Source organism: Lepus europaeus, chromosome 11, assembly GCF_033115175.1.
Source record: "Lepus europaeus isolate LE1 chromosome 11, mLepTim1.pri, whole genome shotgun sequence".
Lineage (NCBI taxonomy): Eukaryota > Metazoa > Chordata > Mammalia > Lagomorpha > Leporidae > Lepus > Lepus europaeus.
Window position 1 is genome coordinate 50,129,452 of NC_084837.1, and position 67,059 is coordinate 50,196,510.

Sequence of the window (67,059 nt, forward strand, 5' to 3'; positions counted from 1 at the left end):
CGTTTAGGAGATAAACTCACACCATATCCAAACCAGAGCATCATTAAACAGTAACTCCCATTCTCTCCTCCCTCTGGCCCCTGGAAACCACCACTGTACTTTCTGTTTCTATGAATCTGAATATTCTGGGGCTGGAGACTGTGACATACTAGGTTAAGCCCCTGCCTGCAGTGCTGGCATCCCATGTGGGCCCCCATTCAAGTCCCCACTTCCTATCTACCTCCCTGCTGACGGCCTGGGAAAGCTTGGGCCCCTGCACCCACATGGGAGACTCCAAAGAAGCTCCTGACTTTAGACTGGCCCAGCTGCAACCATTGCGGCTATTTGAGGAGTGAACCAGAGGATGGAAGATCTCTCTCTCCCTCTCTCTCACTCTCTCTCCCTCTCCCCCCCCCTCCCTTTCCCCCTCTCCCTCTTTCTCTCTCTTCTCTGTAACTCTGCCTTTCAAATAAAAAAATATTTAGGGGCCAGCACTCTGGCGTAGCAGGATAAAGCCGCTGCCTCCAGCGCTAGCATCCCATATGGGCACCGGTTTGAGTTCCGACTGCTCTACTTCCTATCCAGCTCTCTGCTATGGCCCAAGGCCTTGGGCCCCTGCATCCACGTGGGAGACTGGGAAAAGTCTCCTGGCTCCTGGCTTTGGATTAGCACAGCTTTGGCCATTGCGGCCAACTGGGGAGTGAACCAGTGGATGGAAAACCTCTCTCTCTCTCTCTCTGCCTCTCCTTCTCTCTCTGTGTAACTCTATCAAATAAATAAATAAATCTTTAAAAAAAAAAAAACCCATTTGGGATGCCAGCACTTCAGGCCGAGGCTTTAACCTGCTACACCACAGCGCCAGCACCTGGAGAGGCTTCTTAACCCAGCTGGGAAAGCCACGTGAGCTAGGAAGCAAGTTTGATCATGAGGGAGACAAAGAATTCATTGATCAGTCAGGAGAGATGCAGGCTCTGGACTTAGGGCCGCATACAAGGCCAGGGGGCTGGAGTTGTCTGTGACCAGACTCAGGAGTATGATGAAGATAAACAGCTTCTTGGCTGGCACCGTGGCTTAACAGGCTAATCCTCCGCCTTGCGGCGCCAGCACACCGGGTTCTAGTCCCGGTTGGGGCGCCAGATTCTGTCCCGGTTGCCCCTCTTCCAGGCCAGCTCTCTGCTGTGGCCGGGAAGGCAGTGGAGGATGGCCCAAGTGCTTGGGCCCTGCACCCGCATGGGAGACCAGGAGAAGCACCTGGCTCCTGGCTTCGGATCAGCGAGATGCGCCGGCCGCAGCGGCCATTGGAGGGCGAACCAACGGCAAAAAGGAAGACATTTCTCTCTGTCTCTCTCTCACTATCCATTCTGCCTGTCAAAAAATAAATAAATAAATAAATAAATAAATAAATAAATAAAAGAAGATAAACAGCTTCTCCAACAGGCCCCAAAATAGAACTTTTTCTCTGTTCTGGGAGAAAATATTTGCTGTTTTACTCATATAAACCCCTACACAAGAAAGCAGTGGCACTCTCTTTCCCCTCCTGGCTATGTTTACCAGAGCTCCTTATCTTTCCTTTCTAATAAACTTTTGTTAGAATCACATTTTTGTGTTTTCATCTGCTTCTTACTTCATCGCACATACAAGTTCCCAGAGTTCATTTCAGCTGATACAACAGCATTTTTAAAAGATTTGTATTATTTATTTGAAAGGCAGAATGACAGAGAGAGGAGAGAGGGATCTTCCATCTGCTGGTTCAGGCCCCCATATGGCTGAAATGGCCGGCACTGGGCCAGGCCAAAGCCAGGAGCCTGGAACTCCATCTAGGTCTCCTACACGAGTGGCAGGGACCCACATAACTGGGCCATCTTCTGCTTTCCCAGGTGCATTAGTGGGGAGCTGGATCGGAAGCAGAGTAGCTGGGGCTTGAACCAGTGTTCCCATATGGGTTGCTGATGTTGTAGGTGGTGGCTTAACCCACAGCTCCAGAATACCCACCCCCATGTGATAGAATTTTATCAAGGCTGAATAACATTTTAAAATTCTTTCAACTTAAGAGAAAGTTTTAATAAATATGAAACACAAATAAGAGGAAGTTGTAAAATTTTGTTTTTACTTATTTGAGAGACAGAAGACAGAGAGAGACATGAGAGAGAGAAAGAGAGAGGGAGAGATAGAGCGAGCTCCTACCTGCTTATTCACTCTTCAAATGCTCATAATGGCCTGAGCTGAAGCCTGTAGCTGGGAACTCAGTTTAGGTCTCCCACATGCACTGCAAGGCCCCATCTACTTAAGCCCTCACGACTGCCCCCAGGGTGTACACTATCAGAGCGCTGGAATGGGGAGCAAGTTGGGATCCAACACACACAGACATCTCAATTGCCAGGCCAAATCCCTGCCCCTATGTTTTAAGGATAAGCAAGTCCACTGTATGCATAGATCACATTTTGTATATCCATTCATCCACTAATGGACATTTGGGTTGTTTAAATTTCTTGGCTATTGAGCATCATGCCATCATGAACACTGGTGTACAAATATCTGTTTGAATCCATGCTTCCCACCCTTTTAGGTACATACCCAGAAGTGGAATTGCTGGTAGCAGATATTTTTTTCTTTTTTTTTTTTAAGATTTTATTTATTTATTTGAGAGGTAGACTTACAAACAGTGAGAGGGAGAGACAGAGATTAAGGTCTTCCCTCCGTTGGTTCCACTCCCCAAATGGCCACAACTGCTGGAGTTGTGCCGATCCGAAGCCAGAAGCCAGGTGCCTCTTACCAGTCTCCCATGCGAGTGCAGGGGCCCAGGCACTTGGGCCATCTTGTACTGCTTTCCCAGGCCATTGGATTGGAAGTGGAGCAGCCAGGACTTGAACCGGCACTCATATGGGATGCCGGCACCGCAGGAAGAGAATTAACCTACTGTGCCACGGCACCAGCCCCAGGAGATACTTTTTCAAGTCAATGAGTCACCCTCATTTCTATGTGTCCTCCTGCTATGATGTTAACTAGTTTTATGGTTAAACTTACTGGCAGGCGATGCTGTGGCACAGCAGGTTAAAGCCCCAGCCTTCAGCGTTGGCATCCTGTATGGGTACCAGTTCAAGTCCCAGCTGCTCCACTTCCAATCCAGCTCCCTGCTAACATGCCTAGGAAAGCAGCAGAGGATGGACCAAGGGCTTGGGTCCCTTGCACTTACGTGGGAGAGCTGGAAGAAGCTCCTGGCTTAAGATTGGCCCAGCTCTGGCCATTGTGGCCATTTGGGGGAGTGAACCAGCAGATGGAAGACTTCTCCCGGTGTGTCCATCCCTCGCTCTTTAACTCTGTTATTTCAAATAAATAAAATAAATCTTTAAAAAAAAAACGTATTGGGAAACTGCTGTTTCTTTCTTGTATCTCACATATTCCCTCTGGGATACTTTTTCTTTAATTTCTTGATGCACATGCATTAGAACTGTCTTTAGGGAAGAGCTGTGGGTGATAAACTCAAAAGTTTACTGATCCAGGTCCTGCATGACGGTGGCAGGAACACAATTACTTGAGCCATCCCACTGCCTCTCAGAGTCTGCCATAACAGAAAGCTGGAATGAGGAGCCAGAGCTGGCCATCAACCCCAGGCACATCAACACAGGCTGCAGAAACCTCAACTGGCATCTTAACTGCTAGGTTAAATGGCCACTCTTTATTTAGATTCATTATCTGATTATCGCAAACCATGAAGTCCTTAAAAGTTCAAACCTGTTGACTATTGTTCTTGCTGATTCTCTCTCGTGGTGCTTTGAAGCTTTCCATATTTAGTATTTTTGTGCATGAGTTTATATTTGATTGAATTTAATCCAGCAGCCTGGACTGAAGATGCTTTTACCCAAGGAGAATTAGATTTGTTTCTGCTGGACTCCAGGGGATATGAATCTAAATTTTTAATTTTAACCTTGAATTAAGTAATTATTTTTTAATCAATGTTAAATTTTTTCAGTTTATGGCTTACTTGATCAAAGAGAAAGTAAAAATTCCAACCACAGATCCACATGAGGCCAGATGACACATGAAGACATTATTTTTATGAATTTTAACATCTAGTGCTACAGACAAGGCTGGTTTTCTTATAAGTTCCCTTTGCAAGCACGTGGCCTTTTGCCTTTCCACTAAGAATGTGGCCACTCTGAGGGGCTCAGCTCTATGGGGAAGCTACGGTTTGTCTCCAGCACACTGCTGTTGAGGCTTGGTCCCCATTTAACAAAGCTGAGAAGCAGCTGGGCTTTTAGAACTGATGAGGCCCTCCAGGGGGAATGGCTGCAGCTCTCCAGCGACTGGAGAGTGGACGGTCATAGAGAGGCAGCCCCCAGTTCTGCCTCTTGTGTGTGTGCCTGCGTGCCCTTCGCTTTCCAGCACGAGCTGAAGCAGCACCAGGCCTTCACCGGAAGCTGAGAAGAAGCCTTTGCCCAATCCTGGACGTCCGTCCCGGCCTCCACAGCCAACCTCTTTTCTTTCTTAATAACCCAATCCCCAATAATTCTGTTACAGCAACAGACACTAGACTCAGACAGGGAACAGGGTCAGATTCGGCTTTCCTGTCTTCCCAGGAGCTGGACTTACTCTCTGCTTCTCTAACCCCTGTGCTTCCTACCCGGTCCTCACAGCTCTAGGTTGCTGGCCTGCTTCCAGGGAGGCAGGTATTTGGGGAGTGAACCAACAGATGGAAAATCTCTCTCCCTCCCTTTCAAATGAATATAAATAAACAAACTTTTAAAAGGATAGGAAGCACATAGCAAGGTGAGTGCCTTTGGTGTGGACTGGCACACGACCCACACGGTTGGTTCAGCCCATAAAGAGCTATGTGCCTTGGGCAGGCTCTAAGTTCCCACACAGCTAGGTAGGCAAAGTCTAGACACCTTTGGTCTGCCTGAAATCCTTGAGGCTCTCCGTGCTCCCGAGGTCTGAGAGGCCCACAGCCAGAGCACCTGCCTGTCAGGAACATGAAGGACTCGGGCTATTTGGGTGGAGGAGTTTTCATCAAAGGAGAAGGTAGGGAGCTCTGAGACGCTTCCACAGCACAGTACTCCACCATGTCAGATCCTCGGCTGGGCCAGCACATCTAGCCTGACCTGGAGCCCTGGAAGTGGGTCCTGGGCCTGCCAGTGCCACGAGCTCCTCTTGATGAGGCAGACAGGTCCCATCCATGTCCGGGACTTGTCTCTGCAGGAGCAGGTCTCAGGGACTGGGCAGCAATACAAAGGGTCTTCAGAAACTTCAGGGGGCCAGCGCTGTGGCGGGTTAACGCCCTGGCCTGAAGCGCCAGCATCCCATATGGGTGCTGGTTCTAGTCCCAGCTGCTCCTCTTCCGATCCAGCTTTCTGCTATGGCCTGGGAAAGCAGTGGAAGATGGCCCAAGACTTTGGGCCCCTGCACACACGTGGGAGACCTGGAAGAAGCTCCTGGCTCCTGGCTTTGGATCAGTGCAGCTCCAGCCATTGCGGCCATCTGGGGAGTGAACCAGCGGATGGAAGACCTCTCTCTGTGTCTCTACCTCTCTCTGTAACTCTATCTTTCAAATAAATAAAATAAATCTTTTAAAAAAACCTTCAGGTAAAATGCATATTGTGGGAAAACTATGAATAAATTTCAAACATTGCTTGTATCAAAACTTATCTTTTAACTCCATTTTCCGTGAACTTTGTGAAGTACCCTCATACAGATAGGGACCCCTCATTTTACTGCTGGGGGGCTTCACACCTTCCCCCAGTCACTTGCAGCACAGCTCAGTGCTATAGGCAGAAGCATTATGTAAAAATAAGATATCCTGATGGTTCAGCACCTGGATGTAAATTATTTCCACGTGGGCTTGGGTGAGGCAGGTAAACTGTCACTGTCTCCATTTTCTCATCGATAAAAAGCTAATGGGGTCAGCATTGTGGCGGAACACGTAAATCCCCCACCTGTAATGCCAGCGTCATTTATGGGCACCAGTTCATGTCCCAGCTGCTGCACTTCCAATCCAGCTCCCTGCTAATGGTCTGGGAAAAGCAACAGAAGATGGCTCGCAGGAGACAGGAAGCACTCGCCAGAGGAGAAAAGCGCTGCTTTTCGTTGAGGGTGGGAATGTAGCCGGGGCGCGGATCAGAGAAGTACTTACTCCCCGCGTCAACCAAAACCCGGGCCACAGAAGTCGCTCCAGCCTGAGGCTCCTGCTCACCACTGGCACCTGCTTGCCTGATGTCCTGCGGCAAGCGTGGTGAGTAGGAAGTGGGCTGCGGGCGCTGGGTGCACAGGACAGGGGAAAAGCCTCGCGCGCGTGGCCAGCGGCTGGGCACAGCGAGAGACGTCGGACGGCGCGCTGACAGCATCGAGCTGCAGGGACTCTGGAGCTCCGGGTGCGGCCAGGACTTCAGGGACTCTCAGACTCAGGGTATGGCCGGCTGGAGGCCGAATCCCCAGTGGTGCCTGCACCTCCCTGGTGTCTCTCCAGGCGCTGGAGAAACCCACGTTCCTTGTCGGCAAAGGCGAATTCGGCGCGGTGTTCCCGGCGCAGCATAGGCAGCGGGGCTGTGATCTGGCTACTGGCTGGTGGGTGTCTGGCCCAGGAGGTGGAGCCGCTGGGCTCTTGAGACTCAATGAGATTCTCCCAGGACCCAGCGCGACTCCAGCTCTCTCTGGGAGCCCAGGGAGGCAATATCCAGGGGAAGTGAAAGCCACGGCCAGTCTGGGTAACCAGGACTTGCTGCTCCTGCTGGCGATCACCAAGAACCTGGAGTGGAACTCAACCTCCGGCCAGCTCTGGTGACCCCATTCATGGAGAAGTGCTCCCTGGCCAGGCTGTTGCAGCCCCAGTGCCCTTGGCCCTGGCATCTCCTCTGCCCGGGGCTACAGGAAGTGGTGCTGGGATGTGTTACCTGCACAGCCTGAACCCCATGCTGCTGTACAAGGACCTCAAACCCTCCAACATCTTGCTGGACCCAGATCTCCATGCCAAGGTCAGCCCACCCACACCCCTGCCCAGCAGCCAGAGCTGCTCCAGTCCACCCCCAGCCCCCCTCCATGGGGCCTGGACCAGTGGCCACCCTGTCTGCCCTCAGCCTCTCCCTGTGGGCACAAGGGGTCAAGGTGCAGCCAGGAGTTTTGGCCCCTGACACGCTATGTAGTAGAAGCCCTGTGACAATTCCACAGGCCACCCCACCAGGTTCTCCAGAGAATCATGGCTGACCTAGCCCCACCCTCCAGGGGACCTGGATCTCCCACCCAAGGACCCCCTGACTACCCTTCCTGCCACCTCCATACCCCTCCCCCATCTTCACAAAACCGGACCAACTCTTTCAGGAGAGTGGGGGGAGATTCTGGCTCCTCCATCCCCTACCCCCTCCTCGTCCCATCCTTTGCAGTTGGCAGAGGCAGTGTCTAGGGAGCCAGGGGGCACCCTGGACTACTTGGCCCCAGAATTGTTTGCCAATGGAAACCTGAAGACCTCTATGGCCAGTGATGTCTACAGGTAAGATAGCCAACCCACGTACATATCCCAGGTGTTTACAGCTCTCTGGGCCCTTCCGGGGGTGGTAGGTAAGCGAGAGGTTAAGCCAGTGGTTTGGCCAGGCCTCAGCTTTGTGTTTCCTGCACCTTTGGGATCCTGATGCAGGCAGTGCTGGCTGGAAGAGAAGCTAAGCGTAAGCCTCTGGGTAGACACGAGGGTCCTTAACCCCAGGTGTCTGCCTCGTGGAGGCCCCCAAGCCCTCTCTGCCTGCCCACCTGCTCAGCCTGTCCCCCCTCACCTCCCCTTTGGCCAGCACTCCTGGCCCTTCCTGTGACGGAGCAGATGTCCCCTCACAAGCTGCAATGCCTCTTCTTCCACCCCAGGGGTGGTCCCCACATCACTGTGCATGGAGCTGTGGGTGAGAGGCAGAACCAGCTCCCATTGGCCGAGGTGCCTCCGCCCAGCCCTGAGACTCAAGGAGTCAATGCAGCGCTGCTGGAGCTATGAGCCCAGAGACACACCCTCCTTCCAGGGTGAGCTGGCTATTGAGCTGGAGGCTGGGGGGGGGGGGGGCTGACCTGGCAGCAGCAGGGGCCTTTTCCCGAGGGAAGGAACTTCCACTCACCTTTGGCCTGCTCTGCTGTCCCTCAGAATGTCGACCAGAAACCCACAAGGCTGAGAAGCGTGGCATGAACTTGTTCTCCAGAGACCCAGGGACGAATCCAGTAATAGGCACCCATTACTTGCCCCTTCCTTTTCGGGGCTCAATTCTTCCACCAGGACCTACCTATAGGTCCAGGATACCTTATGGGGGAGATGGGACAGAGAAATGGCTAGAGAGCATCTAACCCGACCTGATTGTTTACAAATCAAGAAACTGACACCACTGGGAGAGGATCCCACTGAAGTCACACATCATGGCCTGAATTTGCCCCTAGGTCTCCCAGCTCTCCCCAGTGCCAGCTCTGTGAGCCCCTAAGTTCCATGGTCTCTATAATCCAGAGGGGTTCCAGAAAAAGAAAAAAAAAAGACCTATCAGGATCTCAAGTGTCAGTTGCTGCTTCTCTTGAGCTTTTGCAAAAGCCAATTCTGAAGGAAAAGGCACAGGGAACCGGCCTTGGCACAGCCACTGCCAGGCCCTGACTCTATACTTGCACTTCCTCCAGTGAACACAAGGGGCCGCTGTCCACCTGCCCCATTGTTTTTGCTGACCTCTTTCCGACTGCTAAACCCCCCTTGGCTATTTCTCTTAAAGGGTCACTATTTGTTATCTTAGACAACTCTTCCGCGGTGCATACTTGGAAACAACAACTCACTGACTAGATAACAAACAACTGCCTTGTCCAGCAGGGCCGGGTACCCTCCCGCATGGATGCTGGCAGCACCCCCATAGCTAGGTTGGAAAGAAAGCCAGCAAGAAGCTGAAGACTAGGGGACAGTGTTATGGTGCAGCGGGTTAAGCCGCCACCTGCACCGGTTGGAGTCTTGGCTCCTCCACTTCCCAGGCTGCTAATGCGCTTGGGAAAGCAGCAGAGGATGGCCCTGAGTGCCTGGGCCCCTGCCACCCCAGGCTCCTGGCTTCCACCTGGCCCTGGCTGTAGTAGCTATTTTTGGAGTGAACCAGTGGATGAAAGATCTCTCTCTAACTCTACTTTTCAAATAAATAAATCAATCTTTAAAAAGAAGGAGCCTGGAGAGGGCTATGAGGCCAGATGTCTCCAGGAGTTAACCCCTTGTGGCCCCTGGCTTTCCAAGTAAATCCAGCCGGGCCCAAAGTGATTTTGTAATCCGCCCCACCCCCCCCATCCATCCCCCACCACTGGGAGTTGACAAAGGCCATGGAAGTTTGGCATCAGCCAGGGGGCTGGGGAGGAGCAGCCAGGGAGAGGGCAGCACCGCAGGAAGTAGGAGGCTGGGGGCTGGGGGCAGGCAGCAGCGTGGCACACAAGGTCAGGGCCCAGCTGGCGGCAGGAAGGAATCCCAGATGCCTGCTCTAATCTCAGGGTGGAGCGCTTCCCCCAGAGCCCCGCCCGCAGCCTACACTCTGGGGATAGAGGCTGTGGGCCCGCACCGCCTTCCCCCTCTCCTTCTAGACCTCGGGGGCTCGGCCACAGCCACGCGCGGGTGTGTTGGACGGAGGGGGCGTCTCCGTGGGAACCGTCAGACCCCAGCTCTCCTCGTGCATTGCACTGTGCCCGCCTCACCATCACCTCCCTCCGCCATCCCACGCAAGTTGCTTCGTAGGCACTGGAGCCGTCTGACTCGCCGCGAGGAGAGGCTACGCGCAGAGGCGCCCCCTCCCACGGGGCTGTAGCGCGCGAGGCCGGGAGGCTGGGGGAGCAGTGCCCGTGTCCTGACTCAGATCCAGCGCCCGTGGGGCGCCGCGGCTCTCACCAAGCTTCGCTCCAGCCCTGCTCAGCCTCCGCACGTGCAAACGACCCGCCCCCGCTGAGAGTTTGCCATTCGGCCCGCGCCAGCCCCTCGCGTCTCTCCCACGGCCCACACTCCCCTTTCGAGACGGGGGCCGAGTGGCGAAGGCCGTGAGATTACGGGAGACGATCCGAGCGAGGGAGGAGGCCCGGCGAGTCCGGCTGCCGCACGGGAAGGGGCCGGGCCGCCTCGTTGGGGAAGTGGGAGGGGGCCGTGGCGCCGGGAGGGAAGCGCCTGGCGCCCGGGGCACTGGAGCCACTAGTGCAGGGCAAGCGTGACTCCGCATCCCAGACCCCCGGGCTCCCTCGCGAGTCCTAGCCCACTCGGCGGCTGCAGCGGGGCGGGCAGCGAGTTCGGGAGAGAGGGGGAACACGCGGCTGCTTGGCGTCAACGGCAAGTCGTGTCCCGCCCGGTGGTGAGGCTTTTGCTGGGGCACGTCCACAGTCTGGGGCTGAGGGAGGAGAGGAGGGCTGGGGCTGGGGTCCCCTCACCTCCCGCCAGGAGCGGGCTGGGAACCGGACGCGATGGCGGCGCGCGCGGGGAGACGTGGCTAGGAGCAGGTGGGAGAGGCGCGCGCCGTGGGGCCTGCGGGGCTGCGGGACCTCACTCGGCGCGGGCCCTCCCCAGGCCGCGGCCACCATGGCGCGCCTCTTCAGCCCCCGGCCGCCCCCCAGCGACGACCTCTTTTACGAGACCTACTACAGCCTGAGCCAACAGTACCCGCTACTGCTGCTGCTGCTGGGGATCGTGCTGTGCGCGCTCGTGGCGCTGCTCGCCGTCGCCTGGGCCAGCGGCAGGGTGAGCCGGGCTGCCGCTGCGGGGTGCCGGGAGGGTCACCGCCTAGGGGGTGTTGGGGGGGGGGCTGAGATGTAGGGGAGCGGTGGCCTTCTTTTCGATGTCTGCTCTTTGCTGGGGACCAGAAACGAAGCGTTGAGCCTTGCTCCTCACTGCGGTGACCCTGGCCACGTCCCTGTGTCCTCGGCAGGGAGGGAGCTGGGTCCAGGATGCTGAGCGCTTCTCTGTGGGGTCGGACAGACCTGGTGAGCCTCCGCGGTCTGCTGGATCTACAATAAATCCAACACCGGATTTTCCAGATTTCCAGAGGGGAAATTCTACTCAGGGCCCCGGGGGAATTCATTTCCTGGCTTTCTCTCCCTATTAGGGGATGTGGGGCAGTTGTACCCAGACTCCCAGAAGGCGCCCTCCATCCCGCTCCCATTGAGTCCCAAAATAAACCCCCTTTCAGTTTATCTTTGGGGAGGAAGGGGCTCATCCCTTCCATATCTGGAGACATCTTGCTCCTGGCTCTCTCCTTCCCTCCATCCCCCGTGTAGACAAGGTGGGGAAATCCCTGGGCGTAGTCCTCACCTTGCTGGTCCACCCCAAAGTCCGGGAAGAGGTAGGGACGAAGGGCGGGCACAGCAGTGGGACTTATAAGCCGAGGAGCTGAGGCAGGTGGCAAGGTTGCAGCCTTGGCGGCCCGGAAAGTGCGGGGCGCCCCCTGCTGCCCGAGCGCTACTTTGCACCATGCGCGAAGCCCTGAGCTGCCTGGATGCAGAACCGCGCGAGTGAACGGGCCGGATTTGGAGACATTCGTTCCTCAGTAGATTCTTGTGAGCTAGGGTCCTCCACTTGCTTGGGGACCCCAGACTGGTACTGTGGTTCCCATCTGACAGATAAGAAGTCAGGCCCAGAAAAGTCATGGATGCACAAATAGTCACTGTGGGATCCAAGCCACTCTGGATAGAAGTCCCAGGTTCGGGGGCGGGTATAGGTTGAACCACAGGAGCCTGGCGACTCTGCAGATAAAACAGCAAGGGGTCGGCCATCCCATATGGTTCGACCTCATATGAACCACAAGCGGAAGTGCCCTGCTTCCTTTTCGTACTGGATTTGAGACACTTTTCAAAACTGGCCTGAGCGGCTACCTGCTCTTCTTCCAGCCAGCTCCCGCTGCAGGAGCTTCCCCCCACCCCCACCCCCCACGGCCCCGCGCCCTCATCTGGCCTCCCTCACTCCCTCCCCGCAGGAGCTGATCGCAGACCCGAGCTTCCTAAGCACCGTGCTGTGCGCGCTGGGCGGCTTCTCGCTGCTGCTGGGCCTGGCTTCCCGTGAGCAGCGACTGCAGCGCTGGACGCGCGCCCTGTCCGGCCTCGTGTGGGCCGCGATGCTAGCGCTCGGCCACGGCTTCCTGTTCACAGGGGGCGTGGTGAGCGCCTGGGACCAGGTGAGAGGGCAGGCAGACCAGGGGGTGGGATCGGAACGCAGCAGCCTCAAACCCCCGCCCAGGTCAGGAGCAGCGCAACGCAGGCCTTAGGCTTCCTGCGCCCGGTCCCCAGGTGTCCTTTTTCCTCTTCGTCATCTTCACGGTGTATGCCATGCTGCCCTTGGGGATGAGGGACGCCGTCGCCGCAGGCCTGGCCTCTTCGCTCTCGCACCTGCTGGTCCTAGGGCTGTACCTTGGGCCGCAGCCGGATTCGCGGCCGGCGCTGCTGCCGCAGGTGAGCACGCGCTGGGCCCTCCTCAGAGCGGCTCCTGCGGGAGTTTGCCGAGCTGTGCTTCAAGGCAGGGCGCAAAGCTGGGAGCAGGATACCAGCACAGACAGCCCGGCTCGTGCCCTCGTGAAGCAGGGCTACCTAGCCCAGAAAGTTCTAGGCCAATGGGGTAGGGACTTATGGCTTGCTCAGGGATGCGGGGAGGAGCGGGGCGACAATGTGGATGATTGGATGATGGAGCCTACAAAGAGCATTGCAGGTTTAATCAGAACTTGAATGGTTTTGTGCAGCAGGAGCGGGGAGGGGATTGAGAAGGGGGGAAGGCGTTGGGGTGGGGGGGGGGCAGGGGGAGAGGACGGCCCCAGGCAGAAGAAAAGTCCGTGCAAAAGTCTCTAGACTTAAGAGGCCATGTTAGCACAGCAGCCAAGGGTATGGAGGACGGGCACCCTTGTCCCGTAATACTTAGGATCCTCGCTGGGGAGCCGCCTCCCCCCCAACTCCAGCTACCTCCATAGACACCCCCATCCCCTCCGGTCCGGCGCCCTCTGTGACTGGCGCTCACCCGCAGCTTGCAGCCAACGCAGTGCTCTTCGTGTGTGGGAACGCGGTGGGGGTGTACCACAAAGCGCTGATGGAGCGTGCCCTGCGCGCCACCTTCCGCGAGGCGCTCAGCTCCCTGCAGTCGCGCCGGCGGCTGGACACCGAGAAGAAGCACCAGGTCAGCCGATGTGGGAGGCGCGGGTGCGAGCGGTGCTGCAGGGGGATGCTCGGATCCCACAGCCGAGTGCCTGAGCAGCTCGCTTGCCTTCTACCGTCCGTTCTCCTTTGTCGCCCACCGTGGGACGTGGTGGAGGGGTTCAAACAGACTGAAATTTACAAAAGAAGTTCTAAAGAATGTTACCGAGTGAAGAACTCGAATTCAGGCTTCCTACCGGGAGATCGGTCCCCAACAGGGATACAGACAGGACTGGGGGCTGGAGAAGCACCCACAGAGTGCACCTGGGGGGGGGGGGCTCCTGGCTTCAGAATACAGGAGGGGTGGGCTCATAGTCACCTCCTCCAGGAACACCTGCTGTTGTCCATCCTTCCTGCCTACCTGGCCAGGGAGATGAAGGCAGAGATCATGGCTCGGCTGCAGGCTGGACAGGGGTCCCGGCCAGAGAGCACCAACAACTTCCACAGCCTCTATGTCAAGAGGCACCAGGGAGTCAGGTATGAGGAAGGACAGCTTGGGGGGTGGGGGAGGCGGTGGGCAGAGACCCAGCCCCACTGACTGTGTGCCTTGTGCAGCGTGCTGTATGCTGACATCGTGGGCTTCACCAGGCTGGCCAGTGAGTGTTCCCCCAAGGAGCTGGTGCTCATGCTCAACGAGCTCTTTGGAAAATTCGACCAGATCGCCAAGGTCAGGCCTCCCCGGCCACCCACAGACCCTCAGACACCCCAGCCGGGGAGCCCCTTCTGAGGGAAACTCCCTCCTTGAAAGACCCCAGTCCCACCTCAGAGTCAGGGTGGGCTCCCAGTCACTCCAACAGAAGCAGCAACCCTCTCAAACATGCCAGTCCTGCTGCTGTCCCTAACTCAGACCTCCACAGACGTCCCAACCACAGGGCCCTGGTGGTGGTGGGGGGTGCCTCTGGACCCTGCAGCTATATCTAGGGAGGCTTTCAGAGGCTCTAACCTAGGAAGGCCACTCTGAGAGAGACTGCTGCCCCAGGCGGCCCCAGCCCTGCACTTGTCAGCCCCCGGGCTGCCTCCAAGCAACTTTTTTTTTTTTTTTTTTTTTTTTGACAGGCAGAGTGGATAGTGAGAGAGAGAGACAGAGAGAAAGGTCTTCCTTTTTGCCATTGGTTCACCCTCCAATGGCTGCTGCGGCCGGCGCATCTCGCTGATCCGAAGCCAGGAGCCAGGTGCTTCTCCTGGTCTCCCATGGGGTGCAGGGCCCAAGCACTTGGGCCATCCTCCACTGCCTTCCCGGGCCATAGCAGAGAGCTGGCCTGGAAGAGGGGCAACCGGGGTAGAATCCGGTGCCCAACCGGGACTAGAACCCGGTGTGCCAGCGCCGCAAGGCGGAGGATTAGCTTGTTAAGCCACGGCACCGGCCCCAAGCAACCTATTTTAGCCCTCCCCCCAGCAACCCTTTCATCTTGAGACCACGTGCATGACCCAAATCTAGGTACCCCCTACACGCGCCCAGACTGGGGAGAGCCGCAGACGTGCCTCCTGAGAAAGACATCTGCACGGGAGACCTCAGTCAAGTTCAGGGAGACCCTGGGCGTGCTCAGTCCCAGAAGTCTTCCAGACCACCGCCCTCCCCGCTTCCTCTAACCAGTGTCCTCTCCACACACGCACCCCTACTCCCAGGAGCACGAATGCATGCGGATCAAGATCCTAGGGGACTGCTACTACTGTGTCTCCGGGCTGCCAGTCTCCCTGCCGGACCACGCTGTCAACTGCGTACGCATGGGGCTGGACATGTGCCGGGCCATCAGGTCAGCTGAGGCGGGACAAGGGATGGATGTGGGAGGGGCAGGAAGCAGGTGGAAGTCCTTGAGGGAAAGGGGTGTGGCCTTGGTGGGTAGGGCTGGAGGCCTGACTCACCGTGGTCCCCGCCTTCCCTGCCCCACCCCACACTGTGCTCAGGAAACTGCGGGCAGCCACTGGTGTGGACATCAACATGCGTGTGGGCGTGCACTCGGGCAGCGTGCTTTGCGGAGTCATCGGCCTGCAGAAGTGGCAGTACGATGTCTGGTCCCATGATGTCACACTGGCCAACCACATGGAGGCAGGCGGCGTGCCAGGGTGAGGCCGGGGGCCCCAGGCAGCTGCAGCAGGAAGCAAACCAGGCACTGCCAAGCACTGCCAACCTTTCCTACGTCCTTCACAGGAGCACAATCCGTACAGGGCTCAGGGAGATGCGGGGGCACAGGGAGGGGTGCTGGGAGGCACTCCGAGGCACAGGACCCTTCTTTAAGCCCTCGGTCCAGAAGCGATCTTTGGGAGAAGTGAGACGTTTGGAGGCCCTTCCTGCTCACTTCCACCACCCCCTCCTTCCAGACGAGTGCACATCACGGGGGCCACGCTGGCTCTGCTGGCCGGGGCTTATGCCGTGGAAGACGCAGCCATGGAACACCGGGACCCGTACCTTCGAGAGCTAGGGGAGCCCACCTACCTGGTCATTGATCCCCGGGTAAAGTCCAGCCTGGATCCCTTGTGCTGGCCCACAGGAGCCACCATAGTCAGCAGGCCTGGTCTCTCTTCCCATGCTGGAGAGGGGTTCCTGGGTCCCAGTGCGGGGAGGGGCTGAGGGAGGGGACAAGCCTCCGTGTAAGCGGTGTGGGAAGAATCGATGAATGCCTGACCTCACCAAAAGCCCTCATGTGCTGCAGGCCGAGGAGGAGGACGAGAAGGGCACAGCAGGAGGGTTGCTGTCCTCTCTCGAGGGCCACGAGCTGCTGCGTCCGTCTCTGCTGATGACCCGCTACCTGGAGTCGTGGGGTGCAGCCAAGCCTTTTGCCCACCTGAGCCACATAGACAGCCCTGTGTGCACCTCCACCCCTCTCCCGGTATGTGCTGCCCCACTAGGAGCCCTGCTTAGGGAAACTTCACTTCACTGTCTTCTTTAGGCTCTGCCCCCACCACCAATGAGTCACAGGATCGTGTGTGACATCTCAAGGTCATGAACTGTGTAGTTGCCTCAGTCATGAGTTCAGGCCCTTCCTTCCAGAGAAAGAGCAAAGATAACTGCCCTGCAGGCTCAGCTCAGAGAAGATGCTAGATCGTGGACACCATGTCTGGTGTTCCCCAGCCTCCCCTCGGGAGAGCCCCCCGCCCTGGCTGGATGAGAGCAGCAGACCCCACTCAACTCTGCTCTCCGTGCTGCACACACATCCCACCAGGAGATGTCTCTGTTTCACTCAGGCTCTACAACCGCACACTCCCGTCTTCAGTTCCCAATGGGGACCAATGAGTCACTGTACACGGATAAAATGAGGAGACAGTAAAAATTCACACGCGGCCTTGAAGAAGGCAGCCATGCTGAGCAGGCAGGGGCTGTGACCTTGTCTAGGTAAAGCCAGGGCAGGGCCCGGGGGTACCTACTGCCTTCCAGATGGAGGAGGAACCTGGGTCTCCCCTGCCTGCTGGCTCCAGGGATTGATGTTCACTGAGGGCTGCCAGACCCCGTCATGCAGGGACTCAGGTCCTGTCCCCAAAAACAGGCACCAGGATCAAGTCCTGTCCCCTTGGCCTGCTCTCCCCTATCTGATTCAGTCTTGCTGGCTACCTTCCTGCAGATGGCCCCAGAATCTCCTCTACTGGGCAGACCTGGTTGGCCTTCCTCTGTTCCATCCTCCTCCTCTTCCACCCAGCAGGCAATGCAACCAAAGATCAGTGGACAGCAGGGAGTAGGGAGCAGGGGCAGTGGTGGGTTAGGGAAGCACTTAATTCTAAGCCTGAAAATGGGGCTGGCAAGAGAGCAGAAGGGGTTGGCTGGCAGGTGGGAGAGGAAGGAAGAGGGCAAGGCCCAGCTAACTATTGCAGGAGGGGGTCTCCGGGGTGGGGGTGGAGTCATGTGTGAGATTTACAAGAAAGCCAGGTGACCCTGGGTGCCGTTCCCATGGGAGGAATGGCGGCCAGAGGCCACGCTAGAGCTCCTACCACCCTCCACTGCTGCACAGGCTAGCAAGTACTGGGGGTGAGGAGCAGGAATCCCTTGTTCAAGGGCATCTCTTGGGGCAGGGCCTCACCAGCCCAGATTTCACCTCACAGCCCCTGGAGTCCCCTGGGCTTGGCCAAAGGCTCGAACTCCCGAGGCTCACCATCAGTTCACTCTCCAACAGCGGAATTTGGAGCACTGGGCAATGCTGGTGCACTCATTTAGTGCTCAGCCATTGATCCTTTCCAGGTCTTTGAGCACCCACGCTATGGAAGGTGCTGGGCTAGTTCTTGAGAGAATAGAAAAGCACAGGATGTTGTTTTCCCTGCCTTCAGATACCTTACAGCATTGGGGTGGAGGGCAGGTTGTGGTTTGGAAGATGTTAGATCCAGGCATGGATGCATAGGCTCATACCCAGAACATACCATTCCCCGCCCCCAGCACTCCCTCCCCTTCTTCCTTTCCCATATACCAGGTCTTAGTTTGGTGGATGATGTGACCCTGTGACCCCACCTCCTTCACATGAACCAAAGAGAACAGGGATGAATGGGCGCCATATTTCTTATCCTGGATATGAAACTTCTTTCCCTCTGGGTTGCTTGGTTTGCCTGCTCATTTCATGCCTCTGCAGCCACTGTGCCTCCCTCTTGGTGAAGAAGAGAGTGGCTGTCATCAGGCTTATTTCCCCTCCTCATCCCCCTTCCTTCTTACCTACCCTTACCACGTCCCAGCTCAACTCTGCATTGTCACTTGGGTTTATTATTTTTTTTAAAGAATTATTTTATTTATTTGACAGAGTTACAGAGAGACATAGAACCAGAGAGAGAGAAAGGTCTTTCATTCTACTGGTTCACTCCCCCTAATGACCACAACATCCAGAGCTGAGCTGATCAGGAGCCAGGGGCTTCTTCCGGGTCCCCTATGTGGGTGCAAGGGCCCAAGGATTTGGGCCATCCTCCACTGCTTTCCCAGGCCATAGCAGAGAACTGTATCAGAAATGGAACAGCCGGGACTCAAACTGGTACCCATATGGGATGCCAGCACTGCAGATGGGGGCCTTAACCTGCTGTGCCACAGCGCCGGCCCCGTCATTTTGGGTTTAACCCAGTGGTGTTTGGGGCATCCAAGGGTGATGAGAGTCCTACCCTTGGAATCTGTGCAGTCTGTAGGGAAAGTACGACACAGAGAAAGCCACTCCCATCTATAGAAGATGAAGGGCAAGACCAGAGTGAACCAACGGATGGAAGACCTCTCTCCATAGTTCTACCTTAAAAAATTAGATAACTAAAAAGTGGAGGAAAAAGAAAAGAAAACATAAGAGAAAGGGCTGCCCAGTTAATTGATGGAAACTATGAGGAACGAAGTGTTACAGACCTGGGGGTCTAAAGAGTCAGAGGAACCTTTAAGGAGGAAATGTGGGGGGAGCGATTGGTGGGGAGAGAGAGAAGTCACGGGAACAGGGGAACCAGCCAGGTCAGATGTCCAGGGTCAAGGACATGTGTCAGGCATGGGGTGCCCTACAGAGGTAGCACCATCTCCCCCTCCCCCACCTGTGTTCTCCCAACAGGAGAAGGCCTTGGCTTCCTTCAGCCCCCAGTGGAGCCTGGACCGGTAGGAGGTCTGAGTGTCATGGACAGTGGGGCTGTCTGGGCAACCTTCCTCTGTCCTCCCTGACGCGGCGGCTGCTTTGCCAGATGCTTTGGAGGATCTCCATGCTGACAGGCTTGGCTGTCACTGTGCAGGAGCCGTACCCCCCGGGGCCTAGACGATGAGCTGGACACCGGGGATGCCAAGTTTTTCCAGGTCATCGAACAGCTCAACTCTCAGAAGTACGGAAAGCAGAGGGGCTGGGAGGGATGGAAGCTCTGAGCTCGTCCGGTAGAGCAGGGGTGGAGCTCCTCCCTAGAGGGGTGTAAGGGGCTGCCATGGACAGAAGCCTCAGCTGACCGCCCCCTCCTGCCCTCGCCCCACCCTGCCATGCCCTGCCCATCCCTCTGGGGTGCTTACTGTCTCTGACCTCTCACCAGACAGTGGAGGCAGTCGAAGGACTTCAACCCACTGACGCTCTACTTCAGAGAGAAGGAGATGGAGAAGGAGGTGGGCTGGGGTGGAGGACACCAAAGAATTTCCCAACATGGCCCTGGGAAAAGATTAGACCCTGGGTCCCCAGCTCTGCTCCCTTGTGATTCTGGGGTTGAAGGGTTTGTGCCTCTCTCGGAAAGGAACGTCACCCCATAGATTGAGTTATTGGATGGTGGGAGGGGACAGAAGGGCAGCTGCTTGGAGAACTTGAGCTGGGGAGGGGGGGGGAGTGAGGCTGGGAAGCCACCTCTTGCCTGGGTTTGGTGCCTTCAAGGTGACAGACGCACTGTGCCTGTCTCCACCCCATCCCCTGCCTCCCTTCCAGTACCGTCTCTCCGCACTCCCTGCCTTCAAGTACTATGCAGCCTGCACCTTCCTGGTTTTTCTCTCCAACTTCATCATCCAGATGCTGGTGACAGACAGGTGAGGGCCCCTGACCCCTGCCTAGGGGACATTTGCACAGGAGAGGTGAGGACTTGTTCAAAACTCAGCCAGGTTAACGAGCTGTGGCCGAAAGGCCCAGAGAGCGAGCTGATGCGAGCTGAGCCACTCCTGTGAGCTCCTGTCCCCTTCCAGGATTGTCCCTTCTTGGTTGGTTTCTGTTCCTCTACGTCACTCCCTAGACCCTCCACCCTTTCCAAGTCTTCAGGACTTTGGGTCTTTGGTCAGACTGGATCCTGGGGCCACCCCCCTCCTGCCCCCTCCCGCACCCCGCCTCCCACCCAGCTCCCACAGCACTCACCCAGCACACAGTGTGCTACAAGGCCTCCCTCTTGTCTCCTTTGAGGCCCCCAGCTCTGGCCATCACCTACAGCATCACCTTCCTCCTCTTCTTCCTCCTGCTCTTCATCTGCTTCTCAGAGCACCTGACGGTGAGGTGGGCTGAGGGGCGGGAATGGGGACCTGGCCCGAAGAAGGCCCCCAGCCTCCTGACTCCTGACTCCTGCTCCTCCCACAGAAGTGTGTCCTGAAGGGCCCCAAGATGCTGCACTGGCTGCCCGCACTGTCCGGCCTGGTGGCCACACGCCCTGGACTGCGAGTGGCCCTGGGCACCGCCACCATTCTCCTCGTCTTCATCATGGCCATTACCAGCCTGGTGAGGGCAGAAGGGCGCTCCCTGCACCCCCATCAGGGCATGTGGGACCTGCCAGGGTCTGCCAGGGGACAGCTTGGGTTTGGAGGGCAGCTGCACTAAGGCCTGGAGATGCTGGAAATGTTGTGCAAGTGTGAGGAGAAACGTTACAGTGCCTCCCCAAGTCCACTCTCTGGGAGTTGATAACACTGCTGGGCCTCTCTCCTGTCATTTTCCATGTAGGCAGCTCTTTATTACTTAGCTCACTTGGCTGATTTTTCTCAGACCTTAGAACCATTCCTAGAATTCTATCCCTGGAAGGCACCTAGCACTCATCCCCTAGCCAAGTTCTAGAAAAGGAAGCTAAGGCCCAGAGAGGTTAAGTGGCTGGCGAGAGCTCACACAGCAGGTCCTTGGCAGATGAGTATTTAGGACACCCCGTCACACACACACAGATTCTGCCCGCGGTGAGGATGCTGGTGCTGAGGCCCCTTGCCACTTGGAGCTAGCACAACCCACCCTGGATGGAGGATGTCTGGATTGGGTGGAGGAGTCTGGCCCTGGCTTACCCCCGGGTCAGTCGAGACCCAGCACAGGTCTTGTCTCCTCTGCAGTTCTTCCTACCAGCCTCGCTGGACTGTCCACCCTGGGCTCCCAATGTGTCCTCCGCGGCTTTCAACCTCTCCTGGCAGCTCCCTGGGTCCCTGCCTCTCATCAGCGTCCCAGTAAGTGTTCCTCAATCACCTCCTGCAGGCCCACACTCAGAAACCCCCTCCATGCCGTGTGTGTGTGTGTGTGTGTGTGATAGAGAGAGAGGCCGCCTGGCCCCCGGGCAGGCCCTGGGAGGGACCGGACAGGAGCCCGCGGGCGTCCCTGGCCACTGCCCAGGGCAGGTGCACGCCTGAGCTCCTTGCCTGGTGCCGTAGTACTCCATGCACTGCTGCGTGCTGGGCTTCCTGTCCTGCTCCCTCTTTCTGCACATGAGCTTCGAACTCAAGCTGCTGCTGCTGCTGCTCTGGCTCGTGGCCTCCTGCTCCCTCTTCCTGCACTCCCACGCCTGGCTGTCCGACTGCCTCATCGCCCGCCTCTACGTGGGACCCTTGGACTCCAGGTGCGCATGGCTGCCGGACAGGCCCTCAGGGACAGGGCTGAGACAAGACACAGCGGAGCTGGGCTTGCCTCACTCACCTGCGGCACCTACAGGGCAGAAGCGGAGGGAGGCTGAGAGCGTTGTGGGTGCTGGGGGCAGGGAGGGGGCCAGCGAGAAGGGACAGAGAGAGGGGCAACCCCGTTCTGTGGCCTCCACAGGCCGGGGGTGCTGAAGGAGCCCAAGCTGATGGGAGCCATCTCCTTCTTCATCTTCTTCTTCACCCTCCTTGTCCTGGCTCGGCAGGTGAGTCACCCAGCTCAGTGCCCTGCTCCCCAGGGCCTCCTTATGAGTGGTGAGGCTGGGGTCCCCATATTTGGGACTTGGTCGCTCTCATCTTCAGGATTGAGCCCAAGTGGCCATTGGAAGCTTCTAGGCGAGCATTCCTGCTACCTTTCTCCTTCACTGCCCAAAGGGGGCGCCCTCGAGTTCTCGCCTCCCTCTTTCTGCCATCTCCGGTCTGGGAAAGCCCATGCTTCCAGTTCTGCACACCCTAGTCTGCATCCGGTGTCAAGGCGGTCTCTCTGCAAAGACAGTTGCACCCTTTGCCTTTTCTCTAAACTCGAGGCGGCGGGGTCGGGGTGGGGATGAGTGCTCAGGAGCTGGGGCTTCCCCCGGCCCCTGGTGACCTTCCCCAGAATGAGTATTACTGCCGCCTGGACTTCCTGTGGAAGAAGAAGCTGAGGCAAGAGCGCGAGGAGACAGAGATGATGGAGAATCTGACCCGGCTGCTCCTGGAGAACGTGCTCCCTGCACACGTGGCCCCCGAGTTCATTGGCCAGAAACGGCGCAACGAGGTGAGTCCGAGCCCAGACGCCACAGGGACCAACTATGCGTCGGGGTCCTCAGCTCATCCTCTCTGCACCCGGTGGGACAGGAGGTTGCCCCAGCCTTTGCCCTCGACAAAGACTTATTTATTTGAAAGGCAGAGTTCCAGAGAGAAGGAAAGACAGAAAAGAGAGAGATCTTCCATCTACTGATTCACCACCCCCCAGAGGCTGCAGATGGCCAGGGCTGAGCCAGGCTGGAGCCAGGAGCCAGGAGCCAGGAACTAGGAACTTCTTCCAGGCCCGAGCACCTGGGCCATCTTCCACTGCTTTCCCAGGCACGTTAGCAGGGAGCTGGATCGGAAGTGGAGCAGCCTGGACACAAACCAGGGCCCATATGGGATGCTGGTCTCGCAGGTGGGGGCTTTCCACAATGCCAGCCCCAAGGAGTGTCTTTTCTAACTCACAGCTACTCCATAGCTTTCAGATGCTTAGTCGTGTGTTGATGGGAGTTGTCTGGAGGATACAGGCCACCTGTCTGTCTAGACCTGCACTATACAATATGGTAGCTACTAGCCATGTAGCCACTGAAGTTACTTACAACAAATTCAGTTCCTCAGTGGCGCTAGCCACATTTCCGGTGCTCAGCAGCCACATTCGGCTGGTGGCCACCAAATTAGGAGGTGCATTTATGAAGTATTTCCACCATCACAGAGCTTCCTATTGATACTGCTGTAGATCCTCAGCAATCTTGCTCCAGTCAAGCCATCAGCAAGTTACCCATGTGTTTGGACCACCTCATTTGTACCACCCCTACCTGGCCTTTTTTATTATAGAAATGTCCTCCACTACGCTGAGGGATGTCAGAAGAAACAACTCAGGGGCTGTGCACAGCCTTCTAACCCAACTGCCTACTCGGGTCTCAAGACCAGTAGTTCTGGAGCCACAGCTGTGGTATAGTAGGTTAAACCAATGCCTGCGGCACTGCAGTTCAAGTCCCGGCTGCTCCACTTCAGGTCCAGCTCTCTGCTATGGCCAGGGAAAGCAGTGCTCATACCCTGTGGGAGACCCAGAAGAAGCTCCTGGGTCCTGGCTTCAGATTGGCCCAGATTCTGCCATTGAGGCCAGTTAGGGAGTGAACCAGCAGGTGGAAGATCTCTCTCTCTCTCTGCTTCTCAAATTAATAAATAAATCTTTTTTTAAAAAAACCTATAGTTCTTTCTGTTTCTCCTGGTTTCTTCTCTTACAGACACAGGGAATCTTTTCACTATCCTGTTTCTGTCTTCACATTGGCTGCCAGGAAGCTCAGAGCCAAGATCTAGGACTAAGAAGGCTTTATTGGCATCCATCATGTGAACCAACCTCACCACATCTCATCCCATCCTCATCATCTTACTCTTGTTCTCCTTCTGCCCCGTATTCACTGTTGTTGCCTGGTTTTATCTCTGTGAGCTGACTCTGTGAGCTGCTCTGTGAGCAATCAGAAAGGATATAAAAATAATTCCCAATTGTAGCTGTGACTCCTTTCACGGGGCTGTGAGGCGTTCCTGGCCCTGACCTCTGTCTCCCCTAGAATTACAATGAGACCCAATGCTTGACTGCTGAGCCACATCCCTGGGGTAACCTGGCCCTGCTCTCCTCTCCCCTTCCCAGTGGCTCCTGAGTGGGGGACCGGGAGTGTGGAGACCAGAAGAGGGGCCCCATGCAGCCCCAGAAAGGGGGAGATGGGCGCACACCCCTCACCCCGGCCTCCTGCCCCCAGGACCTCTACCACCAGTCCTACGAGTGTGTTTGTGTCCTCTTCGCCTCCATCCCAGACTTTAAGGAGTTCTACTCGGAATCCAACATCAACCACGAAGGGCTCGAGTGTCTGCGGCTCCTAAATGAGATCATTGCTGATTTCGATGAGGTGACAAATCTGAGGGTCCCCCAGATCCATGGCCTGCAGTCTAGAGCTCCCCTGTAGTCCCTCCCTTCACCCTCCACTTTGCTGTTCTGGCCTATCCTCCCTTCCCTAGCACTCCCTCTCCTCCTCTGATGCCCCGGCTATACCCATCGCCAACACTCTCCTTCCTGCAACCATTCCCAAACCCACAGCCTGGCCCTTTAGCCCCCAGAAACCTGGTGCTGGGCTTCAGGGAGAGGGGAGGGCAGGAGCAAGAGACTGAGGTACAGCCTCTTCTCTGGACAGCTGCTCTCCAAGCCCAAGTTCAGCGGGGTGGAGAAGATCAAAACCATCGGCAGCACCTACATGGCAGCCACAGGCTTAAATGCCACCTCTGGCCAGGATGCACAACAGGTCCAGCCACAGGTACGGCGATGCTTCCTTGCCTGCCCGCCCTCCTCTGGGCTCTCATTGGTGGGCCCATAGTGGGACTTAAATGCCTGTCCATCATGGGCTCATCCTCGTGGGCAGGCCCACTGCCAGGATGCTGAGCGAAGCTGCAGCCACCTTGGCACCATGGTGGAATTTGCAGTGGCCCTGGGGTCTAAGCTGGACGTCATCAACAAGCACTCGTTCAACAACTTCCGCCTGCGTGTGGGTAAGGGCCTCCCTTGCTGGAGCAGTCTGGTGCCTCCTCACCGTTCTAAGCTCTTCCCGCTCCAAGTCCTCAACTGCTCTCTAGCTCACCCCCTGTCCAGACTCACTCCCGGGGACGGGCATGAGGCTGATGGGCCAGGAGCTATGGGGCTCATATTCCCTCTCCTAAGCCACACTCCTCCCTCACCAGAGACCACACCAGGCCTCTCCTTCCTCCCACTTCCTTCCCTCCTCCCTCCTTGAAGCTGCCCCCACCAAGACCCCTGTTCACCACATCCTTTGTCAGGGCTGAACCACGGACCAGTAGTGGCTGGAGTCATTGGGGCCCAGAAGCCACAATACGACATCTGGGGCAACACGGTGAACGTGGCCAGCCGCATGGAGAGCACCGGAGTCCTGGGCAAAATCCAGGTGAGGGCGCCCCTGCTGGCGGCCTAGTTGCAGGGGGGATGAGGAGAGGCCCACTCCCATGCTTACTCATCATCCCCCAATTGCAGGTGACTGAGGAGACAGCCCAGGCCCTGCAGTCGCTGGGCTACACCTGCTGCATTCGGGGCATCATCAAGGTCAAAGGCAAAGGGCAGCTGCGCACCTACTTCCTGAACACGGACTTGACTCGAACTGGGCCTCCCTCAGCCACCCTGGGCTGAGACGCCTCCTCCAGGATCTTCCACGAAAAGGCTCTGAGACATCTGAAGCCAGCTGCTGATAGAGCTGGAGGCAGCCTCCTCCTTACCTGCCAGCAGGGCGGTTTTTTCCCCAGGCCAAACTGAGCATGCTGGAGAGCAATTCTTTTTCACGAGCTCAAGAGAGATCGGCCTCAGTCTCGCTACCAGCCTGCTTCCACTCTTCTGTACACCTTGGAAGCATAAAGAATTTTAGCCACATAACTTAAAAGTCTGTCCTCTGCTGCGCCCCACCCACAAACATCGGAAGGAATCTCCAAGGAAATATCAGTTCACCTTTATTCATGCAGCAAACGCCAAAGAAGCACCTATCATATGCTTGCGATGAAGAAGAGACAAGGGGCGGAGGAATAGCTCGGGTGCCCCGTCCCCCCAAGTTGTACCTGCTGTCCTCAGATTGGCCAGCCACGCTTTGCAGTAAGGAGCTGTGGGCAATGTGGGTGTGCTGTCCTCGGGTCACCGGATGGCCTCCTTCCTTGCTTTGCAGCCTTCTGCATAGATGCTGACACTTCTATGTGTCTTGAAGCACGGGGATGTTTCGTTTTCACCTGCTCCTATTTTGGAGGTCCATGGGAGGCAGTTTAATAACCAAGTTGTGTTGCAGATGTTGTACGTGGATTTTTTATGTTGGTCTCCTAGTTGCTTTTTCTTTTCTTCTTCTTCTTCTTCTTTTTTTTTTTTTTTTTTTTGGTTCCCCTCTAACAGGAAAGCTCCCAAAAGTACACTGCTGTCACCGCTACCGCCTCTTCCTAAAATGCCAGCATGGGCTGGGCCGAAGCTCTCCTAGACAAGAACAGGAAGCAAGGGCTCATCCCTGTCACTTTCAGAAATCTCTGTCTCCTAGCGGTGACAATGGCCACAGCGGGTGCCAGGGTTTGTCCTGGGGCTGGGCAGATGCTCTTGTGCCGAGTTCTAGGCGCTGAGATCTGATGAGCGCTTCTCCAGAACGCAGAGGGTCAGGCAGGAAGCTGGATGGAGACCCGTGCGGCTGCAGGCTGAGGGACGCTGCACACAGCGCTCTTTTCTCACAAGGCCTCGGGTCACGGGGGTCTTGGACATGAGTCCACTTGAGTGGTCCTGGACAGTCTGCTTTAGGCTCTCTAGACTTTTTCCAAGTGTGATCCACAGACCTCTGCCCTCAGATTCATGTAGGGGCGGGCGCCGGGGGGAGGGAACTGGATTGTTTTGTCTGTGGGTCCTTTCCAAACCTGAATCATGGGGAGGTTGGGACTCTTGAGAGCGATTAGTTCAGGCACCAGGAACAGCCCAGTGCCCCCTCACGCACACACATATGCCCCACCCCAAGGGTTGAGTTCGTTTTCAGGGGGCCGCTGCCAGGCCAGAGCGTGCCCTCCCCCCAGCCCCCTGTGCAGGCACAACATTAGCCGGGCTTGCGGGGGTGGTGGGCAACCCGCCAGTTCCCCAGCTCCGTTCACTCCAGAGGATTAGTGGACACGGTGAGGCTCTCGGCGGGGCCAGGCTCCGGGGAGGCTGGGGTGCCCCTCACAGTGTGGCCCAGGGAGCCCCCGCGGCGGGAACTGGACACCTCAGAGCCTGTGGCCTCCAGCAACTTGGCGACAAAGCCCACGCCAGCCCTGCGCAGCAGGCTGCCGCCGGCGCACGCGTACAGCACGGGGTTCACGCTGCTGCTCAAGAAGGCGAGCGTGATGAGCACGTTACGTGCAAGCAACAGCCGCTGGCCCGTGGGTCCCGCCCAGGCGGGCTGACCCATCAGCGCCCGGGCCGCCTCAACCACGTTCACCACGTGGTAGGGCAGCCAGAAGGCGGCGAAGGCCAAGATGATGAGCACCACCAGGCGGCCGGTGCGGCGGCTGCGGCGGAAGCGCCGGGCCTGCAGACGGCGCCCGATGTCCGAGTAGCTGGCCACCACGGCCAGGAAGGGCAGCAGGAAGCCCGTGAGGGCCTCGAAGAGCAGGTGGAAGACCCTGTGGTTTTTGCTGGTGTACAGCGGGAAGCAGACAAGGCTCCTGTTGTCCCGTCCCGGGACCACCTTGCGGTACACGAAGACCGGCGTGGCCAGCAGAAAGGACAACACCCAGATGCCTGCCAGCACCCGCAGGACGATCGCCTTGGTGCGCAGCTTCTGGGACAGAAAGGGGCGGGCCACGGCCAGAGAGCGGTCCAGACTCATGGCCGTGATGAGCAGGACACTGGCATACATGCTGACTCCGCAGATGTAGTAGAACAGGCCGCAGCCGGCCTGGCCAAAGCGCCAGGTGCCCCGGGCCACGTAGTGCAGGAAGAAGGGAGCCGTGAGCAGGACGGCCAGGTCGGCCAGGGCCAGGTTCAACACCAGCAGGGCAGTGACGGAGCGCTTCTGCATCCTTCTCAGGATGCTCCACACCACAAAGCTGTTGCCAGGCAGCCCCACAACCAGTGCTGCGGACAGCAGGATGATCGACAGCAGAGAGATGAAGGCAGAAGCCCCCGAGGAGGAGGCCAGCGGGGAGGTAGTGTTCATGGCCATGGCGGGGACCTGGAGGGTGAGGGTGGACACGCGCATGAGGGCAGGAGCATTTCCTGTCACCCTGGACACCGTCGCCTGAGAACTTTGATCTGCCTCCAAGGGGAGCAGCAGCAGAGGCACCTCGGCCACCTTCTGCCCCCACCCCCGGGTTGCTGCTGACTTATCCTGCCTGGAAAGGACCTGATTCCGCAGAAAACTAACTGCTGAACTGGGCCACGGGGCCCCTTCCTGCCTACAGACCCATTGCAAAACATACAGTGACAGCGGCAGCAGCCCTTCAGCTTCCTTCTCTTAGGGAGACCCTGAAACACAGACCCAGATACTTTCCTCGCCAGGGCTGCGCCCCTGGCAGGCTAGCTCCTGTGTCCACTGCCAGTACCCTAGCCCCTCAACCCCGGTAACTTCCCCCAGTCACCTGCTCACACTTCCCAAAGAGGCCCCGGGTCCCCCAGGAACCACAGTGCCCAGGGAACGAAGGCAAATGCTCCCAATTGCTTTGCCACTGCCGGGCTTTTCTTGGGAGACTGCTTTGTACTCGTGGCTGTGTGCATCCCCTCCCTCCCCCTCCCCTCCCCACACCTACCCCAAGATACTTACAAGCTTCACCAGGCACTGGCCGGAAGCTGGTGCTGATCCCACGGTCGGGGCAGAGTGCTATAGCCTATCTTTGGATCTACCCAGCGCCAGGGGCTCCTGGCCCTGGTTCTGGGTACTGTAGCTAACTCACCCAGAGAGGAAGTACCACAGGACAGGGGAGGCGGGAGCAGCAGAGAGGGAAGACCCATCTTCCTGAGGGTGGGTCCACCCCCTCCCTTCCCTAGGAGGGGGGATGGCACTGCGCTCCAGGGCCACGGAGCAGGGGAAGAGGACTCCACAGGGGTGGGGCCAAAAGAGAGGGACCCAGGAAGGGGCAGTGGGTGAGGAAAGTAGGGTATGGGGAGCGACTAGGCTGGGTGTGGCCTCAACATGCAGGTAGACTGGAGAATTCAAGGTCATAAGTGTGTCTGTAGAAGAAGGGAAGAAGCCAGAGAGGGAAAGGGGCTCAGACTGAGACACCAGAATGCTGGTACCCACCCACACTTCCCAGTGTACCAATGCAAACATCTGCGCGCTTCGTGCCAACAGCACTTTTTAAAATGTTTTTCACAGAAAAAAAGTAAAGGCTGGGATAGGCTGGCCTGAGCATGAGGAGAGGAGGGAGGGCCCGGGGGCCTCGGGCCCACCTGCAACAGAGCAGGCCAGCATGCAGAAGAGCCCCCTCCCCGGATGGAGGGACGTCCCCTTTCCTGACACCTCCTGCAGGAGGCGGGAGCTGAAAATGAAAACTCCTTTCAGCCTGCCAGGAGCCTTGTGGCCTCCCTTTTGACCCCGGCACTGCTCGGGTCCGTGGCCCTCGCCAGGACCCTAACTTGCTTGACTTAATAATAATAAATAAATTTAAAAAGCCAGAGTGGCATTTACCCAGCAGGCATCAAGCAGAGGATATGATGAAAAGAAATTGGGCTGAAACCACAACAGAACTGAACACAGAGCAGAGGAAGGGCTTTCTGACCGCACAGGGTGTCTGAAATGGGGAATATGTAATAGGAAGTTAGGAAACCTTGCCCCACAGCCCCATCGCACACAAGGACAGGAGGAAGCCCCAGCAGTCGGGGCTTCAGGATAGAAGCTTCTGGCTCAGGGCTCTCGGGCCAACCAGAGGGCCCTTCAGAATTGTCTAGCCCCTCTCTCAGGCTGCTCCCCACCCGCAGCTGCCTCCACATCCCTTCTTCCTCCACCCAGGGCTAGGTGGTTTAAACCCACTTCCTGCTGCCCTTGTTCTGAGCTCCACTCCAGGCTCAGTGTTGGTGGCCTCAATAGGACCCTGGGGACTGGACTACCCTCGTTCTCATGACCTGTGCCAGGGCACAGGCGGTTGTGTGAACTAGAGGACAGGCTGGGGTGATGGCCTGGGGAGCCACTTGGGTGGCCACCTCAGTTTCCTGGGGACACTGACGGGGCTGGGACAAGGGATTCCCAGTGCTAAAACCAAAGAAGTGCTGGGCCAACTGAAACAGGTTGATCATTGCAAAGACCACATGGATGTGCACAAGAATCCCATTCTGCCCCTCCCACGTCCGGAGTGTCAGGACCCAGACCAGGTTCTAGACCCAGAGGTAGAAAAGGCAGGGGATGAGCAGTGCTGTGGCAGGGGTCAGGGAGGACCCGGCCGTCTTGGCAGAGAGGAAGGAGAGAAAGGAGAGGTAGCATCGCCTCTCCCGCACACAGCCTGCTATTCCCGGCACCCCCTCCTCACCAGCCCTCAAACGTCCGCCGACTCAGTGAGTCACTGACGATGCCCCTGGAGTCACTGTGATGCCCCTGTGGCCTTTGGGGGAAGTCAGTGTCTGATGCCAAGGGCCCCAACACCCTGTCTCTCCTTGTGACCCCTCTTCCAACCGCGTCAACAACAAGCAGGAAAACCCGCCACCCCCCCAGTGTCACTCTCCCCTTCCAAGCCAGTTTCTGCCCTTGGGTGGCTGTCATAGACAGCCCCCCCCCCCCGGAAATGGATTCCATCCTCACCTCCCCCCCAGGCTCACAACTGTGGCTTCCTCTTTCTTCCTTTACATCCAGAGAGGGAGGTGCTAAGGGTGGGCAGGGCAGGGCCCAGCGGGGAACCAGGTGGCTTAGGGATAGCTCAGGCATGATGAGCCACCGACAGGAACACACTTGGGTCATCCGCTAGTGGCTTCCCGGAGAGTTTCACAGTCATAGCTACTGGCAGAGGGCTAGCACCGCCGGTGGGCGGGTACACACCAACTGCAGGCGCAATGTCTGCTCGCATGAGCCATCTTCATCCTCACAAGCCCTCAAGCGACCATCCTCCGTAGAAGTGTCCCCAGATGCTCCCAAGAGGCGACTTCCAGGAGGGGACATGGAGAGGGGCGGCGCCGAGCAGGCGTGGGTTGCAGGGTTTGGTGTCAAAGGTCCCAATCCAGACTGTCCCTTTGCCGCCCGCCCCCAGGGTCCCCGTTGTCCTGGCCCTGGCCCACCACCTGTAGGCGAGGAGTCGTTCGGAGCTCCATGGTCCCTTCCCTAGAGCGGCTGCCCCCTCGGGTCTCCCCGGAGCCCTCGAAGAGCTTCATGAGGAAGCGCGGACCCGCGCGGGGCAGCAGGTCCCCGGCGGTGAAGACGTAAAGCAGCGGGTTGACGCTGGAGCTGAAGAAGGCCAAGGCCGTGGTGCCCGCCCGCGCCGCCTGGCCCGCGCCGCCGAGCCTGGCCAAGGTCCCCTCGGGCGGAGCCAGCGCGGCGGCCGCCTGCACCAGGTTGACCGCGTGGTAGGGGGCCCAGAGCAAGCCGAAGGCCAGCACGATGGCGCTCACGAGCCGGCCCACGCGGGTGCCACGGCGCCCGGAGCGCCAGCGCGCGGCCCGCAGCCGCGCCAGCGTCACGCCGTAGCAGCCGAGCACCAGCCCGAAAGGCAGCACGAAGGCCGTCAGAGTCTCCAGGCTCAGGTGCGCGGCGGCGTGCGCCGGCGATGGGTGGCACAGCTGGCATATGCGGTCCCCCCAGAGGTGGCGGTAGACGGCGGCCGGCAGGGCGAGGAGCAGGGCGGCCAGCCAAACGGCCAGCAGCAGGCGGCGGGCCAGGGCCGGGCTGCGCAGCCGCGGCGCCAGGAAGGGGTGAGTGACGGCCAGGCAGCGCTGCAGGCTGAGCAGCCCGGTGAGCAGCACGCTGGCGTACATGCTGAGCGCGCACACGTAGTACACCGCCTTGCAGCCCACCTGGCCCAGCGGCCACGCCTGGCCCGCCAGGAAGGCCACGAAGAGCGGCGTGAGCAGCAGCACCGCGCCGTCGGCCAGCGCCAGGTGCAGCACCAGCGTGGCCGCCAGCGGCCGCCCCCGCGCCGGCCGCCAGCCCACCAAGCTCCACACTACGAAGCCGTTGCCCGGCAGCCCCAGCAGCGCCGCCGCGAGCAGGAAGGCCATGCCCGTGGCCCGCGAGGCCTTCCAGCTCAGCAGCGTCTCGTTCCCCGGTGGACGGTAGCACGGCATCATCCTTCTGCGCCTACAGGGGGCTGTAAGGGGCACAGAGGGCGCTCAGTAGTCGGGGTGGGGGGAGCCCAGCCACCGCTGGTGCCTTGTGAGAGGGGACTGTGCCTCCCTTACTTGTCCACCAGCAGCCTAGTGCTTCTAGCCCGGAGCCCTGTCTTCCATGAGGACCCGGGGCCCCAGCACTGCTCCTTGAAACCCAGATCCCCGCCCCCCACTCCTGGCTTCTTCCCTGAGCCCCCAGTCCTCACTCTCGCTGTCGCTGTCTCTGTCTACCGCTCTAGCCTGGGTCCTCCTTCTTTGTCCAGCCCCATTCCTTAAACCTCAGGGCAAAATTGACCCACTTACCCAGGTGTGGGGGGCGGGGATGGGGTCCCGTGAAGGGCCCCGGGATTCCACGAGGTGAAGCCGCTGTGGGTGAGTGCCTACTTCTGTCCGCTGCCTGTCAGGTTTGCAAGAGGGTGAGGCCAGCATAGGGAGGGACAAGATGAGGCTCATCCCTCATCCTGCACCCTCCCATGGCTTACACATGCAGGCTTGTAGGAGCCTGCCTCCCCAGGAAACAGGCTAAGCCGGAGAGGCACACACAAGCTTCCCTGGCTGGGGAGGGAGAAAGAGTACTCTGCTACTGCCTGAGCTTGGGTCCTGCTTCTGCCCTCCTGCCTCTGCCCAGCCCTGCCCTGTCATCCAGCCCTCCTTTCCCCGCACTTTTGTTCTCTGGCCTCTATGGCCTGCACTCAGCCGAGCAGGTGATGCAGGCAACTCATTGTCCCAGCGGCTCTCGCTGCCAGTCTTCAGTCTTCTGGCTCTGCAGAGCTCCCGTTTGTCCCCAGCCCCCAACCCACCCCCTCATCTCTTGCGTTGGGCCCTGCCCCAATCATTCCAAGCTCAGGGCTCTCCCTGGGCTGTTAATGACAGCTTTTCAGCGGAAGGCATGGTGCTGGGTTCTGGGGACAACTCGGGGTACATGGAGGCCTAACGGACTTTAACAGACATGAAGAGACCGCACTACCAGACTCCTCCAGGACACAAGACCGGAAGAAAGGCAGGGTGCAGAGGTGGAGACACTGCAAAGCCCTGTCCTCTGCAGAGGTCAGGCAAAGCTTGGCCATGAAGATGCTTGCGGGGGACCTGGCGGGTGGGTGGAGTTGAAGGAAGGGAAAACCAAGGCCTCTGCTCAGTCACCAGCCAGAATCGGGAGTTCCCTGGGATCAAGGACACCGAGAGCATTGCCTTACTTCAGGTTTGTCCAAAGAAGAGTCTGAGTTAAGGGCCTGGGGACAGGTGATCCTGGATTTGGAGGGTCAGCTCAGGAAGCAGGAGCGAGGGAGCAGGGAAAGACGGGAGAGAGGAAAGCCAGTGCGCACACGGAGTTGAGTCCCTGGCGTAGGCCTTGGCGACCTCTGGGACGCGTACAGAATGCCCAGGACAGAGAACGGGGACATTGCTCGTTGTCCGAGGACTATCCTGGAGGCATTAGCACCCCTGTACATGCAGTCTGTACTTGTCAGGGACTGACTGGGCTCCCATGACTTCCAATAAAGCTTGTTCCATCTGGGCCAAGCCCCAAGAGTAACAGCAGGAGAACTCCCAGAAGGGTGTGCCCAAACCATTCTAAGATGGAGCTTGCTGGGATCCCAAAGAAAGAAGCACTGGATGCAGAGTGACTGGTCCAGAGCTTTGTGTAGCCTCGCAACAGACAGCGAGAGAAATGGATATTCACCTGGGTACGTCCACAGGGGATCAGGGCAAGGCGTTTATATAAAAGTGTAAGGGTTTGGGCTAAGGGCTGAGGCTAGTTTCTTTGTGTTTTGGACAATGACCTAAACACTTTTATCAGTGCCTGGGAATGTCCAGAGACCTGGCTTGGGCTCAAGCCTGCAGGAGAAATGAGGTTGGCCAATGACAAGAAGGCAAAGGACTGCTTCTTTTTCTTTCCTTTCGTTTTCTTTAAGATTTATCTATTTGAAAGGCAGAGTTACAAAGATATAGAGATCTTCCATCTGCTGGCTCACTCCCCAAATGGTCACAATGTCCAGAGCTGAGCCGATCGAAAGTCAGGAGCCAGGAGCTTCTTTTGGATCTCCCTAGTGGGTACAGGGGCCCAAGCACTTGGGCCATCCTCTGCTGCTTTCCTAGGCACATTAGAAGGGAGCTGGACCAGAAGTGGTGCAGTCAGGACTTGAACTGGCGCCCATATGGGATGCTTGTGCTGCAGGTAGCAGCTTTACCCATTAGGCCTCAGTGCCAGCCCTAGGCCCATGTTTCTCAGTCAAGGCAGAGAAAGAAAGCACAGGGACCTGGGGGACCCTACAGGCTCCTTGGGCAAGAAAACAGAGCTGGCTCTCATTTGAGATGTTCCCTGCCAATGCATCTGAGCTTCCATGCTGCTGTTATCACAACTACAACTGAGATCAGAGATGGATACAAGGCACCAGAAGCTTGAGTCCTGGGACCAGAGTTGTGGCACAGTGGGTTAAGTCACCACCTGCAAAGCTTACATCCCATATTCAGAGTGCTGGTTCAAGTCCCAGCTGCTCCACTTCCAATCCAGCTCGCTGCAAATGCTCCTGAGAAAGCAGAGGAAGATGGCCCAAGTGCTTAGGCCCTTGCCATCCATGGGGGAAACCCAGATGGAGTTCCAGGCTCCTGGCTTCAGCCTGGCTCAGCCCCAGCCATTGCAGTCTTTTGGGAAGTGAACCAGTGGCGTGGAAGGTCTCTGTCTCTCTCTGTTACTCTGCCTTTCAAAAAATAAAAGAAATCTTTAAAAAAAAAAAGTTAAAGTCCTGATGACATCGAAGGATGCCCTGGCCCCATTCACTTTTCCTATATGTCATTAACTGGTAAAAAGAGAGAGGCCAAAGAGAAAGTGACTACTCCAGTTGGCTGGGGCAGGCAGCTCTGGAGAACGAAGCCAGGAAATGTGGAGCCAGTCCTTCCCCTCCACCAAGGAGAAAGGGGCAGACAAGCAGGAGGCCAGGGTCCCAGAGAGGCTCCTGGTGATCCATCCTCTCTCTCACCACTCCAGGCACTGCCTCCTCACGTTCTCTAAGCCCTGCCCATCCTGTTGTCCCCACCCTAAGGCCATTTCCTCACCAGCAGCCCCGCCTCTTTTCCAAAAGCTGCAGCTTGTGGCTTTTCCAGGAGGCAGCAGCACAAAAACAGCGCAGATCAGAGCACACATACCGAGAGCCAGCAACTGGCCCTAGGAATCCCCTCCATAGAACTGAACACACCAGAGGCCGCATTCCACTATTTCACATCGTTTCTGTTTGCCCTCACCTGACACACACACGCGCTCTCAGGGCTTTGGCCGGGCACCTCTTCCTCCCCTCCTCCCTCCCTCCCCTTGGACTTTGTCCTTCTTACTGGCTAGGCAGGGGGGCCAGAGTCCGGGCTTGACTCATCCCCACCTCACCAGTGCTGAGACTCCAGCTTTGTCACAGACGACACCACTCCAGCCCGGCAGAGCAGACGGCCACCGAGCCCAGCCCTTCTACTGCTTGGTCCACCATGGAGTACCTCTCAGCCCTGAAGCCCTCAGCAGAGGGCCTACTGAGGTGACTTCTAACCCTCCTGGCCACCCTACCGTGGGCACACAGCGGGACAACTGCTCCACTCAGCTGCCAGGACTCCCTGCCCCTCCTCTGCAGTGGGTTTGGCACTGCCCTTGAACTACTAGCCAGGCCCCCCACCCCGTGGTCTCCCCTTCTTTCCTTTGGCTAATCTGCAAACCTAGCTCCCTCCCTCACTAGCCCTCTAGTCATCCCACTTCCTTCATCCCCCTTGCTCTCACCAAGCCCTCCGGGCTCCTTCTCGAACCTTCCTTCCCAACCATCAGGTCAGTATCTAATATGAGCTCCGAGTTCGGCCGCTGGGTCTGGACCTCAGCACCCCCACCACGGCCTTTCCGTGTCTGTGATCACAAGCGCACCATCCGGAAGGGGCTGACAGCTACCACCCGCCAAGAACTGCTTGATAAGGTGAGAGCCAAGTGCCCGGATTCTATGGGAAGGACAGCTTAAGAAGAGTGACAATATGGGATGATGAAGCACGACGGGCCAAGGTCACACAGCTGCCCCTCTTTCTGAGAGCTAAGAGCAGTGGGGGTAAACCCAATCATTTCCTCTGTCTTGGGGCCAATTCATTTATTGTCCAGGTAATGGGTTGTTCTTTGAGAGTAGGGAAAACAATGGATAGAGGGTTGGAGAGATGGAATTCAGAAGTCAGTATGGTATAGTAACTTCCATATGACAACCCAAGTTCAAATCCTGAGGCTGCCACTTCCAAGCTGTCAACCCTTGTGGAGTTATTCACCCTATTAAAACCTCGGTTTCCTCATCTACAAGATGGGAATGATAATGCAGCACCTCTTAGGGTTGTGAAAAAGAGTAAAAGAGGCTAATGTAGGTAAAGCGCTCATAATAGGCACCAAGGGAGGATTCCAACAGGTTAAACATCACTGGCACTGAAAACAGCTCTGGTGGGAGAGGAAAGGAGGGGCACTGTAGGTAAGAGATTCCAGCTAGTTTTTCCATTGCAATCCAGTAGGAGTGGCTTGGAGGGAAGCATGGGGAAATGAGACTGGCATGGTAGGAGCAACCAGGAGAAAGGGCCAGCCCCTAGTGAGGGTCCCCCAACAACGAAAGAACCCTGAGAGCCGCAGCCTTTAGAAAGATGGCAAAGCATTAGGAAGTAGCTGCGCTATCCATCAATGTCTAGAGCTGACCTGTGGACGCTGGGCTGCAGGTGGGTGGAAGTGGGCACGGGGCAAGATCTGCCATCTCCCTCTTGCTTCTTGCCACTGGGCAGGCCCTGGAGACCCTGCTGCTGCGAGGAGAGCCAACACTGGTGCTAGAGGAGGATGGGACGGCTGTGGAGAGTGAGGACTTCTTCCAGCTCTTGGAGGATGACACCTGCCTGATGGTGCTGGATTCCGGGCAGAGCTGGAGCCCCGTCAGGGTGAGGCCCTGGCTGGGGCTGCTGAAGTCATCACCCCTAACTGCTTCTCATGCTGACCTTGACCCTGGGAGAGCTGTGGCACTGTCAAGGACAGCACAGAGTGGACGGACAGTCCAGGCGCGGTGGGCCTGACCCTGTGCTGACGGGGATCAATGGTGAGTGTCAGGGTGTGATGGTGCACTGCACTGCCTGGTGTCTTGCAGAGCGGGGTGCTGTCCTACGGCCTGGGCCGGGAGAAGCCGAAGCACAGCAAGGACATCGCTCGCATCACCTTTGACGTGTACAAGCAAAACCCTCGAGACCTCTTTGGCAGCCTGAACATCAAAGCCACTTTCTACGGGCTCTACACCATGAGTTGTGACTTCCAAGGACTTGGCCCCAAAAAAGTACTCAGGTCAGAGACCAGTATGTCAAACTTCCCATCCCCTGCAACTGCAGTCCCCTCATCCCTTCGCCTGCACCCACTCAGCTCTCAGTGGGCCCTGCCCTGCTGTACGGCCTCCCGCCGGGTTCCCCTAGTCAGCTCATTTGCCCTCTGCTCTGCAGGGAGTTCCTGCGTTGGACCTCCACGCTGCTGCAAGGCCTGGGCCAACTGCTGCTGGGAATTTCCTCAACCCTTCGCCACTTAGTGGAGGGGGCGGAGCAGTGGCAGCGGCAGGGTCGCCTCCGCTCCTGAGAAGGGGCCCGAGCTTCTGCCTCCGGACTCATTCCAAGGGACTACACTGTGAGCACTGTCAGAGCGTCAGGTTTCACAACCTGCAGGCAAGAAAACACCTAATTTCCCACTGAACTCCGACCCCAGCGTGAGCAGAATGCCTCATACCCTTCACCCATACCCTCTGCCAAAGAACGTGGTCCCATCCTAGCTAAGCTGCCAGCCCCCCACTTGCCTGAAGGCCACAAAGCCGTCCCCCCACATCTGATCCCATCCTCACGGCTGCCACATCTGGCTCTCTCCAGCTCCTCCTGTCTCTGAGCTCCCGCTCAGCACACTGATAAGAGATAAGAGCCCGTGGACTTTACCTTCAAATTTCTACTTTGTTGTATCCTTCCCACAAAAAAATAACAAAAGCATCTTCAATAAAAATATAAAAATGTTTACTAGTAAGAACTTTTGACTCCAATTCAAACCCAAAAAGAACAAGATAGATACCTCCTTCCACCCTCCCCCCACCTGCCCAAGCCCAAAGGCCTCAGTCTTCAAGTATCGAGTTCAGTGCCCGCCTGCGCTTGGCCACCGCACTCTGCTGCTGTTCCCAAGCCTCTCGTCGCTTCAGGAAGGTAGTCAGGGCCACATTTCGAGCCACATGGTGGCCAAAAGGGTCTCTTATTAGCTCCTGGTTCTGTTCCCCTGCAAAGGAACGGCTCATGTTTAGTGTCATCCCTGCTGGAAGAGACCCTGGGGCATGAAGTCCCTCCATTTTCCCCAGACCCTGGGCCTGCCCCTGGGAAACAGTGGACACCTGTCTGCAAAGCCCAGAAGCCAGAAGCGGGGGTGGGAGCAGAGGACGGCACAATCAGCCAACAGAAGGGAAGGGGAGAACAGCGGCTCTGCACTCAGGCCCAGGGAGACCACTTTTTGGAACTGAAGTGAAGCCCACGCCCCAGCCACCCAGCTACATGGGGTAAGAGAAGGGAAAGTCTGGAAACACCAGAGGCATGCGTACTCACCTAGTTCGGCAGCAATTTCCTTCCGGGCCCCCAAGGCTGCTCCACTCCAGATGGCGTCTAGCACACGGCTGCCATGGCGACTGCAGGCCAGAGCCACATACTGTCCCTGCATTGAAACACCAAGATAAGGTTCCTCCAGGGACGCCCACATCAGTGGTGTTTTGAGGGGGAGGGAGGGAGAAGTTTCAGAGAATCTAGAGGCTGGGTCAGAACAGTCTAGGAACCACGAATCTCCTTTGGCTCTGAAAGTACCACCCTGGGGGCAGGCCCTGGTCTCAGAAGACGGCAGGGACCAAGCAGGAGTCGGAAGTCTAACCTTCAGGGTCCGCAGCACACGGCGGCGCTGCTTGCGCGTCACAGAGGGGCTGGTCAGGATGGCATCGAGCACGTGCGAACCAGCAGGGCTTTGGGCCAGCGCCAGGAGCTGTGGTCCCGTCAAGGCACTCAGACTTCGAAGTATAAGACCAGGGTTGGAAAAATGCAGCAGATGCTGAAGCAGTAGAGAGCCAAGGACTGTCACTTCCCCCAGCGCCCTGGCTGCAGCCACTTCCTCCTGGGAGTACAAAGATAGGAAACCGTGAGGCAGTCACCAAACCAGGAGTAAGAGCCCATCCCAGGATGCTTCTGGCTGCAGAAGTCAAGGACCTCACCACTCTCACCTCAGCGGTGAGAAGACTCCTAAGTCCTAGAGGCCTGGCTCCCAGGCAAGCCACTGCTGGGCCTGTCCTCTGCCTCACCTGGTGCTCCGCAGGCTCTGACCCCTCCTCCTCCATCAGTCCATAGTACACCTCATAAGCCATCAAAGTGGCAAAGAGAGGCACACAGGCCACTTGCCGGGATGAGGGCTCTGCACAGTGGAACGCCTAGAGGGGAAGACAGAACATGACGAATGTAAGAACTACCCTACCCCTGCCCTCCACTTTCTAAACAGGAAAGACAATCAGGGAAGAGGAGAAGGGCCGACTCCGTGGAGCGTAAGCTCCATAAGGGGAGGATCTTGCCTGCCTTGCTGTGTCCCAGCCTCGAAACACACACAGGGAGTGAATGAACATTTACCCCTACGTGAATGCCCTCTCAGTCTCATTCCAGAGCTGTGCGGCAGCTTCCAGCCTCATTTCCCAGCGTCTGGAAGCCCCTCAGCACGAGCCCTCTTGGGTTCGGAGGAACAGTGCTGAAGAAGCAGCTGAGTCCTAACGACAGGGTTTGGAGCAAAGGCGCAGACGGACTGCAGGTGACAGCCACTCACCTCCAACAGCAGCTGCAAGACCTTGGCTTGGTGGGCCCCAACTCTACGGCAGGCTCCCACCAGGGCAACGACCACCCCTGGATGGCCCTGGGCTAGTATGGCTTCCAGGGCAGGGCTCAGCTCCTCGAACACAGGGGACAGCTGAGGGGAAAAAGGGATGAGGAATGTCTGGCATTCTGGTAAAATCTTCCTGCTGAAAATAGTTAGTGAAAACACGAAAAGCACTGCCAACATTAGGATTGCGTTTGGGCTGAGTCAGGCTCAGGACAAGGGGGCAGTCTCAGAGGCATCACCTCACACAGGGAGGGGACTTTAAATGTACAAGGGAGAACTAGGGGTAAGGAAAGATTAAACGTAAATCTGCCCTTCCACCCTAACACCCAACCCACAAGACCACAGAGAGGTCTGCTTTGGTGCTAAGTAGCAAAGGAAAAGTGAAGCTATGGCAATAGCCCAACAGTCCTGAGGATTTACAGTCAACAAGCACTAGTGGGCCATGCAACCGCAAACTTAAAACTTGGATTAAGCCAGTCTCCTACTGGTGCTCACTCCTCAGAGCAGCCAAAACAAATCCTCTCTGAGAACATAGTTCCTTCATCCTAAGCTCTGGACCCTAACACACTGTCACAGACATATAAGGAGAGGTAGGCACACAATAAAATAAGGCCCAATGAACAAGAACTAGCAGAAACAGACCCAGTACAGGTTTCCAACTCACCAGCTCCGGGGTAGTGATTGCATCCAGTAAGCGCTGCAAAGGGAAGTTGGCAATGGGATGTGCAGCCAGGGTCTGCAGCTGCCCCTGGAGGTGATCCTTACAGAGGCTCTGGAGCCTTGGGGGGTCTGACACCAGCAGGACCTGCTCCAGGAGTCTGGAGCTCGTCTGATCCCGCAGAAACAGCAGCAAGGGGCTGGGGACAAGGAGAAGGGGGTCAGGCAATCTTATCTCCGTTTCATCCAAAATACAGTTGTACCACTTCATTCCTTTTTTATTTTTTATTTTTTTTAATATTTTTATTTATCTGAAAGACAGTTACAGAGAGAAGGGAAAGGGACAGAGAGAGATACAGAAACAGAGAGAAAGAGAGCTCTTCCGCTGGTTTATTCCCCGAAATGGCTGCAACAATTGGGGCAGTGCAAGGCCAAAGTCAGGAGCCTGGAGTTTCTTCTGGGTCTCCTACGTGGGTGCAGAGCCCCCAGCACTTGAGCCTCCTGCCGCTACTTTCCCAGGAGCATTAGCAGGGAGCTGGATCAGAAGTGGAGCAGCCGCATTTCCAACTGGTGCCCATCTGGGATGCCAGCATCATGGGCAGTGGCTTAACCTGCTATACCACAACACCAGTCCCAACCCCATTCATTTCACACATCCCTTCAACCTTGGTCAATCCCGACACCCTGACCATACCTGCCGTCTGCTGAGGAATTGCGAGTACTCAGATAGCCAATCACAGCATTGCAGAGATGGGCACAACACTGGGGGAGTTTGCGGTGTAAGATCTGTAAGGCTACTTGAAGGCAGAAGCTGGATATCTTGTCAGTGATAAACACTGTGGGCAGAGGCAAAAACAATAAAAGCTATTTTCCCAAAACCCAGATGACCTGTACTACTCAGACCTTAAGCAACCAGGCACAGGGGCTGTGGACAAAGAGGGCTTTGGTGCATCAAACCAGATGGAGGTTTGAAGAGGAGTAACCTGCGCTAAGAGACCTGCTTGGTGGTAACCACAGATCCTAGACACTCCCTGTAGTTCCCTCCTTACCAGCAATGTCCTTCAGAAAGCAGGAGCTCAGGTCCTTAAGGCAATTCAAGAAGGCTTCAGGAACCTCAAACTCAGTTGGCTTGCACTCTCGAGCTGGGGCCCTTTGTGCTTCTGGAAGAAGATCAAGAACACGTACAGTGATGAGATCACAAACTGCCACCCAGGGGAAAGAACACTTCCACAGACGATCAAGGACCCAGCTAGGAGATGCAGAACCGATGTGATACAAATGGACCCTCTCTTCTGGAGGGCTGAACTGACACAACATTCCTAATGCATCTGAGAAACTTCACCCGGCCCCCCATGACCCATGGAAGATAGTGTAAGCTCCTCAGCCAATATCAAGGCATTCCAAAATCAGGCCTCACTTCACTCTCAAACCTTACTTCCTAGAGTTTTTCAAAATACAAGTCATAGCTTATGACTGTATCATAAAATCAAGTTAGTGATCTTCACTTGCATTTTTCTTAATAGAGCAGAATAAAATGAGACAGGAAAGACGACATCAGAGCAGGCTGCATGTCGTAAGCAGAGAATTTTCTCTTGAACTCTTGCCTTATCCCAATATGTGCACATACCCATACACACTCACATGCATGTTGAATCATGTTAAATTTAAAAAAAATTAACCAATTTCTGGAGTGGAGTCAAGTCTAGCAGTTAAGCCCACATCCCATAGCAGAGTGCTTGGGTTCAGTACTCGGCTATAGCTCCTGACTCCAGTTTCTTGCTTAACGCAAGGAGGAGGCAGCAGTGATGGCTTGGGTAGTTGGGTTCCCACCAACCAGTGAGAGACCCGGATTGAGTTGCTGGCTACCAGCATCCTCCTTTGCCCAGTCCAGCCACTGTGGTCACTGGGGAGTGAACCTCAAACACTATCACCTTGGCTCTCAAATTTAAAACAACAATAACAAAATTTTGTTTCTTACTATAAGTAGGGGTTTAAAAAAAAAAAGATTGAAATCCACTGGGGCCGGCGCTATGGCATAGCAGGTAAAGCACCGGCTGTAGCACCAGCATCCCATATGGGTGCTGCTTTGAGTAGCCCCAGCTACTCCACTTCCAATCCAGCTCTCTGCTATGGCCTGGGAAAGCAGTGGAAGATGGCCCAAGTCCTCAGACCCCTGCACCCATGTGGGAGACCCAGAAGAAGCTCCTGGCTCCTGGCTCCTGATCAGCCCAGCTCTGGCCATTGTGGCCAATTGGAGAGTGAATCAGTGGACGGAAAACCTCTCTCTCTCTCTCTCTCTCTCTCTCTCTCTGCCTCTCCTTTTCTCCCTGTGTAACTCTTTCAAATAAATAAATCTTTAAAAAAATAAAAATTAAAAATAAAAAAAAAGAAATCCATTGCTCTGTGTGAATTGCCTCCTCCTGCCTTCATCCTAATAGCTGTCCCCTAAATATACCTACACCCTTACCTCTGGGCCTCTGCACACACTAACCTTTGACCCACTAAACCACATCCTAATTTCTCTGCTAATTCTTCCAGTTCAAGCTCCCTCATGAAGACATATTTTTCTACTTACTCTCTCCATCTAAATTTCTTAAACTCTCCTTCCCTCCAGGTCACTGCCCTCTCTTATAAAACTTACCTGAAGATTGGGAACCACGGGGCCTGGCTCTGTCAGACTCCAGAAGAGCCCCTCCTAACACTTGCAGTAGAGTTCTGACCACGAAGCTGCCATGTGTGTCTCCACAGTAGAAAAGAAAATCATCACACACCTCAGCGGCGAGTCCCAGGACCAGCTCCTCCAAAGTCTCCAAGGTACCAGCCTTCCCAGCCGCCGCCGCCTCCTCCTCCTCTTCCTCCTCCTCCCCGTCCTCCACCTCCTCCTTCTCTGCAGGACTTCCTAGCAAGCGCGGCAGCTGCAGCAAAGCACTCTGCATCACATGGACCCCACACCGATGACAGGCCACAAAGCGTAAGTTGGGGCGCAGAGCAGCCCATACTCGACAGAGAGGTTTCAAGGGACTGAACCCCAACAGTTCCTGCAGCATCTCACTGCCAGTCCTGTTTGTGGCCAATGCTAGGGCCTGAGCCTCCACTTCCTTCAAAATATTGTTCACCATCAGCTCTGGAAAGGCAAGAAAACAAATGAGAGCATTTAAAAGATACTGAAGGGTGGACTTTGTGGCCCAGTGGCTAAAGTGGCCATCTCCGATGCCAGCACCAGCACTCCATAGGGACTCTGGTTCAAGTCCCAGCTGCTCCACTTCTGATTCAGCTCCCTGGCACTGCACCTGGGAAAGAAGTAGAAGATGGCCCAAGTCCTTGGGCCCCTGCATCCACGTGGGAGACCTGGAAGAAGCTCCTGGCTCCTGGTTTCAGTCTGGCCCAGCCCTGGCAGGTGCGGCCATCTAACTCTGACTTTCAAACAAATAAACTTTTAAATATATATACATACATTTTAAATAAAAGAGTCTGAGAAGAGGTCAAGATTATGTTCCATCATTAAGCCAAAGGGCGGGGGTCAGTGGCACAGAAGAGGACATGGAGTTGAAATTCAGGGCGCACACGTAGGGACCCACGAAAGTTTCCCTGCCTGTCCCAGATTTTCTGCTCTTGGTCCTATCCCGAAGTTGCTTCCTACCTCGTTCTTCCCCGGTCTCAGGAGCCTCTTTCAGCGCGGACAGAGCCCGGCGGAAATACCCCAAGGCTTCGGGGCTCAGGTGGGGGTAGGCATCTAAAGCTGGCTCCGAGCGCCCGTCAGGAAGCTGCCGCGGCTGCTGTCTGCGGCCTGGTGGGGCGCGCCCCGACGCCTGGGCCCCGCGCCCCCGTTTGCTGCCAGCGGGGAGTCGGCGCCCCGCCTTGTGGGGGGAGCGCGGACCCAGCCCCATGTGTGTTCCGATCCCGCTCGGACTGCGAAATCTCCCGCAATCGAAGGTCCCTCCGGCCCCCAGGTATGGGCCCACGAGCCACCCCGTAGAGACAGGCCGGCGCGCTGCGGACGCAGTGTGTGACGTCACAGTCCCGCGACGTCCTCGGGCGGCTGGGGTGGGTGTGTCCCGACAGGTCGCCCCGCCCAGACTCCGCCCCACCGCCGCCGCGGCCGCGGAGAATCGATTCGGGCGGACCCGGAGACCTTGAACCCCGCCTTGCAACGCCTGCCGGACCGCGGCCAGCGGCCGGACTTTCAGCCCAGCCTCGCACTCTGCCCCGCACGTAATCACCTCGTTCCGCCCCTGCGGCCAGAATCCAAGTTCTCGAACTCGAGGTGTGGCGCGCTAGGCGGAGAGAGAACCCAGAGGCGGCCGGCTGGCAGGTAAGGGGCGCGAGCCCTCCGCGCTGAGCTCAGGGTCTCCCTGCTTCGCTGTCACCCCGGTCGCCCGGACTGCGTGGGCAAGCCCTGCGGGGCTGCTCTGCCGCATCCCTGTTGCAGCCGTTAGCCCCGCTCAGTCGCAGTAGGTTCCCCGGCCGGGACAGCTCCCAGCCCCGTCTTCGCTCTCCGGGCCTCTCGAAGGGACAGTCAGCCTTGACTTTTCCTCTTCCCCCGCCACGGCCGTTAGCGGGATCCCGCCTCCGCACAGACTCCGCAGGCTTCCGTCAGAGCAAGGCCTTGCTTCCACAGGTGTCCCCTTCTTGCCTGGCAGCCATGGCACCTCCCATGAAGGGCCAAGTGTGTGTGGTGACCGGTGCCTCCAGGGGGATTGGCCGTGGCATCGCCCTGCAGCTCTGCCGAGCGGGGGCCACGGTCTACATCACTGGCCGGCATCTGGACACCCTGCAGGCCACTGCTCAGGAGGTGAGTGGCTGCCTAAGAGTCCTCCCCATTCACCGCTTCTCCTAATCCGTTCCCTGACGCCGCCGTAATGTTCCTCAACAGAGCGTGAGTATGTACTCACAGTGGAGTCCATGAACCCCATAAACACAAGGGCACTCCAGAAAGCTCGTGGAAAATAGGACTAAAAGATAAGTTTATATTGGTGCAAATGGAAATCCATGAGGAGTGTTTTTGTAGGGGACACTTCCCATGAACTTGTTTGAAGATCTCATATGCATGCATTTCCGAGTACTTTGCAAAACCCAAATAAGCATCTTTTAATTCCGTTTTCCCTGAGCTTTCAGAGTACCCTCATCAGCTGGCCATGAAGAGAGTCCCTTGAAAAAACTGTATGAGACTCCAGGGGTAGGGAATCGCACTAAGGGGTTGTGGACCTGTGCTGGCCTCTTTGGGCACGGCTTTATTGAGCTGTGCATTTCCACTCGGCTTTTTACTGGATTTCCGTTCAGTTAAGCAGTTGAGCACCTACGATTTGGACTGAAGCACTGGGGCAGCCAAAATTAATAGAAAGTCATCCCCTTGGCTGGCGCTGCACTCAATAGGCTAATCCTCCACCTGCGGGGCCGGCACACTGGGTTCTAGTCCCGGTCGGGGCGCCGGATTCTGTCCCGGTTGCCCCTCCTCCAGGCCAGCTCTCTGCTATGGCCCGGGAAGGCAGTGGAGGATGGCCCAGGTGCTTGGGCCCTGCACCCGCATGGGAGACCAGGAGAAGCACCTGGCTCCTGGCTTCGGATCAGCGCGATGCACCGGCCGCGGCGTGCTGGCCGCGGCGGCCATTGAGGGGTGAACCAACGGCAAAAAGGAAGACCTTTCTCTCTGTCTCTCTCTCTCTCACTATCCACTCTGCCTGTCAAAAAAAGAAAGAAAAAAGAAAGTCATCCCCTACAGGAAGTCAGATGCAGAAGCCACACATTTCAGTGTGACGTGGCGAGGTAAGTGACTGGAGATGTACAGAGTTCTTAGGGGCACGGCGAGGGTGGAGTATGGAGATGACGGGAGCAGTTGGGGAAGGTGTTCCAGAGGGAGTGGTTCATGAACTGAGGCTTGGAAGGTAGGAGTCAGGTAAGGAGATTAGGGAAGGCACTCTGCAGAGGAGGCCGTGTACCTAGGGAGCCAATGGTGAAAGAGTGGATGTTGAGGGCTAAGGCGAGGGAGGTGTGGTGGGGGAGGGGCTGGAGAGGAAACCGGGGGTCTTAGGTGACCCTGGAAGAGAACTTTGGATTTAGTCTCCACGAGATGCTGATACAGTTAGAAGGTTTTAAACAGATTGCTGTTTGAAATCCTCGTGATGGCTGGATTATGAAGAGTTAATTTCAGGCAGAAAGAGTGGGGGTCAGCTAGCTATTGCAGTAGTTCAGGCAGGGGAGTGAATGCCTAGGACCCAGAACACGGATGTGGGGGATAGGAGGATTGTTCTGGAATACGGTACTCTCCCTCTGAAGTGTGGTGAAAGCGACACACGTAGAGGGTGAGGCAAAATGGGCAGTACAAGTAGTCCCTGCTTGAGAGCTTGGATTTCTTCAGTTCCCGAGCAGGAGCTCCAGCGAGGGTAGGAGGACTGGGACCCAGGAGAGTGGAGCCAAGGCCATGAGAGATGGAAATGACCAAGGACAAGGACAAGTGGAGCTCCTTAGTCCTCAGAGCAGGCTCTGTGCCTTATTTGCCTCTCACCTCACAGAGTACAGTGTCACATACATGATAGCCACTTGGTTTTAGCCTTGAGATGTTGTGCTTGAAGTCCCAGGCCACCTTGTTTGTGATAGTGCATCCTAGCATGGCTGGAGCTTCCCAAACAGACACCAGGGGGCAGTACAGGCCACCGTGTGTCCTCATCTGCTGGCTCGGATCCCTGCCATTGCCGCCTTCTTTTTTTTTTTTTTTTTTTTTTTGACAGGCAGAGTGGACAGTGAGAGAGAGAGACAGAGAGAAAGGTCTTCCTTTTTGCCGTTGGTTCACCCTCCAATGGCCGCTGCAGCCGGCGCACCACGCTGAACCCGGTGTGCCGGCGCCGCATGGCGGAGGATGAGCCTGTTAAGCCACGGCGCCGGCCACCATTGCCTTCTGAGTTCCAAGCCCCCAGTGTGGGGCTGTGAGTGCCTATGCCCTGTCCCTCCCCAGGCACAAGCCCTCGGGGGCCGGTGTGTACCCGTGGTATGTGATTCAAGCCAGGAGAGTGAAGTGCGGAGCCTGTTTGAGCAAGTGAATCGGGAACAGCACGGACGTCTGGATGTGCTGGTCAACAACGCCTACGCTGGGGTCCAGGTACCCTTTGACCTTTGATCCCAACCCCACATTCCAGGCCTCTCCTGGTCCCAACTCATATCCCATCCACTTCCTGCCTGCCTTCTTCCTCATACCTTTCTGCCTTCAGATCATCCAAGTGATTCCCTCCCTGTGCATTCTAGCCCATCCTGAACGCCAGGAATAAGGCATTCTGGGAAAGCCCCGCCTCCATCTGGGATGATATCAACAATGTCGGCCTCAGGTGGGTGCTCCCTTTTCCCCACTGTCAGGGCCCGGGCGTCCTCGCACCCAAGCCTTTCCCTACATGCCCCTCCTTCTCCTTCCGGCTTCCCCCATCTGTCTCTTTCTCTTCCTGTCTATCCTATTTGCTGGGTCTCTGCAGAAGTCCCCTTCAAGTGAGGCCCCACCTGCGAAGGGCGACTTTGGCCGCATTTCTCTCTGTGCTTGTTCTCTGAACAAGCCCTTGGCCTCTGGCTGTCCAAATGCAAGATCCGAAGGGAGCCTCCGCTCTAGGGATGTACACAGCTTGTCCGTACTTTGACAAGTGATTAGAGGGTGGCCTCGCTGTAAGTGGAGAGCAGGTTAAGAAAAGAGTCAACCCAAGCCCCCCTTAGCCTCTGCATCCTCACTGCAGACCCACAGCAAGGGCCCTCCCAGGTCAGAGTGGGAAGGCAGCGGTGTCCCAGGCCACCCGTGCATCTGGCATGGGAGTGAGGTAACACCCAGCAGTCAGAATTGCCTACAGGGTGTGCACCTGTTGTCTCTGGGTTACTGTTGGAACAGTGTCACCCTGTCCGACCATGAGGCCACACCTGATGGGTGTGATTGGTTACCTGTGAGAGTAACCAAGAGACTGTCTGCAGATCTGTGGCTGTGGCACCTGCAACACTCATTGCTCCAGTTTCCCACCCCAGTGGTGAGCCCAAGACAGGACTAGAGTGTAGCTGGTGATTTCCCAGGTGGAAGAGCAGTGAGGACAGAGGGGCACAGTCAGCCCAGAGGCAACTAAGGAAAAGCCAAAGAGCTGAAAACTTGCCAGTGCCCACACCCATAGCCCTCCAGAGAGAAGCCCCACACCCCTTAAAAAAAAAAGCTTTCTTTATTTGAAAGGTGGAGTGACAGAGGGGGAGTGACAGAGACAGAGATCTTCCATCTGCTGCTTCAGTCCCCAACTGGCTGCAACACCCAGTGCTGTGCCAGGCTGAAGCCAGGGGCCCAGAACTCCATCTGGCTCTTCCACATGGGTCGCAGGGGTCCAAGTACTTGGGGCATCTTCTGCTGCCTTCCCAGGTGCATTAGCAGGGAGCTGGCTCAGAAGCAGAGTAGCTGGGACATGAACGGGAGCCCGTATGGGATGCCAGCACTGCAAGCAGCAGCTTAACCCACTGCGCTGCAGTCAGCCCTGAGGAGGCTCCTTCACACCCTCATCTTCTGCTGCTCAGGGTTTGGAGCCTGAGGCGGAGGCTGCAGACAGGGCCCCAGCCCCAGCCCCAGCCCCTGGGCCCTAATGAGTTCTGCAGCCTCTTGACATCTCACTTGCACCTCCTCTCGCCTTCCCCTCTACCCCCCATACATTTCCTGCCTTGGCTCTGCATGACCTTGGGCCGGGCTTCCCTTGTGAAATTATCACTCAGTCCAGGTCTCCAATGTGGGTGGCAGGACCCCAGCTACCTGAGCCGTCACTGCCGCCTCCCAGGGTCCCTATTTGCAGGAAGCTGGAATCTGGAGTGGAGCTGGGACTCAAACGCAGGCCTCAGATGTGGGGTGTAGGCGTCTTAGCCACCAGGCCAGATGCCTGCCCTGTACAGTTTAATGTGGGTGATGGCATGGGTCAGGGAGAAAATCCCACTCACCTACAAGATGTTATTATCCTTTCTTCACAATTTTCCTGGCTGTCGTATGTTCGTCATTCTCATTGAGCTTTATTTTGTCAGTTCCTCCAAAAAGTCTTCCTGACATATAGCCCCACTTGACTAAATTTACAGAGAACTGATGCTTTACATGCCAGTCCTTCTTTGGACATTCTGCCCAGAGCTTGTTTTTCCAGGTAGACCTTATACAGTTTTAAAGTGTTTGGCCCCTGAACTGTTATGTTAGCATTGCTATTGGGCCAAAGTCTTTCTTCCACCGCATCCTCTAATGATTGCCGTTTCCCATCTGTGAGTGGTTAATTTTACCAATTTTCCCTTCAGAGTGTGATGTCAAGCCCCCTGGCTCCTCTGGTCTGCACCCCCTCCCCGCCCCCATCTCTGTGTAGCACCCCCCCAGCTGACTGCAGCCACTAGGGGGCGCAGGAAGCTGCCGGGTGCTGTGGCCTCCAGGCCAGCACTCACGCACTTCCTTCTTCCCTGCCCCTCTTTCTAGAGGCCACTACCTGTGCTCGGTGTACGGGGCACGGCTGATGGTCCCAGCTGGCCGGGGGCTCATCGTGGTCATCTCCTCTATTGGGGGCCTGCAGTATTTGTTCAACGTCCCCTACGGCGTGGGCAAAGCCGCGGTGAGGACCCAGGACATGGGTTGGGGAAGTATAGGACAGTAACAGTACCTGGAGCTCAAGAAGCACAGTCCCTGGTGGTCAGAAGGGTGAGGCTGGCTGGCCCTCACCTCTCCCGCTGCCCCATCATTAACAGTTCCTTAGCTTGAGTGCCCTTCACTGCCAGTGTGGGCATCACACACACACACACCCAGAGGCAAGCAGACAGCTGAGATGTCTGGACTCCTGGGAAGGACAGGGCTGGGGCAGGGAGGGCAGGCAGGGGGAGATGGGTGACAACACGCGGTGCCCTGACTCTCGTCCGCCCTCCATCCCTCCACAGTGCGACAGACTGGCTGCTGACTGTGCCCACGAGCTGCGGCGCCACGGGGTCAGCTACGTGTCTCTGTGGCCAGGGTTGGTGCAGACAGAGCTGCTGAAGGAGCACATGGAAAAGGGGGAGCACACTGAGGACCCCATGTTTAAAGAGGTTGGCAGGGAGGGTGAGGGAAGCAGGGAGTACCAGGGAATGGGCCTTTCCATGCTCAGGGGCGAAGCAGTAAGTCACAGGAGCTCGTGGGCTTGCTGTGGCAGCACAGGGCTCAACACTGTACACACAGCCGTCTCCTTCCTCCTGTAGGCGAGATGCGAACTCTGCCTCACAGGTGCCAAAACCAAGACTCGGAGAGGTTAAGCAGCTTGCTCAGGAACCCAAGTGTTCTTAGGGAAAGGCTGTGTCGCTCTGCAGCCCTGCACTTGCCCCTGCAGTGAGCCAGCCTAGAAGGGCCAGGTCCTCATTGCCACTACCAGGTCCTTCCACTTAGAGGCAGTGGATTCTGGTGCTGATCAGAGCAGGGGGCAGGGGCTGGCGCCTCCCTGCAGGTCCTGCGTAAGGTCTCTGGCACCTGTTCTCCTGGACCAGAAGCTGAAAGGGGGAACAAGATCCGGACAGTGCTTTGAGAAACTAACTTTTCACTTCTCTGCCCCTGTATTTCAGCTCAAATCACGCTTCTCATCTGGAGAAACCACAGAAATGAGCGGCAAATGTGTGGTGGCTTTGGCAACAGGTGAAGAGATTGGGGGCGGCTGGTGACAAGAAAGGACCTGGAGGCTCTGCAGGCTGGGGGCAGCCAGCGCCCAGCTCTGGTTCAGGAGGTGGTTGAGGACTGTGCCCTTCTCTCTCTGGCTTTTGGAAAAGGCCTTGACTGTTGCTCCTTTGGAGGCCCGAAGAGTAGAATCAGGATTCTCTCAGCTGGAGGTTTGGGAGCCTTAGGAACTGACTCCTGGGAGGTGCTGTCCAGAGCTTTCCTAGCAACAGAAAGTTCCCCAGGGCTCCTGAGCCTGCCTCAGTGGGGCTCTGGCCGGCTCCCGGGCTTGCCATCTCCAGCTGTGTGTGTGCCCACAGACCCCAACATCCTGAGCCTGAGCGGAAAGGTGCTGCCCTCCTGTGACCTTGCTCGGCGCTATGGCCTCCGAGACGTGGATGGTAAGAGCCCTGGCTCGGCGCCAGCCGTGCCTACCCCACCACCTGTTCCTTGTTCCCACCTTCTCTGTCAGCCTCTTCAGCCAAGTTGTGAGGGTTGAGGGGTGGGAAACTCCAATCCTCCTCCTCCTGTGTCCCCAGGCCGTCCTGTCCAAGACTACTTGTCTGTGAGCTCTGTTTTGTCACATGTCCCCCGCCTGTGCTGGCTGGCCTCCTACCTGCCCGGCTTCCTCCGCATGCCCAAGTGGATCATCACCCTCTCCACTAGCAAGTTCTGACCCTCCTGGCCTGACATCACAGCTCTGCTACTCTCCCGCTGCTTGGGGGGTTGGGCCTATCCCAGTGGAATAGAGCAGGCTTTCTGGCCTACCCACGCCCTTGATACGGAGAGAAGGCCCCTGGTGTGTGTGTGGTGGGTTCTGAAGGCCTTTGTAGGTCCTTCCTAGTGCCTTGGTTTTCATTGTTCCTACTTTTTGCTTTTTGCCTCATTATTGACAAGTTTTCTAGAGTTAATAAAGATCTCATTTCTCCTTCAGTGTGTTTTTACTTTTTTTTTTCAAAGATTTATTTATTTATTTGAAAAGCCATGTTACAGAGAGAGAGAGAGGTCTTCCACCTGCTGGTTCACTCCTGAAATGGCTGCAACGTCTGGAGCTGGGCTGATCTGAAGCCAGGAGCCAGGAGCTTCTTCTGGGTCTCCCACATGGTGTAGGGGCGCAAGGACTTGAGCCATCTTCTACTGCTCTCCCAGGCCATAGCAGAGAGCTGGATCGGAAATGGAGCAGCCAGGACTTGAACCGATGCCCATATAAGATGCCAATGGTATAGGTCAGGGCTTTAACCCACTGTACCACAGAGCCAGCTCTGTTTTTACATTTTGCCTTTTCTTTTAATTGGAAAGGCAGAGAGAGACCCTCATCTGCTGGTTCACTCTCCAAGCTAGGAGCCTGGGTCTCTCCTGTGGGTGGCAGGAGTCCAAACACTTGAGCAGTCCTCTGTTGCCTCCCAGTGTGCACATCAGCAGGAAGCTGAGTCAGGAGCAAAGGAGCCAGGACTGAAACCTGGGGGCGCGGGCGTCCCAAGTAGCATCCTGACTGCTGTGTCAGATGCCTGCCCTCCACAGTGTGTTTCTGAGCACTGGTTCTGTGCTATGCAGAGTGGTAAGTGTTGGGAGAAAGACTCTGAGATGTGTCCAAATGTGGAGGTTTTCAAGGGGCTGTGTCCTTTGGTGTAGGCCCCTTTTCTCCAGACCTCCCCGCACTTCCCATAGGGCCCATGTCCCTGCCTCAGCTGATCCGCAGGCCGCCCTCCAAGCAGAGGGGCCAGGTCTCCCAGTCTCACACCAGTTTTCCACTCCCTCGTTCCACCACCTCTTCGGGGATGCTGCTGCCTCCCTGCCAGGCCTCATCTCTGAGGAGGGGCCCGTCCCATAGGGTGGATCCCATGTTTGTGATTTCCTGGAACTCAGGAAGTAGGTACTGCCTGAATCTGAGGGAGGGGCAGCTGAGGGCACAGACCCAGTCTCATTCTTCCTCTCATATCATTTCTGCATAGAAGCAACTCATGACTGCGTGAGCCCTTGAGGGCTGCCTTTCCTGCAGGGCTCTGTCCCGGCCTGAGGCGAGGCAGCAGGTGTGCTCCCAGGAGGAGCCAAGGCCCGTTAGAGGAAGACTTCTCACCAGCAGCCTGCGGGGCCATCCAGGGTGATGGCCTGGCTGCCGTGAATCAGCGGGGCAGGGCAGGGACTGCTGCTCTTCTTGGAAATCTGCGGGGCAGCAGCCGAGGCTTCCCACGCTGGCCACGGTGTCGGCAGAAGCTGTAATCACCCTGTGGCTTTCTGGGACGGCCCCCGGTGGCTGCTGGAGCAGCTCGCTGGCTTATGAGCCCCTCTTCCAAGCCTGTGTTCAGCAACTTCAGGTTGCTGCTTAAAATCCGCCTGCGTGCCAGAAATCCATGCATGCTGCCAAGAAGGCCAGTCTGAGAGAGATGGAGAGATCCATCTGGCTTACTGGCATGTGACTGGTATAGGGATCCTTGGAACCACGTACCCAACGCCCCATGGGCCAAGACACCAGCGGAGATAACAATGATTAGATTTCTCCAACAGCTTCTCAACCCCTTGAGGCTGGGGAGGGGGCAGGGGAAGAACCACTGGCTCCCCCATGGCCTCTACCGCCATCCCTGGAAGTAATCCTTATGCGATGGCCTTGTCTCCTAAAGGCCCCGTGACACTGGGGCAAAGCGCATGGGCTTCAAAGTCCTAGAAACCCTGACTTGGCTACTGTGGGAATGAAAGGAAATGGTCCGTGTAAAGCACCAGGCCACGTGCCGCCTTTGAAATTGTGGGTTCTTTCTCTCAACAAGGAAATGTGGTGGCCTGCTCTGTACCCAGCACCATTGTCAGCTTTGGGACAGAGCAGAGAACAAGCCAGACCAGGCCCCAGCCCACAGAAGACTTTCATACCAGCCATGGGAGATCAGTCATCCAATCACCAAGGCGAGGTGGCTGGGCACAGAGCTGCCCTTCTCCTTCCTTCCCACAGCTCCCTGCCACCCATAACCCCTGAAGGCCTCAGCACTGTCTGAGCTGTCACAGGAGGCACCTGGCTCCTTCAGCTGTTCCACTTCCTATCCCTACCTTGACTGCAGAAGTCACTTTGCTGCTGCCCCTCCCCCACCCCTGAGAGTTCCTGGTCCACACCCTCTGGGCTGGCCCATCTCCTGCACCTCCTCCCGGGCCCTCTGCCTGTACCTCTTAGACTCCCCACCCCTCCACTGTGCCTCCTGACCCCCAGCCCCTCACCTGCCCTCGAGCCTCCTCTCTGTCCTTCCGCCTGCCCCTGCCGGTCAGCAACACTCTCATCAATGCCCAGCCTTGGGAGGGAGGTTTGGCAGGTGCAGGCAGGCCGTGAGACAAAGGTCCAGCTCCCGCAGTGCCTCCCATCATCATCATGAAACACTACGACCAGGGTGGGCACTGAGTGCAACTGGAGGGATCACTGGAGCACAGCCCTTGTTCCTTGAAGTTCTGCTCCCTGGGATGTGACAGTACTCAAATCCCTGCCTTGCTCTGTCAGACTGTGCCTCTCAGTGGTCATGGCACCCCCATCCCTGCCCGACACCCCCTCAGCCTGCCACACTCACACCCTGGGTGCCCCCACCGAGGACCTGCCCACAGAGCCCAGGGGCCTCCAGTTGGATCAGGTTGACCTGGCCCCACGTTGAGCTACAGAGGGGGCTAGATTTGCCCCAGGACGGGGCAGGGTCTGAAGCCAGGCACACACGACATCTTCTGCTAGGTGGTATCAAAGAAAACCATAGCCGGATACTGGTTAAAGCAGGAAAATCGTTTTCAGCACTGATGACGGCTGGGAAGGAACTGACGCCCACTCGGACGTGTGCAGAGGCAATCGGGGCGTATCACAGGGAGAGCGAGGGCAGAGGAGCGGGGCTCAGGAGAGTCGGAGTCCGTGTGCCGAGGCCAGCTGTGGCTGTTAGCAGTTTTCTGAGTTAGGATTCTGGGCCAGCTGGCACTGTGGCAGAGCTGGTGAAGCCACTGTCTGTGACACCAGCATCCCATCTAGGCGCTGGTTCAAGTCCCGGCTGCTCCAGTTCCATTCCCGCTCCCTGATAGTGCACCTGGGAAACAACAGCAGAAGATGGCCCAAGGGTGTGGGGCCTTGCTACGCACCTGGGAGACCTGGCTGAAGCTCCTGCCTCCTGGTTTTGGGCCGGCCCACTGCTGGCCATTGAGGCTATCCAGTAATGAACCAGCAGATAGAAGATCTCTCTCCCTCTCGCTCTCTCTGTGTAACTTGGCCTTTTAAACAAATAATTTAGTCTTTAAAAAAAAAAAAAAAAAGGTAAGATTCTACCCTCCCACACAGACCCAGAAACAGAGTCCTCAACCTCCATGATTTCAATCCACAGGAAGTGCTCAGGTGCTCCAGAGCTGCTTCTGCTGCAAGAGATACGTGTTTACCATCGCAAGACCTCTCTCTCCGCGCTCTAAGACAGGGAAGGCATACAGCCTGCTTGGCGCAGCCACTGCCCAGAGTCCACGGCGCCCCAAGGAGCTGAGCGGCCGTGGCCTACCACAGCTTCCTGGTGGAGCCCATCACCTGCCTGGAACAAGGACCGCACCCAGATCGCCATCTGCCCCAACAACCACAAGGTCCACACCTAGGAGAAGCGTGGGGCCAAGTGGACCAAGGTGCATGAGCGTAAGGAGCACACGGGCAGGTGACAGGCATCGACTGGGCCCCTGAGAGTAACCCCTCGTGACCTGTGTGTGGCACCGCAACGCCTGCTCGTGTACCCTGAAGGAGTGCACGTGGAAGCCCACGCTCGTCACCTTGTGCATCAACCTGCTACCGGCTGTGTGCGCTGGGTCCCAGAGAGAACAAGTTCGCTGTGGGCAGCTGCTACCGGGTCATCTCCATCAGCTGTTTGGCAGGAGAATGACTGGTGTGTGTGCAGGCAGATCAAGAAGCCATCCGCTCCACCGTCCTCAGCCAGGACTGGCACCCCAACATCGCGCTCCTGGCTGCCGCCTCCTGCGGCTTCAAGTGCCGGATCTTCTCAGCCTGCATCAAGGAGATGAAGGAGCAGCCGGCGCCCACCCTCTGGGGCTCCAAGATGAGCTTTGGGGAGCTGATGTTCGAGTCCAGCAGCAGCTGCGGCTGGGTGCACGGCGTCTGTTTCTCGGCCAGTGGCAGCCCCGTGGCGTGGAGTGGGTCAGCTGACGTGTGCCTGGCTGACGCCGACAAGATGGCCGTGACCACCCTGGCATCTGAGACGCTACTACTGCCACTGACCATCACCTTCATCACGGACAACAGTCTGGTGGCCGCGGGCCACGACTGCTTCCCGGTGCTGTTTACCTACGACAATGGTGCGGGACGCTGAGCTGCAATGGGCGGCTGAACCTGCCCAAGCGGAGCCCCAGCACGGACTCACGGTCCACAAGTGCTTCCAGAACCTCAACAAGAGGGCCAGCTCAGAGGGCCGCACAGCCCCGGGGGGCCGGCATGGACTTGCAGCAGCCAGATCGCGGTGCTCAGCGGGACAAGGCCAAGTGCTCCCAGTGCTGCGCTAAGGCATGGTTGGCGGCATGAGCACCTGGGGCGTGAAGAGCCTGGAGTTGGCCTTGAAGGGCGTGCAGATCAAGTGACCTGAGAGGAGTGCCATCCTTTTCCTGCTGCCTGGAATGCGGACAGTGAGGACGTTGGCAGGCTAGGGGTTGCTTTGCTGGAAGCTTCTAGGGTCACAGTGCAGGTTCCTACAGGGAACCTCAGAAGGGGATAGAGATGGGTGGGGACTTTCTTACGTACTTAAGAAATATGTGCCTTTTTCTGAAAGAAATGCTTTTGTTTTTAAAAAAAAAAAAAAGTGCAGAGTAGAACAAACCCTGGCTGCCTGAGATTTCTCAAGGAGGCACTTGCAGGGGGCGCTGGGGGTCAGCCTAGGCGTGCGCCCTTGATGGCTCCACATCAGCTAGCTGACCACGTGCTGCGCAACCGCGTGGATGGAGCTGCCGGTGCAGAGTTCTGCAGTTCTCAGCAGGATGCTGCTGCTGCCACGTAAGGCCAGGGGTACTCAGCCGTGGGCCAGCTTCAGGGAATGACCGGTTTACCCTGGCCAAGGCCCTGGTGCAGGTTCAGCTGGGAGCAAGGCCGATGGATTACAGGCCTGCCCAGACTTGAATGCCAAGAGTGCAGAGGAATAGGAAGCTGCCTGTGTTTTGCTTGATGATAGGGAATCAGGGTGAGAAGGCGCTTTCTTAGGACCTTGGACACGGAGGAAGCCGCGAAGAATGCCACGAGGCAGGCAGAGACAGGAGGTGGGGTTGGCTTTGTGCGCGTTCTGGGAGCAAGTACGAACACGTGCGCCCCTTTCAGCAGGTGAGGAGGTCCTGGTTCCCACCTAAGACACGAACAAAGCTGCAGCAGACACGCCTGGGCTCCCTCCAAGGCTTGGGCAAGACGGAGCGCAGGTGACAACTTGCTGGGGCCTTTTGCTGTCACTTCAGCGCAGCACAGCTGGCGAGGGTCTTAGCGCATCTGCCCTGTGTGGTGCGCGCAGGAAACGGTTGCTCAGAAAAGCTGAGGAACTCGCCCAGGGTCGGAACCGTGGCAGCAAAGAAGTCTGGATGCCACCTAATGCGTGCAGGCACAACTCTGAGCTCTTTGCCCTGCGTCATGCTGCTTGGCACCTGGTCCCTGGACTGGCTTTGGCTGTGGTCTTTTACTCTCTGCAGAGGGAGAGTGGGGCTGGGCAGAGCAGGGGAAGCGTTCCAAAGTTCACCCAGCCCAGGGCTTCCTGGCCTGATTGAGTCCTGCCTGTCCTTGAACTTGACCAGACTTCCCCTCCTCTGCTCTGTGCTCAGCTGTCTGGGTCTCTGCAGCAGCGCTCACCCCCTGCCCTACGCCCACAGACCCATTTATTTATTTGTTTTTAAGATTTATTTATTTATTTGAAATTCTGGGTTAAAAGGGTGGGGGATCTTCCAATCCGCTGGTTCACTCCCCAAATGGCCACAACAGCCAGAGCTGGGCCAATCCAAAGCCAGAGCCAGTAGCTTCAACCGGGTCTCTCTCGTGATACAGGGGCCCAGGGATTTGGGCCATCTTCTACTGCTTTCCCAGGCCATAGCAGAGAGCTGGATTGCAAGTAGAGCAGCTGGGACTCGAACTAGCACCCATCAGGCATGCTGGTGCTATAGATGTCTTTTTTTTTTTTTTTTTTAAGATTTTATTTATTTATTTGACAGAGTTTCAGAGAATGAGAGAGAGACAGAAAGAAAGGTCTCCCCTCCACTGGTTCACTCTCCAAATGGCCACCATGACCGGCACTGTGCCGATCTGAGCCAGGAGCCAGGTGCCTCTTCCTTGTTTCCCATGTGGGTGCAGGGACCCATGGACTTGGGCCATCTTCCATTGCTCTCCCAGGCCACAGCAAAGAGCTGGATCGGAAGAAGAGCAGCCCAGACTAGAACTGGAGCCTATATGGGAAACAGGAGACGCAGGCGGAAGATTAACCTAGTGCACCACATCACCGGCCCCTAGATAATGTCTTTTTTTTTTTTTTTTTTTTTTTTTTTTTTGACAGCCAGAGTTAGACAGTGAGAGAGAGACAGAGAATGGTCTTCCTTCCTTTGGTTCACTCCCCAAATGGCCGCAACGACCAGCGATGAAGCCAGGAGCCAGGTGCTTCCTCCTGGTCTCCCACATGGGTGCAGGGGCCCAAACACCTGGGCCATCCTCCACTGCCCTCCCAGGCCACAGCAGAGGGCTGGACTGGAAGAGGAGCAACCGGGACTAGAACCCGGCGCCAACAGGGGATGCAGGCGCCGCAGGTGGAGGATTAACCAAGTGAGCCATGGCACCAGCCTCTAGATAATGTCTTAACCCGCTACGCCACAGCACTGGCCCCTGCAGCCCCATTTCTAACTGCCACAGTTCACCCCCAAGGCCCTTCCCAACCTCCTAGAGCCTCTCCAGGTTCCTTCTCCCTTGGCTCTTGCCACCAACTGGGGAACATGGCATGACCTTTGCTTGGGTCTTGACCAGCATGAGAACAGACATCCTCAGCCATTTTCTGGATAAGGAGACAACCCCCACCTCAGACCAGGGACTGCATCTTAGACCCTCGCCCCCACACACACCCCAGACCCCGCCCCCCAGTCCCTTACCCTTGCCTCCCTCCTCCTCCCCCTGAGAGAACCTTTGAACCCTGTAGCCCAGAACTAAATAAACCTGCAATGTCCAAGAGCCCCAGTATGGTAGAGCTCACAGCTCCAGTGGGATCCACCGGGGAGGCCCCACCTCCCCCCTGCCCCAGGTGGGTTGGGCTGTCCCATAGCTGGCAGCCCTGGGTTATGGAGCAAGGACAAAAAGCCTTAGATCCATGTTGACCTCCCCTCTAAATACCATTCCTCTGCCCTGCTGATACAGCCCCACCCTGCCTGGACTGCTGGACACACCGTGTCTGGCGTCTGGATATCAGCCTGAGCTCTCCCCGCCCCTCCCAAGCTCTCCCCACAACTCAGCAGCTCAGCCACAGAGGCCAGCCTCAGCTCCAGCCTTCGACCCCTCCCAGCTCACACTGCGACTTCACGGGACCTTTAGAGCTAGTCCAAGGGGCCAGCACTGTGGCATAGCAGCTAAAGCCAACACCTACGGTGCTGGCACCCCCCCTCCCCAATATGGGCGCTGGTTTGAGTCCTGGCGCTCCACAGTGCTGACATCCCATCCGGGCTGCTCCACTTCCGACCCACCTCTCTGCTACAGCCTGGGAAAGCAGCAGAAGATGGCCCGAGTCCTTGGGTCTCTATCACCCACGTGGAAGACCCGGAAGACCTTCTTGGCTATTGGTTTGGTTCAGCTCAGTTCTGGGTGTTGCAGCCATTTGGGAGTGAACCAGTGGATGGAAGACCGTTCCTCTCTCTCTCTCTGCCTCTCTGAAACTGTTCAAGTAAATAAATAAATCTTTTTTTTTGTTTGTTTTTGACAGGTAGAGTTAGACAGTGAGAGAGAGAGTTAGAGAGAAAGGTCTTGAATTTGTTGGTTCACCACCCAAATGGCCGCTACAGCTGGCGCTGCGCCGATCCGAAGCCTAGAGCCAGGTGCTTCCTCCTGGTCTCCCATGCAGGTGCAGGGCCCAAGCACTTGGGCCATCCTCCACTGCCCTCCCAGGCCACAGCAGAGAGCTGGACTGGAAGAGGAGCAACAGGGACAGAACCGGCGCCCCAACCGGGACTAGAACCCGGGGTGCCGGCGCTGCAGGCAGAGGATTAGCCTACCGAGCCATGGTGCCGGCCATGAATAAATCAATCTAAAAAAAAAAAAAAAAAAAAAGAATTAGCCTATGCTCTCCCTGTATCAGCAGCACAGCTTTAGCTCAGACCCCCAAGCCCCTTCCCGCCACTTTGCACTATAGAAACATCAGTCTGTAAGGGCAGGTGCGCTCTCTCTGCTGTGCGTTCACCTGGGAGGGAGCCCCTCCCAGCCTTTATTCCTCTGAATAAGCCTGGTCTGGCTGTGACTTCGTGCTCTGTCTCTTCTTTCCTGACACAGGGTGCCTCCGTGGAGCAAATCCAGGTCCTAGTCCCCCACCCCTCCCACCCCCGTGTCTTGTGCCGGGAACAGGACTCAAGCCTGAGTCATGATGGCTGCACGGGGGACACAGGGACATGGGCGTTGCGCCTGTCAGCAAGTCCAGGCGTTCTCCTTCTTTACACGGAAGCCTGAGTTCCTGCGCCACTCCCTCGTGCTGCCCAGACTGCTAGGTCTGAGTCCTGGAGTGCCCCACCCCTGCCCCACCGCCCCCCACCCCCCAACCCCATTCCCTGTCGTGGGATCAGAGATCTGAGATCCCAGCCGGCTCCTCCTGATCCCCACCCACCCAGAGCGATGCAGCCTGTCTTGCCCTGGCCTCCCCTGTTCACTGCACAGTCATCCCAGGGGTGCTTCAGTGGTTTTGTTGTTTTTTAAGGATTGGCGATGGATCTCTCTCTCTCTCTCTTTTTAAGATTTGTTTATTTATTTGAAAGGCAGAATTACAGAGAAAGGAGAGACAGAGAGAAGGAGAGCTTTTCCATCTGTTTGTTTACTCCCCCAAATGGCCACAATGGCCAGGCTGGGCCAGGCTGAAGCCAGGAGACCAGAACTCCCTCTGGGTCTCCCACGTGGATGGCAGGGGCCCCACGCACTTAAGACGTCTTCTTCCTGGGTGCATCAACAGGGAATTGGATCAGAAGTGAAGTGGCCGGGACTCAAACCTGTGCCCCTATGAGATGCTGGCATTGCAGATGGCAGCTTAACCCACTGTGCCACAATGCTGGCCCCAAGGAGTGTTTCACGTCCACTGCGTCTTCTTCCTCAGGGCTCTATGACCCTGGAACTGATCCTCCGTGTGTATTTGGTGGCAGAGGCTCTTCCTGGCCGACTGGCGCGAGGACTCTGCAGTCTGTGGAGTCGCACTGTCCTTGGGTGTCACCGCTCCATCACTGGCAGAGTTTACTGAGCGCCCACTGGGGTGCAGGCACCTTGCTAGGTGAGGGGAAATGCAGGCAAGTGAGTCTCCTTGGGGAGTTCACAGCAGACGTGGAAGTGGGGTGCCACACCCCACGGGAGGAGCTCTATTGTAGGCACTGCAGGATCCTGTGCTGCCAGGCCCAGGGGAGGGGCGTGGCCAAGCCCCAAGACAAGGCTCCTCCTCCTCTCCTGCAGGACCCCGGCTGCCTTCCTGGCTTAGGGCAGCTTCCCGGCAGGCAGGCACTGGCCCAGCACACACCCCCTCCTCTCTGTAGACACATTTGCTTCTGTGCTTTTCCGCACCACTCACAAAGCCCTAGTGGCAGGTGTAAGCTCTGTGAGCTCAGGGCCTGCAACTGTTTGCTTCACAGCCTGCCATAGACTCAGAGCCTCGCCAGGGTCTGGCACAGGAGACGCTTAGTCCCTACTTGTTGAAGGGATGTGAACGGCACAGGGAAAAGATGAGGGCTAAGTCCTTCCCAGAGGAGCAGCTCCTCTTGCCTGGGACGGGCCCTTGGTCGCCTGTGCTTGTCCACCAGCCAGAGTGCCCATCCTTCCCCAGGTACCCAGCGTCTCCTGGGGTTCCATGTTTCTTGCTTGGCATGCAACTTTAGGGATGCTGCTTTCAGGCACCTCTCATATTGTATAGTCCCTAAATCCAGCATGATGGCGCCCCCTGGAGTTGTGCAGTGGCCACTACCAGGCAGGGAGCTTCTTGGCCCCAATCCCAGTCTCACCAGTACTCTGGGCAGTTTTAAGCCAACCACCATGCAGTGCCAGCCTTCTGAACAGAAGCTTTGGTTCTGGCTCAAGAAGTCTTTCCAGCTTTTCGCCCCATTTCCTGTTGCTTTTCTTTCATTTCTTCCCCGGAGTCAGCACCTGAGTCAGCACCCACTGCACGCTGGGTGAAGCAGGATGATCTATCGTTGGGACTTTCCCTCTGGGGCCCTTCTCTCTTGGAGGCCCAGCCTTGTGGCCTTGCCCTCGCCTCTCGCTGGCTAACCCGTTCTCTCCTCTTCCCCAGCCAGGAAGTGTGCAGTGGGCACATGGTAGCCCTGCTCGCTCAGAGGCACTGAGGAGCAGAGAGGACAGAAGAATCCAGGAACTCAATCAAGAGCACAGGGAACCCAGGACGCAGGGCACAGGGTAATGGGGAGTGTGGAGGGCACTCCAGCCACCATTCAGAGCTTCAGGGCGGAGAATCTGGTCCCTGAGTGCCCTCTACTACTTCCTCACAAATCGGTAGGCCAACAAATACTTGATTGTCTCCCACGATGGTGAACTCACCACCGCTCTTTCTTGTCCATTTCTCCCGCGGGAAGCTTTAATTATTAGAAAGTTCTTCCTTATAATGAGTCTACATTCACTCCCTGGTATTTGCTTTTTTTTTTTTTTTTTTTTCTTCTCAAGATACACAGAACCGATGTAGCTTCTGTTTCAGGAATTTAAAGATGGTCATCTGGCCCCTGAATCTGCTCTTCCAGGTCAGCATCTCTGTGTTCTCTCTCAGGTCATGGGCTCACCTCACCATCCTAATCCATCCATCTGGATGCTACAATTAACTCTTGTCCTCAAAATAGACCACACACTTCCAACAGGGCTGACTTTCACAGAGCCGGGGCCTGGGCACCACCTGTGCTCAGCACTAAGGCTCTCCTAGTGTCGCTCCGTGGCACGGGAGTGTCTTAGCTAGAAAATCACAGGATCCATTCTCACCAGCCAGAATCCACCTGCCGTCACAGACTGGCGTTATTCCAACCCCCACACATCTGGTGCAGATCATTACTTGAGAAGCAGAGAACCAGACTCTCTCTCTCTCTCCTCCTGGTCAAAGCTGGCCCAACCATCTGCCTGGATTCCTCCCAGTGACATGTTGAAGACTGCCTTCTTCAACAACACAGAATGGCACACTTGTGTCCATCCTACATGTCACTGAAAAGGAGCCACCATGGGGCTGGTGCTGTGGCATAGTGAGTTAAGCAACCACCTGCAATGCCAGCATCCCAGATGGGCTCTGGTTTAAGTCTTGGCCACTCCACTTCCAATCCAGCTCCCTGTTAAAGGCCTGGGAAACCAGCAGAAGATGGCCCAAGTCCTTAGGCCCTTGCATCCATGTGGGAGACCTGGAAGAAACTCCTGGCTCACAGCTTCAGCCCGTTGTGGCTATTTGGTGAGTGCGCCAGTAGATGGAAGATTCTCTCTCTCTCTCCCTCCTTCTCTGTCTGTAACTCCATGTGTCAAATACATAAAATAAATCTTAAAAAAAAAAAAAAAGAAAAGGGGCCAGCATAAGGACCTCCCTCCAGGTTGACAGAGACACATTAGTTAATTATTGGGGGCTGAACATCCTATGAATTATAACTATCTGCTAACTCTCCATCCTATCCAGAGTCTGCCGTGTGCTGCTAAACACATACTGAGACAGAGCCGACAGCTGCAAGAGCCCTGAGATGGAGCCAATGGGAAACCCAGCTCCACCGCCAGCCAATGTGTGTGCGATTTCTGGCTCCTGAATATCCCCGGGCTGCTGGGAATTTGTCAAGCCCCCTCGTCCTCTGACATCTGTTCCGTGGTGGTGAGAGTTCACAAGAAAGGATCAGGAAGCTGAGGGCAGAGGAAGTCCCTGACTGAGCGGAAACGATTGGGCGCTTCTGCGTGCGTAGGCGTGCGTGTGTGCGTGTCTGTGTCTGTGTAGGCTTCAACCTTGCCCTCCTGTGCATGGCAGGTGTCTGCTCAGCCCTTTCCCTTTCCGTTCCTTTCCCCCCGACTTGTGCTGAGCCTCAACCTTCCTGACGTTCTATTTCCCCTCTAGTCCCTAAGGCGCCTCCATCCAAATGTCTAAATACTGTTGCCTGCTGAGCTAGGGCTGGGGAAGATCCCGCCACCAGGCCGTCCTAGCTGGCACCTTCCCACCAGGCCAGCTTCCCGGAGGCCTCCTGAGACTTCCTCCTGCTCTCTTCCCTCTCCCCCTGCCTTGGCCGGCTCTGGCAGAACGGTGGGCAAGGCAAGGCAGGAGGAAGCCAGAGCAGGTTGCCAGCAATCCCGCAGCCTGGGCGCCGGGTTCTGGGGCCTTGGGCAGAGTCTGTCTTGTCAGGGCGGCCATGAAGCATTTAGTCATTGCTAGTTCTCATCAGTAACGGCCACAAGGGCACAGACGCACTCTCCCCTCCCTTTGTGAGCCACTTCGCCTTTTGCTCTCCGATGCAGACTGCCCCACCCCGCACCCCCCGGCCCTGCCCCGGCCGTGACTCTGCCAAAGCCTGTTTGTGGGTTCCCTCCACATGCTGGGCTGTAATTACTACCTGCACACTCCTGGCGCCCACGCCGGCCTCTCCCACCCTGACCTCTCGGCCTCTCTCCAGGCAGGTGTTTCTCGCTGCCTCAGGCCATCGGCACATCAAAGTGGATGTGTTAGAGGCAGCCCTTTCTCCTCTGCTCCCTCTACCGAGAGGTCCCGAGACCTCTGTGGTACCCACACACTCTGTTCTCTCCGCTTTACAGCCTGCCATCAGACTCAAAGGGGCCTTTGTTCCTCCACCTCGGTCCCACGTGCCTCCCAGGCCTGCTGGTTCATCCCCAAAAACAGTCCCTTCCCGCCTCGTCCTTGCTTCCCACCGGCCGAGGCCACAGGCACACGGAGCCGCATTCCTGGCTCTGCTAAGAATCCTTGAGGGGGTTTTCTCTCTCTCTCTCTTCCTTCCTTCCTTCCTTCCTTCCTTCCTTCCTTCCTTCCTTCCTTCCTTCCTTCCTTCCATTTTGACCTTTCCTGATCGCTTTTGTTTTTAGATTTATTTTACTTACATGAAAGGCAGAGTTACAGAGAGAGAGGAAGACACGAGGAGAAAGAGATCTTGCATCTTCTGGTTCACTCCCCCAAATGGCCACAAGAGCTGGGTCTGGGCCAGGCTGAGGCCAGCAGCCCAGAATTCCCATCCTCTCATGTCTCACACGGACAGCAGGGGCCCAAGTATTTGGGTCATCCTCCTCTGCTTTGCCAAGTGCATTAGCATGGAGCTGGATTGGAAGCAGAGCAGCCAGGATGGGACACAAAACACTGTTCAGGAATGGAATGCTGAGGCTGCAGGCAGAGGCTTAGCTGCTGCACCACAGTGCCGGTCCCTGGTGAGGGTGTTTTTTTTATGAATTTTTTTTTTTTTTTTGACAGGCAGAGTGGATAGTGAGAGAGAGAGTGAGAGAGGTCTTCCTTTTTGCCGTTGGTTCACCCTCCAATGGCCACTGTGGCTGGTGCATCTCGCTGATCCGAAGCCAGGAACCAGGTGCTTCTCCTGGTCTCCCATGCGGGTGCAGGGCCCAAGCACTTGGGCCATCCTCCACTGCCTTCCCGGGCCACAGCAGAGAGCTGGCCTGGAAGAGGGGCAACTGGGACAGAATCTGGCGCCCCAACCGGGACTAGAACCCGGTGTGCCGGCGCCGCAAGGCGGAGGATTAGCCTGTTAAGCCACGGCGCCAGCCTATGAATTCTTTTTTTTAAGATTTATTTATTTATTTGAAAGGCAGAGTTACAGAGAGGCAGAGAGAGAGAGAGATCAAGAGAGAGGTGTCTTCTATCCACTGGTTCACTCCCCAAGTGGCCACAACGGCTGGAGCTGCGCTGATGCAAAGCCAGGAGCCAGGAGCTTCTTCCAGGTCTCCCATGTGGCTTCAGGGGCCCAAGGACCTGGGCCATCTTCCACTGCTTTCCCAGGCCATAGCAGAGAGCTGGACTGGAAGTGGAGCAGCCGGGACTCGAACCGGCACCCATATGGGATGCTGGCACCGCAGCCAGTGGCTTCACCCGCTATGTCACGGCGCCAGCCCCGAGGGTGGTTTCTAGCCCCGTCCCCCACACTTAGCCTACTCCGCAGGTCCCCACTACTTACCCACCCCTGTGGCTGGGACAGTTGTGAAGCAGCAGAGCCCGAGCTGCATGCTGACGAACAGGCACCGTCCGTCTGGGGGTTATGCAACAGTTTTACAGCAAGAATAAAAGAAACTTCAGGAGTCCTAGGGGGAAAAATCGTGATCCATGCACATCGGCAGATCTGGAGGGAATTCCTGATCCAAGTTCAGTTGAGGGGAGGGGATGCCCCTTCTGAGGGTCCCCTTGGGTCCTCTCCTACTCCAACTTACACGACTCACCCCCGGCACCAGTCCCATCCAATAACAACTCTTAGTGCCATGTGACTATTTACTTTTTAATTAATTTAAAAAATGTTCATGCTAAATTCAGTTCTGCAACAAACTAGCCACATTTCAAGTGCTCAGTAGCCACACGGGGCTGGGGGCAACTGTACTGCACAGTGTAGATACTGACCATCATATCCATGGTCACAGAAAGTTCTACTGGGCAGTGCTGCACTCGACAGGAAACTCCACAGAGGCAGAAATTGTCTGTGGCTCAGCGCTGAATCCTTGGCACCCAGTATTCCATGAGGCACAGCTCTGATGCTAAACATCAAGTGATGACTGCTAAACACACTGCACACACCCAGCCATAGCTCCAGGGTCTGCCTGCAGACCATGGCTTCCAGCCAAGTTCTGAGTGATGCCATGACCCGGGATTCACGGT

The 67,059-nt window shown here is 56.7% G+C and overlaps 6 protein-coding genes and 1 pseudogene across 6 annotated transcripts; 4 read left to right on the forward strand and 3 right to left on the reverse strand.

The window, feature by feature from the left end:
* The first annotated feature begins 10,212 nt into the window (after positions 1-10,212).
* Positions 10,213-25,930, forward strand: ADCY4 (adenylate cyclase 4). The gene is made up of 26 exons (XM_062204631.1): positions 10,213-10,280; positions 10,493-10,663; positions 11,895-12,092; positions 12,205-12,366; positions 12,929-13,078; positions 13,424-13,572; positions 13,651-13,762; positions 14,722-14,849; positions 15,001-15,159; positions 15,415-15,547; positions 15,747-15,923; positions 18,582-18,625; positions 18,757-18,843; positions 19,042-19,111; positions 19,422-19,519; positions 19,884-19,968; positions 20,055-20,192; positions 20,783-20,893; positions 21,095-21,279; positions 21,477-21,561; positions 21,954-22,112; positions 23,845-23,991; positions 24,274-24,393; positions 24,499-24,625; positions 24,911-25,035; positions 25,122-25,930. Exons 2-26 carry the CDS (start codon positions 10,505-10,507, stop codon positions 25,272-25,274), a joined length of 3,261 nt encoding a protein of 1,086 aa, XP_062060615.1. The 5' UTR covers positions 10,213-10,280; positions 10,493-10,504; the 3' UTR covers positions 25,275-25,930.
* A 701-nt stretch (positions 25,931-26,631) lies between these two features.
* On the reverse strand, positions 26,632-27,831 carry LTB4R (leukotriene B4 receptor). The gene has a single exon (XM_062204632.1). It carries the CDS (start codon positions 27,796-27,798, stop codon positions 26,743-26,745), a length of 1,056 nt encoding a protein of 351 aa, XP_062060616.1. The 5' UTR covers positions 27,799-27,831; the 3' UTR covers positions 26,632-26,742.
* Positions 27,832-30,761: 2,930 nt separating this feature from the next.
* On the reverse strand, positions 30,762-31,847 carry LTB4R2 (leukotriene B4 receptor 2). The gene has a single exon (XM_062204633.1). It carries the CDS (start codon positions 31,836-31,838, stop codon positions 30,762-30,764), a length of 1,077 nt encoding a protein of 358 aa, XP_062060617.1. The 5' UTR covers positions 31,839-31,847.
* A 3,351-nt stretch (positions 31,848-35,198) lies between these two features.
* Positions 35,199-37,891, forward strand: CIDEB (cell death inducing DFFA like effector b). The gene is made up of 5 exons (XM_062205350.1): positions 35,199-35,392; positions 35,674-35,815; positions 36,645-36,794; positions 36,998-37,188; positions 37,341-37,891. The coding sequence occupies exons 1-5, from the start codon at positions 35,346-35,348 to the stop codon at positions 37,468-37,470; spliced, it is 660 nt and encodes a 219-aa protein (XP_062061334.1). The 5' UTR covers positions 35,199-35,345; the 3' UTR covers positions 37,471-37,891.
* Positions 37,892-37,896: 5 nt separating this feature from the next.
* On the reverse strand, positions 37,897-44,412 carry NOP9 (NOP9 nucleolar protein). Its single transcript, XM_062205349.1, has 10 exons — positions 44,063-44,412; positions 43,064-43,546; positions 41,472-41,582; positions 41,117-41,258; positions 40,430-40,622; positions 39,712-39,852; positions 39,203-39,328; positions 38,782-39,018; positions 38,466-38,571; positions 37,897-38,145 (listed from the first exon to the last, which is right to left on the reverse strand). The coding sequence occupies exons 1-10, from the start codon at positions 44,307-44,309 to the stop codon at positions 37,988-37,990; spliced, it is 1,944 nt and encodes a 647-aa protein (XP_062061333.1). The 5' UTR covers positions 44,310-44,412; the 3' UTR covers positions 37,897-37,987.
* Positions 44,413-44,527: 115 nt separating this feature from the next.
* DHRS1 (dehydrogenase/reductase 1) lies at positions 44,528-51,988 on the forward strand. Its single transcript, XM_062205351.1, has 9 exons — positions 44,528-44,734; positions 45,041-45,214; positions 47,372-47,515; positions 47,659-47,738; positions 49,862-49,994; positions 50,314-50,460; positions 50,968-51,037; positions 51,376-51,456; positions 51,595-51,988. The coding sequence occupies exons 2-9, from the start codon at positions 45,065-45,067 to the stop codon at positions 51,729-51,731; spliced, it is 942 nt and encodes a 313-aa protein (XP_062061335.1). The 5' UTR covers positions 44,528-44,734; positions 45,041-45,064; the 3' UTR covers positions 51,732-51,988.
* A 2,561-nt stretch (positions 51,989-54,549) lies between these two features.
* Positions 54,550-56,792, forward strand: LOC133770478 (actin-related protein 2/3 complex subunit 1B-like; annotated as a pseudogene).
* The last annotated feature ends 10,267 nt before the right edge of the window (positions 56,793-67,059 follow it).

Coding starts and splice junctions, on each gene's coding strand:
- LTB4R2 (XM_062204633.1), bottom strand. CDS start 31,838: ATGATGCCGTGCTACCGTCCACCGGGGAACGAGACGCTGCTGAGCTGG.
- ADCY4 (XM_062204631.1), top strand. CDS start 10,505: ATGGCGCGCCTCTTCAGCCCCCGGCCGCCCCCCAGCGACGACCTCTTT. Junction 12,367..12,928: donor GGCCGGCGCTGCTGCCGCAG/GTGAGCACGCGC, acceptor GCTCACCCGCAG/CTTGCAGCCAACGCAGTGCT. Junction 22,113..23,844: donor GCCAGAAACGGCGCAACGAG/GTGAGTCCGAGC, acceptor TCCTGCCCCCAG/GACCTCTACCACCAGTCCTA.
- CIDEB (XM_062205350.1), top strand. CDS start 35,346: ATGGAGTACCTCTCAGCCCTGAAGCCCTCAGCAGAGGGCCTACTGAG. Junction 35,393..35,673: donor TCAGCAGAGGGCCTACTGAG/GTGACTTCTAAC, acceptor CCCAACCATCAG/GTCAGTATCTAATATGAGCT. Junction 37,189..37,340: donor GGCCCCAAAAAAGTACTCAG/GTCAGAGACCAG, acceptor TCTGCTCTGCAG/GGAGTTCCTGCGTTGGACCT.
- LTB4R (XM_062204632.1), bottom strand. CDS start 27,798: ATGGCCATGAACACTACCTCCCCGCTGGCCTCCTCCTCGGGGGCTTCT.
- NOP9 (XM_062205349.1), bottom strand. CDS start 44,309: ATGGGGCTGGGTCCGCGCTCCCCCCACAAGGCGGGGCGCCGACTCCCC. Junction 39,853..40,429: donor CAATCACTACCCCGGAGCTG/GTGAGTTGGAAA, acceptor TTTTCCCCTCAG/CTGTCCCCTGTGTTCGAGGA. Junction 39,329..39,711: donor TCTTGCAGCTGCTGTTGGAG/GTGAGTGGCTGT, acceptor CTTCCCCTCTAG/GCGTTCCACTGTGCAGAGCC.
- DHRS1 (XM_062205351.1), top strand. CDS start 45,065: ATGGCACCTCCCATGAAGGGCCAAGTGTGTGTGGTGACCGGTGCCTCC. Junction 45,215..47,371: donor TGCAGGCCACTGCTCAGGAG/GTGAGTGGCTGC, acceptor GTCCCTCCCCAG/GCACAAGCCCTCGGGGGCCG. Junction 51,038..51,375: donor TGTGGTGGCTTTGGCAACAG/GTGAAGAGATTG, acceptor GTGTGCCCACAG/ACCCCAACATCCTGAGCCTG.